This window comes from Andrographis paniculata, unplaced genomic scaffold (assembly GCF_009805555.1).
Source record: "Andrographis paniculata isolate CXL003 unplaced genomic scaffold, ASM980555v1 Contig58END, whole genome shotgun sequence".
Classification (NCBI taxonomy): Eukaryota; Viridiplantae; Streptophyta; class Magnoliopsida; order Lamiales; family Acanthaceae; genus Andrographis; species Andrographis paniculata.
This window is the reverse complement of record NW_026137593.1, coordinates 2,354,868-2,426,956: the sequence shown is the minus strand read 5'-3', so window position 1 is coordinate 2,426,956 and position 72,089 is coordinate 2,354,868. Positions and strand designations below refer to the sequence as shown.

General features: G+C 38.9%; 4 protein-coding genes across 4 annotated transcripts; 3 read left to right on the top strand and 1 right to left on the bottom strand.

Annotated features, from left to right (window-relative positions):
* Positions 1–21,250: 21,250 nt before the first annotated feature.
* On the top strand, positions 21,251–23,378 carry LOC127257691 (uncharacterized). The gene is made up of 3 exons (XM_051284161.1): positions 21,251–21,691; positions 22,020–22,560; positions 22,923–23,378. Exons 1-3 carry the CDS (start codon positions 21,350–21,352, stop codon positions 23,213–23,215), a joined length of 1,176 nt encoding a protein of 391 aa, XP_051140118.1. The 5' UTR covers positions 21,251–21,349; the 3' UTR covers positions 23,216–23,378.
* Positions 23,379–43,826: 20,448 nt separating this feature from the next.
* On the top strand, positions 43,827–46,742 carry LOC127257719 (uncharacterized). The gene is made up of 6 exons (XM_051284184.1): positions 43,827–44,479; positions 44,564–44,693; positions 45,974–46,090; positions 46,163–46,372; positions 46,449–46,503; positions 46,651–46,742. Exons 1-6 carry the CDS (start codon positions 43,827–43,829, stop codon positions 46,740–46,742), a joined length of 1,257 nt encoding a protein of 418 aa, XP_051140141.1.
* An 11,335-nt stretch (positions 46,743–58,077) lies between these two features.
* On the bottom strand, positions 58,078–60,171 carry LOC127257718 (uncharacterized). Its single transcript, XM_051284183.1, has one exon. It carries the CDS (start codon positions 60,169–60,171, stop codon positions 58,078–58,080), a length of 2,094 nt encoding a protein of 697 aa, XP_051140140.1.
* A 6,473-nt stretch (positions 60,172–66,644) lies between these two features.
* Positions 66,645–68,148, top strand: LOC127257716 (anthocyanidin 3-O-glucosyltransferase 2-like; the record flags this gene model as incomplete). The annotated part of the gene is made up of 1 exon (XM_051284182.1): positions 66,645–68,148. A coding segment is annotated over one exon (1,455 nt), but the record flags the coding sequence as incomplete, so codon positions are not given.
* Between the last annotated feature and the right edge of the window lie 3,941 nt (positions 68,149–72,089).

Sequence of the window (72,089 nt, the reverse complement as noted above, 5' to 3'; positions counted from 1 at the left end):
ATATTTGATTGTCAAAACAAGTTTATCACTGGTCAGTCAGTAATTTGTCCAAAGACAATTGCTGATGTTGCTCGATAACTTGTGATAAAATTGCTAATTTATTTTATAAATTCACATACGGAGCATTCAGTAGCTTATAGGCATGTGCATTCAGTTGATAATAATCATTCTTTATTTTTATGGAATCAAACACGTATACATGGAACGTGATTCTGATTCTAATGTGGTTTAAGAAAGTATAAATTCATTAATAATGCTTGTTGCGTTTTGACGGAGAAAATTAAGTACTTGACGTTGCCAAAGTAACCTCTCTTATATGAGATTTTTTACTTGATAACGTAAGTGTTTATGTATATTTTAATTCATGTGATTATTCTTCGGCCCAAAGGCAGTTGGTAATTGACAGAATAAAATATACATCTGCGATAATATGTATGAGACGATTATATGGATTTAACTTATGTGAATAGTGAATCAGTCCAAAGAGTGGTTTACTGTTTGACATTACTTGTTATCCGTACATGATTATTGCAACAAGATAACTGCTAGCAATAAATGTTATTGATCCAAAGATTGATCATTGATGTTGCACTTAGTGTCTTGGGATGAGAATGCATTATTCTTGAACTTCATTGTGCTTCATAAATATTTATACATATATATATTTTTCAGTTCGAACATGGTCTGAGAACAAATATAAGCACTGAAAAGAATCAATAGTGATTCATATAGGCTGCATGAATCTTGACTTGGCATTAAAAGTAGACCAACCCACTCATACAACGAAAAACACTGCTCATGAAAGGTAGTTATTTGAGAAGTGGGATAGGTCCAACGCCTATGTCAAAATGATCATTAAGTAAAACACTTCAGAAATTTTTTAGGAGTACGATATATGATGATATGAATTCCTTGTTGAAATCAACAAACGCTTTCCCAAAAGCGAGAAAACAGAATTAAGTACTCTTCTTAAGAGTCTCATTATCATAAAGTACAATGACAAACATAGCATAAGGGAGTACATCCCTGAACATGTCTAATATTGCTACTAAATTGAGGACATTGAAGTTAGACTTTTCGAGGACATGTTTGTCCTATTGGTCTTGCTCTTCAAATTAGTTTAAGTTCAGTTCATAGACACACCTGAAGGGTGAATTTTGGTATAACAACTTACATCAGTGTGTCTATGCAAGATTATTTCTATAGCCGAAAATCAATTGATGGTGAAAGAGACATCTATATGGGTGATGACAAGAAAGTTAAAATTGAAGTCATTGATAATTTAGATTATTATTGAGTACTGTTTACTATTTGAATTTTAATGAGACATTTTTTATTGTACCATCCTTAGTCGAAATTTAATTTCGATTTCTATTTTGAATAAATTCAGTTATTATTATTGTTCATTCGAATATAGAGTTTTGTCTCTTCTATTATTCAAAATTGGTTGGAACTAGTACGTTATTTGATATAATAATTATTTTTTACTTAATAGTTTGACTTCATATCATGAATTAGTTATTGAACATATTTATATAACTTCCATGATTGCGGATCCGCTTAATCACTAAAGGGTTTCCATATAAGTTTTATAGTGAGCATGTTGCTCATTTGAGAGTGAAACTATATTTATGATATTTCGGTTTAGTGGGAGTTGATTAGTAATGTTCAAATACTATTAAAGTTACTTTGGTTTACACTGCACAGTTCAGTATTCAATGTTCAGTATTCAGTTTTAATTCAATATTTAGTTGTTTTGAATTAAAGTTAAGGTGGATCATTTGGAAATTGGCATGTTAAGATCACATTACATGAAATTTTCATGATGTACACCCACACTTGATCGAATCTTAGGTTATATTAGTGTTGTGACCACTGATCGGTCCCATTGCGATAAATACAGTGACGGCTGCTTTGATCCACACTGATGTGACTTATAGATAAGATTGGTAATATACATCAAAGAATCTGATAGCAAAATTTCATGAACTCATAAGGTTATTTAGTGTACATTTACCCAAGTGGGAGATTGTTGGATTAAAAATCCAATTGTCGGTTAAATGTAACTATTTGGGCTATCAGTCAAATTAAGCATATATTAAGTGATTTATTAATTAATTGGGCTTAGATGTATTTAGTAAGTGCGTACCTCCTATATGAAGAAACCCTGTAACTTATTAATTGGGTGATAAGGCCAATTAATAATACGGGATATAAAGAGGGTTGTGATTCCAGGTCTAGACGCAACATCCATTACTTTTCATATCTCATCACGGTAGTAACGGCATAAACCTTAGTGGTTTTCTCATGAGAGGTTGCGCCATGTACTTGAAGAACACCCTTTATCGATTTGCAGATCCGAATCCGACTATGCTGAGGAATAAGGTTAGATCTAATTTTCTTTATTTTTTATCTCAATTATTTCAACACGACAGATTCTGGGCTTAGGGTTTAATTCATGATAACTTCCAACATTCCTTCCCACCATTGATTTCATCTCCTTTGTCCAGTTCCACAAATGGCTTTGCACAAATCCACCGCCGGCTTCGATTATTGGTGATGGCTTCTTTCTTGTAGATTTGTGCACACAAGAATAATTTTAAGCTCAAAGTGATTTGAAAATCATTAAAGACAATAACGCGAAAAGATCACAACTTTTAGTTATTTGGTAACAAAGAAATTTAGGCATTTTCAAATTTTAAAATATGTTTGTATCAATTTAATGAATTAAGACATCTCTTGTTCGATTCAGGTTTATTTTAGTTACTGGTATATGGTTTCTTTATTCGAGCTGATAGAATTAGATCCTATTTGAATTTCAATCATTTAGTATAATCTGCATCAGTATTGTGTGCTATGTGTTTTTTATTCAACTACCCGATTTTAGTGAATTTTGTAGTTGATCAGTTTTAATGTGAAACATAGTGTGTTGGACTCGAAAAATAATGGTTTGGAGGTTTTTATAAGAATTTTAAAATTTGTTTTGTGTCATGATATTTTTTTCATCAATGCTTAACATTATTATGTGCTATCATTTGATAATAACCTCAAATGTTATCTTGCATTTTTGTAAATATGGATTTTATTTTTTATTTTTCTTGTAACTATAAGTATAAAGAAATTTATGCTTGCTTGCAGCTGATTTGGTCTAATGATTTGAATTTTGCTTGATCATGTTCTTTTCCAAGTCATCACAAGAGAGTCTATGTTGGTTGCTCAAGTAATATGAGTTTAGGAATATAGGTTTAATTTCCAGGTCATCACAAGAAGTGTACATACATTCTAATGCATTGAACTGTTTAACGTTGGCATTTAATAAAAGAACAAATTGCTAGAATTAGAGTATTAATTTCTGACCAAAATTTCATATTATTTGAACATTTTGTAATTTTTTTTTCCCATTCTACGTAGTTGTTTCCTGAGCATAATTACCCATGCTTTTGGTACGCATACATTTCTCTGAATTTTCAATTTGAATTTTCAATTTCAATTATCAATACAAGTTCTTGCAATTTTATCTCTTGAGAATTACTTCTCTACATATTATGTACAAGATAAATGTTCTAGTAAGATCAGATGTTAGCAATCAAGTACAATGAGGATAAAAGTATCATGAGTCTTTTATGTACTGTTTTGATTCCTCTCTAGTTTCGATGTGTTTAATTAGCCTATTATTTGAATTTTCTCATGATCTACTTTCATATTTGAGAATGATTATTATTCCTAAGCATTGTTCCGTATGCACTTCATTGGAATTGCTCAACATTAATTGTGTTATGATTTCTTATCTATACCTTGAAAAAAAAACAATGATTTATCAATGAGGTTTAGCAAGCTTGCGTTGAAACATCAATTTAATATGTATTAGTTACTCAAAACAATACCCAACTTACATATTATAAGAAGAATATTGTGTTTGCATTTACGTGCATACATAAAATAGTCATTGGCACATTTAGCATTTTTTTTCTTTATTCTCAATAAATTATTTTTTATTCATGTGGGTATCATCTACAGGGATATGAAGTCAGAACATTTTTCTTTAGAATAATGGCCATGTTGCTTTGACAGACTTTGACTTGTCGTGTTTGACTTTTTTGTAAGCCACATGTGTTCATGTTCTGTTGAACCTATCCATCAGAGTATTTGAAGATAAATTACTGTAACACCCCGGTCGGCTCAACCTGGAGTGTCACCGCCATGCCACACCGGAAGGCTCATTGATAACCCCATATAATAGCATATTCTTTGCTTGACAAAATTGTGTATCACTTGAATTTCAGTGTGAAAACCATCACAATACCTGACTTATGGCATACTTTATTGAGTTATTCCGCTTAGCATGATCCAAAATTGGTTTTTTGAGATTATTAACATTTTTTGGCCTTTTTAAGCGATGTTTCTGGTCTAGAAAAGCTAAGTCCTAAAATTCAAGCGACGGAGTTGTCCGTTCAACAAGCGACACTCTTTCAGCTCGAGCCACCAACGACCAGACATCCACCATAGGGAAGCGAGAGTGAACCACTCTAGGGAAATACCTAAGTGTACAACTTGCAGCGGTAAATCCATTCCGATTCCAGCCAACAAAGATAGCCCCGCTTAGCTACGTTAATGCCCTCCATCCATCTGGGCAAGGGAGGAAGGTCTGCACCCCTGCATACCAAAGCAAGCGAAACGAGCGCCGTGAGAGTTATGGCCAGTGCAAACGCTTCAATAGAATAACCGCCGCCAAGTACCTAACTGCTCAGCGGTTGAAACAACTTCCTAACTGCTCGCAACTGTAGTCCCCTCTAGCTATAAATAGCGCCAGATATCTCTTGTAAAACATACTTCGACAGGAGTATAGACTTTGCAATTTTTGTAATTTTCCTGCTGCCTTCCCAGAGCTCCAACCCTGTAAGGGAGTTCTCAACAGAAATGGCCAGAGGAGTTGAGATTTTCTCCTCCTCCGGCCGCTCACTTTACTGCTTTCTAGTTTAAGTTTATAGTTTTGGTTTACTGCTTTTGTAATGTTTGTTTATGTAGATCCTTATTGTTTTCCTTAGTAAGTAATGAAATATCAACATTTCTTCATCATCGCTCCTCCATCCTTTTTATATTTGTATAAGTCTGATTAGTATAGAACTCTGAGTCGCTGAGAAAGAAAAGAGAAAAATCGATTACCTAAGCCTAGTTTCGTGTCCTATTCATTAACATATTCTAGGTAGTTCAATGTAGTTAAGTACGTGGAAGCCTTGTCGACTTGCTTAATTACTTTTCTGAATTCGATTTTGATTAAAAAGAGGTAACAGAATGGTAAAGCCACTAATGAGACAGAAATTAGGATAATTAAAAGGACATAGGAACTTGTGTTTCAGGTCACAAAAATGTCTAGTGACAGTAGCATTTTTTGCTTATAATGTTTTAATTCTGGGCGTCATTGAAGTCTTGTTGTATATCCCTTAGGGTCAAGTATCATCGGTTCAAGTTCTATGTAAATCTGCTTATATGATTACATTCACATATTCTATCGCTTACGTATTTATACATATAATCTCCTCTTATGCACTAACACCACTCGTTCATTTCATCCATGACAAAATAGCCATTAAGGAATGCACAAATCACACACAACATCCTCTAGTCGCTCCCTATTGCTCATTATATATAAATATACCGCTCGCATCTTCCCCGCTAACATCCACTCACAAGCCGCTCTCATTGCCCCCAGCACTCATCAGCCTCACTCCGCTCATCCCATTGTTCTTTTTTGATCGCTTATTTATTTATGTCTTAGTTTGCATGACCGAGCCTTTTTATGCTTTTTCGCCGTTTATCACTAGTCGATTCTTGAAAAATTTTTGTGACTTAAAATCCCTGTGTTTGACCTGAAAACTCACAAGTTAAAGAGTATAAATAACTGTGATAAACGATTCGGATTCGGGGTCTACAACTACGTGTTTAAACCTATATCTGACCATCCACAATAGCACACTTCTCAGTAATTCCAATACAAATTCCCTGTGATTGAAGCATAAAAAATCGCTTATCATAATTTGGCACCGTTTCCGGAAATTTTAAACTCAAGAAACAAAGTCTTGAATAAATCTAGTGATGAGTCATAATTTACATTCAAATTATGTAATTCTGTTTCGCTGTTTTGTGTTCCTTTATTGTGTTCTAATTTTATTTTTTTTATTTGGTGTGGCAATTTTAATTCAGAGGTCCAAAGCATTTTCAGCATCCAACCAGTCCTACTTCTTCTTCTTGCACAGAGAGACGTTTGTTTAAAGAACTTACTAGAGAGACGATTATTGCTAACCAAGTAAATACCTTTGCCCCTTCCACTGTTGTCCCAGCTTTCCAAACTACCGCTGGGACTACCTCAAACTCTGCCACATCTACATCGTAGCAAGAGGTGCCACTCCAAATCCCCACTGTAGTCCAGCCACCTGTTATTCCCCACGTGCTGACAGCTACTAAAGAGTAGCTTGTTAGGACTTTGATTGGCATTCAACAGGGAATGGCCGGAATGCAAATGCACCTTGCTTAGGTCGAGTAAGCTCAGGCTGCGCAGGCCGCGTACATCGCTGCCCAAGCCGCTCGCGCTGCTGTGACTCCCGCTGCCATAACTCCCACTCCACCTGCTGCTGAGCCCATTCAGAGGCAACAGGGACACAGGGCTGCCGAGCGCCCAATTGCTGAAGTCCCGATGGATGTTCATTATTAGCCCTTCTAGATAGCACTCTAATTACTAGTTCTATGCTCAGAGGTTCTAGGAACTATGAGGTGAAGTCAGCGGTGGTAAGCCTCACCAGCCAGAGCCAATTCCATGGGCTGCTCAATATAAGCCCTTATGAGCACCTGCAGAACTTCAACAGGATCGCCGCCAATTCCAAATCACACGGCATCACGGAGGATGCTGCAAAGTTAATTATGTTTCCCTTTTCTTTAACAGGAGAAGCAAAAAAGTGGTTTGATAACCGCTATCCCATTCCTGTCACTTTCAAGGAAGCAGCGCAGACCTTCATGAGCAAGTACCATCTTGTTTCGAAGACTATCAGTTAGAGGAATGAAATACTAAGTTTCAAAATGGCTGGTGATGAGACCCTGTCCAAAGCCCGGAGCTGCTACAAGCAACTGCTCCGCAACTGCCCTCATCATAAGATTCCTGACTTTTTGGAGCTCCAAATCTTCTACTCAGGGATCACTCCGGAGTTGAGGATGTCTCTGGATGTAATGGCGGATAACTTGCTTATGGGACGTTGCGCTTCAGAAATGAGGGCGCTTATTGAGAAGATAGCGGCCAACTAAACCAGTTGGCCAGAGACCAGCAGACCGGAACCATCTAGGAGTCTTTACCAGGTTCCTGCTATAGTTTCACAGGATGCCAGGATTGAAAATTTGTCGGTCCAGATTAAAGAGCTAGCCAAGCTCGTTAAGCAGGATTTATTTGGTAACAAAGGAAAACAGGTAGTGAGCGAGGCCGTGGCATCGGAGGAGTGAGCTTCTGTAAACCAATCTAGCCCGCAGGTTGCTAAGAGCTCTACTGAGCAAACTCAGAACCCAGCGGAGATCTTTTACATGGCGAATAGAAATGCTCCTCAGTTTCAGAAGTTCCAGAAAGGGCAACCCCAAAGGCCTGCTGGACCACGTCCTCAACAACAATTTCAACAACCATAATTGTTTGCTGCACAACAATACTATGAAGGGGGATACTATCCACAACAACAATATTTACAGACCCCCATTTTCCGCAGCAGGCACCTATTTTTCGCCCAACCTTCCACAGCGGAACAACAAACTGCTGAGTCTAGAGGAGCTATGAAGAAATACCGATCGGGCGAATCAGGAGTTCCAACGTAATACATTTGCCTCGATCAAGATGCTGGAAACTCAGGTCGGGCAGATAGCTGAGGCACTGAAGCTGAAGCAGAAATGAACGTTGCCTGGGACAGTTGAGATTGTCCAGAACCAAGCGAAGGCAGTTGAGACAAGAGGTGGGAAGTGGACACAATCATCACCACTGCCAGATAGGTACTAATCTTTTTTCTACCCCTATTGTTCTTAATTTACCTATGCAGGATGAGAACGCTCAAGTGCCAAATGAGGAAGTAAGTCCATCCAAGCCACGAATGATACCAGCTGCTCGAGTACCTTGACAGACGGAGAAAGTCCCAACTCAAGCGATAGCTAAGGCTTCTTTCCCAACTAGGCTTCAGAAGAAGGATAATTCCAAGGAATTTGAGAAGTTTGTACACACTTTACGTAATCTTAAAGTCACTATACCGTTTGATGATGCTTTATTGCAGATGCCACATTACGCTAAATTCATAAAAGATATTATCAATAGAAAACGGGCATTCCCTGAAGGGGAAGCAACAGTGCAGTTCTAAAGGGTGTGCAACGCAGTATTTAAGGAGGACCTTCCAAAGAAATTGAGTGATCCTGTGAGTTTTATTATTATTTGTACAATTGGGAATCTAAAACTGATTAGGGCATTATACGACTTAGGAGCTAGTATCAATCTTATATCTTTTTCACCTTTTAGTAAATTAGGGCTTTAGGAGCTTGAACCATGCAGAACTGTATTACAACTTGCCGATAAATCAATAAGACTCCCGAAAGGGATTATTCATGATGTACTAGTGCAAGTAAAAAAATTTATTTTCCCTGTAGATTTCATAATAATGGAAACAAGCGAAGATTGCAAAATTCCTATAATATTGGGGAGGCCTTTCCTTGCCACCGTTCAAGCTAATATCAAGGTCGTTCAGGGCTAGATAACATTAAGCATAGGTGGAGATAAAGCCACATTTTCCATGAACAACGTCATGCGCCAACCTCACGAAGAAAATTGTGATTTTTTAAATGAATTAACCGCTCTTGAGAACTGTTTAATGATAGAGCTTCTGAAAGAAATTTCATAAAAGGATTCGCTCGAGCTAGAGCATTTCGTGGACTCTAGTGAGCGAAGTGATATCTTACCAAATCCCACCGAGTCCATAGAAGAAGCGAAGCGAGAACCAGCGAGCAAATACAAAACAAAAGATGAGTTAAAGAAATTACCTAAGCACCTCAAGTACATATACCTTGGTCCAGACGAGACTTACCCGTTGATAATCTCTGCTTCACTATTGTCGGACCAAAAGGCTCAACTTGTCTTCCTTCTCAAGAGAAGAAAGACTATTTTTGCATGGAAGATCTTGGACATCAAGGGAATCAACTCAACGGAGTTTATGCACCATATAAGGTTGAAAGCTGAAGCGAAGCCATGCAGATAGCCTCAGCGATGCCTAAATGAGAATATGCAAGAGGTAGTGAAGAAAGAGGTAATAAAGCTTTTCGATGCAGGTACTATCTATCCAATAAGCGACAACCATTGGGTCAGCCCAACCCAGGTGATCCTCAAAAAATGAGGCTTTGTCGAACAGACAAGCGATGAAGGGGAGGTCTTCATGACAAGACCTGTCACTGGATGAAGAGTATGCATTGACTATAAGAGGCTAAATGCAGCGACTAAGAAGGATCATTTCCCGCTCCCATTCCTTGATAAGTGCCTTGAGAAGCTCGCAAGACACGAATACTACTGTGTCCTCGATGGCTACTCAGACTACCATCATATCTCCATCAAGCCAGAGGACTGTGAGATAACAACTTTTACATGTTCCTATGGCACATTCGTTTATAGAAAGATGTCGTTCGGGCTCTGTAATGCCCCAACCACCTTCCAGCGATGTATGTACCAAATTTTCAGCGATATCCTGGACTTCTGCATTGAAGATTTTATGGATGATTTTTCGGTATATGGCAAAACATTTTCCCGATGCCTGCATAACTTGGAAAAAATACTCTTCCACTGCATTGAGACTCAACTCGTGCTGAACTGGGAGCAGTGTCATTTAGTGGTAAATGAAAGAATTGTTTTAGGCCATAAGATCTTGCTCTTCGGAATTGAGTTGGACAAATTTAAAGTCACTGTAATAGAAAAGATGCCAGCGGCCTCGAATTAGAAAGAAGTTAGAAGTTTCCTTGGACATGTTGGTTTCTACCGTCGCTTCATCAAGGACTTCAGCAAAATCACTCAACCGCTCAACGCGCTGCTATGCAGGGATGCTCATTTTGAGTGGTCAAGTGAGTGTGAGGAGGCTTTCCTGATTCTGAAGGAGAAACTCACCACCGTTCCCATCATTTCAGCACCAGTGTGGAGCAAGCCATTCGAGTTAATGATGGATGCTAGTGATTATGCCGTAGGCTGTTTTAGGACAAAACGTGGAGTCTAAACTGAACGTCATATACTACGCTAGTAGGACATTGGATTCCGCTCAGAGGAATTACACTACTACCGAGAAAGAGCTGCTACCTATCGTCTTCGCTTTCGAGAAGTTCAGAAAATATCTAATCGGAAGCAAGACCATTGTTCATACAGATCATGCAGTAATAATTTTTTTATGGAGAAGAAGGAAACAAAGGCCTGCTTGATCAGATGAGTTCTTTTGCTTCAAGAATTCGATATAGAAATTGAGGACCGCAAGGGGAAGGAGAACTACGTAGCTGATCATTTGAGTAGATTAAGACAAATGGAGGACACATCAACATGTATAAATGATTCTTTTCCTGACGAGAAATTGTTTATTGTGTAGGGTAAGAAGCCATGGTTTGGAGACCTGGTTAATTTCTTGGCTACAGGGCAATTTCCCACTCACACTATACAAAGGGAAAAGAAAAGTCTGTTCAGTTTAACAAAGGACTACTTCTGGGATGAACCTTATTTGTTCAACATCGGCTCTGATGGGATTATCCGTTGCTGTGTAGCAGAATCAGAGGTCCCGCTGATTTTGGATGAATGTTATGGTTCTCACGTAGGAAAGCATTTCGCTGGCCAGTGCACAACGGCCGTAGTTTTGCAGTCAAACTTCTTTTGCCCTACCCTACAGAAGGACGCAAATGCCTTTGCTAAGGCTTGCGACAAGTGCCAAAGATTAGGCTCTATCTCAAAGCAAGATGAGATGCCTCAAACTGAAGTCTTGTTTATGGATATTTTCGATGTGGGACTATTTCCAAATTCTAATGGAAAGTTATATATTTTGGTGGCAGTAGATTATGTGAGCAAGTGGGTTGAAGCGTAAGCGCTCCCTACAAATGACTCTTACTCTGTAAACCGTTTCCTAAAATACACTATCTTTCCGAGGTTCGAGGTTCCCATGATTATAATAAGCGATGAAGACACCCATTTTGTGAATAAGGCACTGCAATCTTGCCTGCAGCAGTGTGGTGTTCGTCAGCATCTAACTACTCCCTATCACCCACAAGCAAGTGGTAAGGTGGAGGTTTCTAACAAAGAAATCAAACACATCTTCTAGACCATAGTTAACAAAAGTCGTAAGAATTGGGCAGATAAAATGGATGATGCTCTGTGGGCATACAAAGCAGCATTCAAGACTCCAATCGGGTTGCCCCCATATAGGTTGGTTTATGGAAAAACTTGCCATTTACCTCTGGAACTCGAGCATCGCACGTATTCTCCCCGCTTAGGAGAAGCGCGACAAGCGACTACTTGATCTGATCGAGTTCCGCTGCCTGGCATATAAAAGTGCAAAAATTTATAAGGTAATGATGAAGTTCTATCATAACAGGAAGTTAAAGAAGAAAAAGTTCAATGAGTGATCCAAGGTTTTATTGTATGATTATAGACTCCACTTATTCCTAGGGAAATTGAGATCACGGTGGACTAGGACATACATAGTCAGACAAGTTCTACCAAGTGAAGCCATAAGAATCAGTAATGTGGATAATCCCAGGGAGAGCGACTTCTTCCTTGTCAATGAAGCGAGATTGAAGCCATATATTGAATGGCCTATTTTGCAGCGGGCCGATGTAGAGATGAATCTGGTTGAGGTGCAGAAGCTCGCTCAATGATAGAACTTAGAATTGATATCCAGAGTTGCCTAAATTTATGTCTGCCAAAAGAATTTACTGTTTTTTTTTATCGCTTTCATAGTTAGATTTTATTGCTTTCATTATCACTTTCATAAAATAGTTATTATTGTTTTCTTAGTTACCTTATCGCTTTCATAGAAGATAGTTTAAATGCTTTGATTATCGTTTTTTTAGATTAGGGTAGATGGAATTTTAACTTCTAACCTAAGCCTGACCCAAACCAACCATCGCTTCGCTTATTTCATCCTGATCCATACTGGAGGAGCGTTATCGCTCACCCAGTACCGCTCCCATCATCGTTTTTGTGTCATACTTAGGATAATTAAAAGTAGTGCTTTAAACGCTCACCCGCCCAACAACCCTCCCTTATGCCTCTATAATAATATAATAATGGAGTGACTATAATACTGCACTACCGCTCACCTTCCTCTGAGAAGCAAATGACATTCCCTATAGATACCCTATCCTCGGTCATTTACACTTTTACCCTATAGTAATTTCCTCTAGAAGTTAAAGAAAACCGTCAGTTCTCCATGTTCAATAAATTCAAAAATCTCAATCCTTCAACAAATTTTAGCTAAATTGGAGGTAAGATCTAGCTTTGCCTTGGTCTATATACTCGATTTCATGGTTTAATTTCTCCGATTTCACGCGCATTAACATAGAATCAAAAATAATTTTTACGAAGACTATCTATTTTTCGAACTTTTGCAAAAATCTGTACAGCTTCAATTTTTGTGATTCTAAGTATGATATCGGCTAGATTTAGATATAATAACTGATATCTTTCTTTGTATGGATCTATTTTACAATTCTCTATGAAATTTTCTAAGTTTGTGATTTTTTTTCCTTTTTTCACAATGAAACCCTCCCTAGAGTGTGATGTTTCGTTGTAGGATGAGGAAATAGGGTTCAAATAAATAAGAATTAGAATATTTTTGCCTGTTACTTGATTGTTGTTTTCATTTTGAAACTATTTATGCAGGTTTAAAGTGTTTTGAGTTGAGATCTGTTCTCACAAAGTATTGAAAACCCTAGGTTATCTTCAACCATCAAAATAGATCCAAGCGAGAAAGAAGCTGTGAGAAAGGAGTTTGAAATAGTTGAAACCAGGATTTGGAAAATGACCCAAATGATCCAATCAACAGACAGACGGAAGGTGGTAACAATAAGCTCGGGATCTGAATTTGTAGAGCCAGCGCTGCCGAAATCTTACTATAAGAAGAAGAGGCTGTTAGAGTTGACCGAAGATTGTAGCGAGCTCAGGAAGTTGAAGTCCATCTCATTCAAAAAATTCATCCCAGAGTTCCCGGTAGATTACGTCAGATTAGAGTATACTGATAAACTGACCAGAGGTATCTGGTGAGCAATTGGTGGTTGGATTATAAGGAGCTGAAGGACTTCCACCATATAGAGCTTGACAGGAAGTTCGCTCGCCAAGCTATTTCGAAGAAAATTAGGGCATTCTGCGCTGAGAAGATAACAAAAAGGATGCTGTCGAGGCCGCTAAGGATGGGCTAGCCACCAGAAAATATGATTTTGTTCATTTTGTCAAAATCGATGCGGCAGCGGCCTACGAAAAAGCGAAGGAAATGGGGATCCTCTACGAAAGAGGATTTAAACCCGAGAAGATCTCGGGCCCACTCGCTGATTGGATAAAGGAGCGGGGCCTGACCTTGTTGATCCAAAATCCCAAGGATCTAATTGATGTTTTACTGGTGAAGGAATTTTATGCCAATATGAGCCAGGCTGATAGTCCCAAAAACATATATGTTAAGAGGTAAATGGGTGGATTGTTCAGCGACGCGCATCAACCGGGTCCTGGGTTGGCCATCATTTTTTCCAGATTATCCTCTCGGGGAGTACGGTGGAGCTTGGATCTGTCTGCCATGTCAACAACCCAGTCCACCAATCCTTCCATAATGGAGAGGCATTCCGGGCCGGTGGTTTTGTTCTTCTGGATCATATGAACCAAGGACACCAGAACAAATTCAAAGGTATTAAGACTTGATAGTATGCCAGCCAAAAGGATGTCCAACATATTTTCGAGACTAGACAGGATCTATAGGGAGTCTTCAACGGGCGGGGGGGAGCGGGAGTGGTGGAAAAGTATCCGCTAACGGGACTAGAATAGGTAGAGGAATTGTGGACTTTGACATGGTTTATGGATGTGGGGGAGAAGGAGTAGCCCATAGCGTTTTAGTGGTTGTCTTCTTTGGAAGTGCCTATGGAAGCATAGTGTTAGTATTTCCAAGGAACACTAAAAGTATGAAATGAAGGAAAGTATTCTTATACTTGATGGGGAGGAGATGCTTGAGCTGGTCTTTTGGTGGTTTTTGGAGTGCACTAACATACGGTAACTTCTGGTGTGGCAAGATGTTTGGAGAAATGACGGCTTGAGGATGCAAAAGCAAGTGGAATGTATAATTTATTAGAGAACATAGTTGCAAAAGAGAGAAATTAGTTCATAACCGTCAAGAAAATTCATTACGATCAAATAGAAGGTTACTTGAAGTATGGATAGAACTACTCACTACCACATCTTCGGCCTCGGAGGCTGGGGCAGCTTCATCGTCTGGACGCTCATCCACCAGCTTCACCAAATAGGTGATTGGACTCTTTGACAGTAAATGATAAATGATTTTTGCCCACCATTCTTTGAATGATGGGGTGACTATTGATTGAAGTTTGTGAGAGAAATATACAAGGCCCTTCATCTCTAACATATAGGATCATCATCCCGGTAAATCATGAGAGGAAATTTATGGGTGGATTTCAACAAGTGACGGAAAGAGATATCCAACAGAAAGAATATCCTAAGCAAGGCTGAATTTTTTGGTTAAAAATTGAGGCTGGTATGACTTGGTGCAGAAAAGGTTATAGCGAGAAGTGAATGAACAATCGGTAATCAATGGCCAAACTGCAAAACACTTGTTCCAGCAAACATTTGAACAAGGGCTTTGAACAGGATTGCCATCTCTCAACTGGAGAAATAAAAAGGGACCATACGTACTTTCAGACAAAAGATAGAAGAAATCATTTGGCCTTCGGCAGTCATGCAGAAGAGAGTGGACTATGGAGTGAACATTGTCCATAGGCAGCGAACCGGAAAGAAATAGCGTTCCTAGAGAAGACGAGGGACAAGATAGATCAGGTCTAGTATGTGGATTAGTAAACTTGGGAAAATAGAGTCTTTCCACAAGCCCAAGAACCATAGGGGGCCAATTACATAAGGGTCCTTGCAGGGGATTTAGCCATTTTACCGAGTAGATCATTGATGCATCGGTAGAGGAATCCCAAGAAGTAAGAGGCCAAATAAATTTCTTGGCTGAACATGATGGTAAGAAGGATGGGCTGAGCTTCCCTGACCACTCATTTGGAAGCAAAACATGCAAAATATTTACTAAACTATGAAGAATAACAAGGCATTGTTTTCCGAGGGCTCAACATCACTAGTTAAGGTGTTTAGGGTCATAAATTGGTTCGAGTGGTCTTGTTATTATATGGTTTGGGGAAATCAAGAGGAGCGGACATCTCAATGACCTTGAGTGGAGGCTCTAAACCTTTTACGAGTAGCCCCAAGATCACGGCCACATCCAAGACTGTGGAACTCAGGAAACCAAAGGGAAAAAGAAACAAATTCAACCTATATATCTAAAAATAGAGGAGAGCTCTAATAAGTTCACTATTGTGAGGGAGTTGATGAGCACATGATGTTATCATATCATAAATCCCTATATCTTTCCAAGAACGACCAAAATAGAGCTTTAACATATCTACCCAAGTGCTAAAGCTGATCGAATTTGCAGGAACATGGGTAAACATTGAAGGGAAAACATTGATTTTCAGCCATGGATGAGAAATTAGGAGGTCACCTGCTTCGAGGATAAAGATTTTTTGGGCCTCAGCGTTGGCACACTACAAAAAAGTTGAAGTTTAGCTATAAAAAAATTTCATAGCAAAAGGTAATATTTTATAGCAAAAATATTTTTGCGACGAAATTCATTTCATCGCCTATACCGCGTTAGTAAAGGTCTTTAGCAACAAATGGCTTTCTTGACAAAAAGTAAGCTTTTCGCAGTGAAAGTTAACAAAAAAAGATATGAAAGTTAACAAAAAAAAGATAATAGTAGCTAAAGCTCTTTTGCTATAAAATTAAAATTCATAACAAAAGAGTTTTAGCAACAAAATATGTATGATTTTTTTAGCCAAATGATTTTAGCTATAAAAAATAATTTTGTAGCTAAAACCTTTTTGCTATGAAGATATAATTTTATAACAACAAATTTTTAGCAAAGAAAATAATCTTGTTGTACATAATTTAATTCTAGCTATGAAACTGATTTTTGTAGCTAAATGACATTTTTTAACTACAAAAATATTTCGTAGTTAAAAATATTGTAGCTAATTAGAAATTTTTTTGTAATGCCATCATCCTTCACTAGGGGTAGGAGTTCTTGACCAGTAGTGGGAAGGAGCCGCAGAGAAGATGGTGAATTACCTATAACTGGAATTAGCTGAGTACGAAAAATTGTTGAACGAGGAGCGGAACTGCTGGTTGTGGAGCTTCCAGCAAATGATGGTGATCTGTTGGAAGCCATGGGTGATCGAGGAAGTTAAAGAAGGAGTTGAGTGGGTGAGATACACGGCGATATGACTTTTCAAGTAACCCTAGAGCCGTTGGTTTTCAAAAAACTAGGGGAGTTATGATTGAGAACGTGGGGAAATGAAAAGATTTGAATTGAAGTGATGTTTTCCCCTAGCCTGTGAGACCTCATATCCAAAAATATGATAAAATTATGATTTAATTTCCATCCCATTTATTAAGGGGGGCAATATGTTGGGCCATGAAAAATGAGATAAAACTTAAGTGGAAAGCCCAATTACTGGGAGTAGGCCGAAATAGACGGAAGCCCATGAAGAGAGTAAGCAACCCAAAATCTGGCCCAATGAAAAATGCTCAACTTACTACAGAAAGATTCATAGTCTTGCAGAAAACTAGTGGCGGCTGCGAAAGCTTTAATGACTATTAAGGGAGTAGGGTGTTAATTGACTTTAGAGTTATCTTGACATTAAAGATTATGAAGTTAGTCTCATTTAAATGGTGATATAAAAAAGTCATAGGAGTTTTATGAAGTTATGATTGGAAAAGGAAGGTTTTGCCGGCCATTAAATAAGCATGATGAACATATAATTGAGAGAAATAATAGCTCATTCAAGACACTAGCCGTTATAGAGAACATGCGAGTGGCATTAATGGTGGTGGATGCTATTACTATTTAAGAAAAAAAATCTCCCAACATGAATAAACTATATAAACTGCTGATGAATGATGAAGAAGAGGCTCCCGACCAACACAACAGCATTTTATCTTCACTTTTCCACTATTTTAAATTCCAGTATTTTACATTTTATGTACATTTATCCACTTTCATTACCGCTTTCCTTTTTAATTTCGTTTGTACTTTCTTTTTTAGTTTTAATGAAATTCTATTTTTAAGTCTTTTTCTTGTTTTTTCATATCAGCTAATTTTCTGATAAATCCGATTTCCACATACATGAAATAGCACTTACAGGCTTTTTGGAGTGCCCTAGGAAACCCTTGGCCATTCTCCAACCGATTTCATCAAGCCGTCGTAAAATTAAAAACATATGAATTTTCGTATACAATAAACAAAAATTCATTCATACCGAGGGTTGTTATTGTAGACAAAAAAACTCATGTTAATTTCATAAACACAAAAATTATACAAATTATATCTAATTTGAATTTAAAGCATGTCCTATATCTAAACAGGTCATATGATTATTTTTCTTGGTCGATTTTTTTTTTCAACTCGGCTTTGAAGGCTTCTTTGAAGGCTTTTTTGGATTTCATCTTTAATCCGGCATTTTTTTATGGATTGATCTTTAATTTTACTTTTTCCGGCTCTTTTAAGATTTTGGTCTCTGTGCGGACGATTTTGATCTTCGTCTTTGAGTTTGAAGACCCCTTTGGTGGATTTAGAGCTTTGATTTTTCACGAGGTGGATTTGGTGCTCCATAATATTTTTTGACAGTGTGTCCCTTTGACTTTTGGATCGATGAGGGCCGGCTTGATAATTTGGTGAAGACCACGACAAACTTATTGAAGCTCTAGGATGAACTTTGGAGGCTAGTCCTTGGCTTTGACAGATTCTTCAACTACTTTTGGAGCTTTTATTTTTTTCTCCGGCTTGAACATACGAAAATAAACATTAACTTCATCGATTTGTCAATCAATATTGGATCTTTTGTCTAAATCGATAATTTTTCAACGAAGAACACAAAGAACAATGCAGGAAGTCTAGAGAAACTTACCATTGCTTATGTCTTCGAATGAACTCCAATGTCAAATGAATTGATCAAGATCCCTATTTATAGGGGAGGGGTAGCGTCGGTTTTCTTTCCGGGCGAGGTCCCATGGCGCATTCAATTGGCCGACGGAAAAATTTTGTAATTTTTTTTTCATCGGATGTTGTTTTTCATTCTTAAATGATTTGTTTATGCTTCTTCTTTTGTCCTCAAGATCTTTATACTGTTTTCTTTTTTTAGAAAATATTAATTATAATACTTCATTTATTGACAAAATTTATTTTATTTGTTGTTAAATTTATTATGACTTTGTATATACACACATAATATTTGTACAATATCTTTTATTTTCAACAAATTTTTGTATTAATAGTTAATATTGATTGTAGAAAAATTAGCATATGTGTATAATTAAATATATGAATTTTATTTTTTTCAATATATATAATATTTAATTTAATTTTAATGCCTACTGATATTATTATTATTATTATTATTTTAATGCCTACTGATATTATTATTATTATTATTATTTTAATGCCTACCTGTCAATATATGTTCTGAAAAATGCAATTCAACATATTCATTCCCAATTTTTATTTATCGTAAAAATTTACAGCCGCTACATTTCAATTGCGCTATAAGTTGATTCTGAATGATTGATTTGCAAACAAAAACAAATCATGATGACCAATTTTGGAGCTGAATCCCGATGTACATATGATCGTTACAATGTTATGGCCAAACCACGGCTCGTGCAAAGCCAACTAATATTCCTATATATATGTTCATTCCAAACAATTAACTGTTCATAACTAACCGAAAGCATTGATAGCTCTATATATGTTCATATATGACAGAATGTTCAATCTTAAATTTTTTGTATTTAAAACAGAGTTATTTGGTACTTCTGGCTGAACAACGACTTCATTAAAGCTAATTTATGGCCGTATGCAGTTGTCTTCCTACTTACGAGATTTGACCAAAATTATTCATTCTGCAGGTAGGGTTCAAAATTATGGTTTCAGTTCAAAAAATTTAAAATATTGTTCAAAAGTCACCAAAATCATTTAAATTTTTGGTGAATACTATTTGCAAACCGTGCAAGTATTAATGCTAGCTCATCAACCACAAATGAGTTAGCAACTCGTGGGAGCAACTATCATCGATTTATTAATTTTCATTAACTAGACGATATATACTAAGTGATAGCATTTTTTTTTTTTCTTTTTTCAATGATGTGAAACCGGAAGCTGCTACTTTCGAAGTGTGTTTTGTGTAAACTTTTGGTCAAAATTGTTGGTTGATTCCTTAGTTTCTAGTCAAAGAATGCAAGGAAATATCGGTTTTTTTTTTTTTTAATTTACTTATTTCTATTGAAATCATGTTTATAAAAATATTTTTAGAATGCAACCACCATGATTTTATGTGAAAATATATACTTCATCGATCTAGTAAAAATAGTCCATTTGAGTCTGATATAAAGATTAAGAAAAATAATTTTTTATTGAAAATAATTATAAAAGTAATAATATAATTTGTAATATTTTTAAAAATTTAGTTAATAATTAATAGTGATAAATAAATATCATGCCAAGTAAATATTGAATGTATGATAATAATTAAATATTAAAATTTTAACTTTATCAAAATTATTAATTAGCGAAATTTAAAAAATAGCCTCAAAATAAAACTAAAAATTAAATTTGAGGAACGGGAAATTATTTTCTTTTTTTAATACATGCATCGCATATAACTTACTATTTAAATAAAAAATTGAAACGAATAAATAAATAGAATCAAACCCCAAAATTACACGCTCATAAATATATTTTCACTAAAATCTATCCAATATACTTGTTTGCAAAAAAATAAAATAAAAATTAAGATATATGGATTATAAAAATCATAATTCATGGTAAGATTCTACATTTAACTTTTCTTTTCACTTTTCTTTTATACTATTCAACTCTCATAATTTTTTATAAAAATATTGTCAAAACTCAAATACAAAATTTAAAAATATATATTTTATATTAATATAATATTTAAATCAAAACTTAAATATAAAAAATTAATAAAAAAGTAGCATATGTAAATTTAACATATTACACAATTAGGATTAGCACTTCAATAAATAAACAAAAAATAGTTATTTTGTTGTTTTAAAGTTTTGCATAGTATTATGTGTTTATTATCAAAAACAAGCATATGTTAAACGTTGATTTAATATATTGAATTAAAAAATTATATTATGTTTAATCAATAACATCACAACAATAATGAGAACGATAATGAGGACGTTATATTAGATGTTGGTGGGCTCTTCCCGTTTATAGATAAATAAATTAATTATGCATAACAGTAGTCCACCCCTTACACGTAAATAGTGTGTTAATGGACTCTCGATTATAGATAAATAAATTATGCGTAATAGTCCACCCCTTCCATGTGAGTGGCATGTTGGTAAACTCCGTTTGCAGATAAATAAATAAATAATATGTACACCTAACAGTTAAACATTTTAGATGAGACGGTCAATTTATATCATCTAACATTAGCAAATATAAAGGCAAAAATAGGTTAATTTCACATGACAACAATTAAATATATATATATATATATAATGAAATTTTGTTTAAGTATATACATTAGTAAACATTTACATGATTGAATAATTTCCAAAAATAAGAAGCAAGAATCATGTGATAGAGTGGGAATTACAAATATCCCATCACATAGAAAACATTGAGTGCAACATGTCCAAGGTTGTCATAATTTGAGGAAATTGAAAACCATGCTCATCATAAAATACATGCAAACACTCCATTGAATTTGCTTGGACAATTGTATCCCTCATCAACCCACCCACCCCACCCACCCCATCATTTCAATGGACAAAATCTGTAAATGGATGACCATTCAAACCGGGCCGAAGTGTAAGGTCTCACTTATAAATAATATCGTCTCAATCCTCATTGTTAGGGTTTGCCTCTCACAGACTAACATAGTCCCTCTCTCTTTCTCTCTCTCTCTCTCTGTCTTCTCTTCTCTTTTCTTCAAACAACCAAAGAATAGTTAATTAAGATCTCAAGTGATGATGGCCGCAGAAGCATCCGGAGACCCGAGGAATAATTCATCGTCTTCCTCTTCATCCTCCTCGTCGGGTGCGAAAAGCAAGAATTTGCTAAAGAAAGGTCCATGGACGACGGCGGAGGACATGATCCTTGTGGAGTATGTGAAGAGGCACGGCGAGGGCAACTGGAACGCCGTCCAACGCAACTCCGGGCTCATGAGATGTGGGAAGAGTTGTCGCCTCCGATGGGCTAACCATCTTAGGCCTAATCTCAAAAAGGGCGCCTTTTCCATCGAGGAAGAGAACCTCATCGTTGAGCTCCACGCTAAGCTCGGCAACAAATGGGCTCGCATGGCCGCTCAGGTTAGCTTAAACTTTTCTTCATCCTCCTTCTATATTCTAAGATTTTGATATCTGATTACTGAAGATTTCTGCCACCATATATAAAATCACTCTAAATTGCCTCTGTGATGATATCTATGGTTCTTTTAGACTTAATTACAAGTGGTAAAAACTATCTTGACTTTTAATTTGGATACTTAACTCGAGCAAGCTTGCTTTGATGATTTCTATCCATTTTCTAGTTTATTACCTATCTCCGAATATCTTATACAAAATCGATTAGATATGTTTCTATCTATTCACTTGTGATATAATAGAACCCGAAAATTTAATTTTGAATTGTCAACAGCTTCCGGGGAGAACTGACAACGAAATCAAAAACTACTGGAATACAAGGCTGAAGCGTCGCCAGCGTGCGGGATTACCAATTTACCCTGAAGAAGTAGTCCCGCAGCAGCAGGCATTGATGAACTCGTCATCACCTCTTTTATCCTCTGGATCTCCGAATCCGATCCCTTTGCCCTTCAACAGTCCTCAGATGAAGAACTATCCGACAGCATCAGACTGGACACCTTTCCTTAAACAGTGTGTGGCTGAAGATCCAATATTGCCGATGAATCCTTTTCCGGAGTATAATATTAGTCCATTGAAGTATGGTCTTGCAGGGATGCCTTCGAGCGAGTTAGCAGCGGCGACTTCAAGCGAGGTTGAATTAGGGTTTCAGCGGACGGGGTTGTTGGGGGATTTGTTCTGCGAATACAAGGCTTTGTCTCGCCGGAGAAAGCCATTGATTAATGCTGCTGCGGTTGGGAAGTATGATGGTCATCAAAACGGTGGCGTTTGCAGTGTGAACGAGAAAGAGAATGGAAGCGCCAGTGAGGATTGTCGAGGTATGGCAATTACTCGTTTGTTTGGTTGCACCAAAATTAGGGTTTGTCTTTTTCTGGTAACATTTACTTTCTCAACCACATAGGGACTACTATTCTCTCTCTCTCTCTCTCTCTCTCTCTATACAAGTATATATATATATATATATGCACCTTTACATCAAATTTCATCCGAATTTGGAATAATTAGGGGCATAACTAAACATGCATTTTTAGAATCAGATATTTAATTTCTGATGGTGTTGAGATAGTTTTTTGATTAATTAAAATGTTCCGAACATGATTTTTTTTTTTTTATTATTGATTGATTGATTGTATTGGGTTGTGTTGTGTTGTGTTGGTGGACAAATAAAATTAAATTAAAGGCGATGAACTTGGGAAAGCGAAGAGTTGTGGAGATGGCATGGAAGATGAGTTATTGAGCCAGCTTCTGGACAATTTTCCATTATCAGTACCGATTCCTGAATGGAATGATGGACAAGAATCGGTCATGGTCAATGGTACAAGCGGCACAATGCAAAGTAGTCAGCCAGTAGCTGATGACGCTTCGAGTTCGAGGTACAAGTCGGAGACTACCGCAGCAGCTGAGAGCACCAGCACCAGCACCATTAATATTAATGCTTCATGCCTTTGGAACAACATGCCTATCATCTACTGAACTTTTACATTCATGTTCTAGAAATTAACTAATTAAGCTAGCTATTTCGATTTAAGAACATAATATATATATATATATACATGTTTGTGGAATTCGCTATTTGAATCAGCTAGCGCAGCTCTCTGAATTTTAATTTATTTGTAAGATACTACTATTTAGCTTGTTTTAGAATCTAATAAATTACTAGTTTTTCTGCCATAGAATCTATATATGCATGATTATGGATGACTTTTTCATTTCAAACTCTCAAAGCATGATTCACTTCAAAACTAAATATTTGGAATATTTATTCAGTATATGTCGTCTACTATTTCTTCTTTTTTGGTTCAACATAGTTTAGTGTTTATTTTGTTTCTATGGTATAAAAATCCTGAAACTAGTAAGGAAAATGATATTTTGTGTACTTTTTATTGTTATATGTATAATACTGTGTATTATATTTTTTGCTTTTTTAGGTTATATTTATAAAGAATTGTGTAAATTAAATATCAAGTGAACAGTACACATAAGTTTTTTTTTTTTTCAATATTCATGAGATAGTTTCCTTTTTCTACTTTTTTTTTTTTTTTTTTTTTTTTTTTAGTTATGACTAGGTTAATGAGATTTGAGTACTATTTTTTGAAAATAAAAAAGGATTAGATATTGTACATGCAATATGATACAACTTACAATTTTAAATTATATATGTGACAAAAATTTGATCATTGTAGTAACATATTCTTTATTAAAAACTCTAGTGTTTAATGTGTGGAACTCCTGAAGACAATCTTAATTTATTGTGTTTGGATTGCTTTATCATTTTAGTTGATTTAATTGTGGAGTTGTATGTATATATATATATATATATATATGTAAAAATATTTTAATTAGTTACATTCCTAGCTATGATGAATCGTCTTTCCTAGTTGTCAGCATGTAAGAGGGTTCATGCATCCCATGCTAGCCTTTCCCCTCAATATTTTTGTTCATAATTATTAACTAACAATTAAAATAACAAAAGGAATAACACATTATAATTTAATTACTTATTTATTATTCAATTTCTCTAAATTATCTTAAAAAAAAAAAACAAAAAATTTACTTCCTCCGTTCGCCTCTAAGGTCACATTTACCTTTTACGTCATTGTATTTAATATTAAAAATATCTTTATATTTGTATAATTTTTTGTACAATTATCCTTCTATTAGTATTATAAAACACTAGTGAAATATTTTGGCAATTTTTTAGTATATTTTGATATAATAATTAATATTAAAAAATAATACGCAAAAAATAAATAGACCCTTAGAGCCAGGTAGTATTATATATATGTTACGTATGAAATTTAGAATTAGGTTAAAAAGCCCAAGGTAAAAGAAAAATGGGCCTGGCAATAGAGTTGATTGAACTGGCTGAAGGACACCGTGGGGAACTCAAGGAAAATAGGTTTATTTCTAAGGAAAATACAGGTCGGGAGGTCCTCAGGACGGAAAGACCTCAGGTCGGAAGGTCCTCAGGTCGGGAGGTCCTCAAGACGGAAAGTCATCAGGACGGGAAGTCCGCAGGTCGGGAGGTCCTCAGGTCGGAAAGTCTGCAGGTCGAAAAGTCCTCAGGACGGAAAGTCCTCAGGTCGGACAGGTCGGGAGGTCCTCAGGTCGGGACTCTGCGGCTGGACCAACAAGTCGGATGGTCTGTTAGTCGGGAGGTTTGTAGCTGAACCAAACAAGTCAGATGGTTTGCAAGTCGGGAGGATTGGCAGTCGGACCAATACGGTTGTAGATTGGCAGTCGGGCCAAAAGGGCGGAAGGTCTGTGGTCGGCTCAAAGAGTGAAATATAGTGACAATTTTGGTCCGCTGAGGACACGTGTCAGCAGGAGAAGGGTTGGAAGACGGTTGGAAAGGAGACGTTGTAACCGTTCGGGCGACGGTTTTCAGTACAGTTTCCCAGGGAATATTTAAGGGTTTGGATCATCATTTGGCAAGGCATCTTCAATCAACTTCTCAACAAAGCAAAGTCAGATTTGGGGATCACCACTTTAAATTTCAGTCTTTTATTTTCCAGTTTATTTTCTGTACCATACAGTGTTTAGAGATTCCTAATCTCAGGCACTAATTAATCAAGTTTAAGGATATTTTCTATATCTTTGAATTTTACTTTATTTTTGTTGAAAAATTACATCAACAAATTGGTGACCACAGTGGGAGCAAGACAAAATTGCTCATTCCAATTCCGGCGATAATTTCATACGTCTTAGATCCGGCCGTATCATCGGAAGGGTCCATATGGAAGGTTCACAACCTCAATCATCTTCGGCACCGGCGGGAGAATCCGTTCCACCACCTATTGTGCCAAATGCTGGGGAAATCCCACAACCACCAACTGATTGGAGGTCTTATGTTCAACAAATGAACAACCAGCAAACTTTGGTTATGCAGAACATGTTGCGTGAGCAACAGAATCTGATGCAGAACATGTTAGATCAAGCACTGTCAAGGGTTAGTCTTCAACCCACTCAAACTCCACCAGGAGTATCACCATCCAGACTACAGGCAAATTTCGCAGGGCCATCATTCGTGGATAGTGCATTTCCAAGTGCCACAAATCCCAACCGAACGGATAGGGGAAAATCTCCTCTGACTTTTCCCAACACTGTTCCGCTGGGACCAAGGGTTTCCAGTCCGCAGCCGAACAATACAAGGGAGGACAGGCCTGGAGGATATATACATGATCCTATTCATATTCCTGTGCAGGATCCTTTCCATGTTCCTGATCATCAACGCTTTCATGTAGATCCTGATGAGATTGCACATATATTAAGGGATCAGTTTGGGCTAACTCCTCAGATGGCTAACTGCCCTGCATATCAGAGACCTTTCCCAGAAAGGATCATTAATGAACACCCTATCCCAAGGCATTATCGACCACCCGATTTTCATGCATTCTCAGGGGAGGACGGATCTTCCACCATAGAACATGTTGGTCGGTTCACAGCACAATTGGGAGAAGTTGGTAATAACCCTTTTTATAAGTTGCAACTGTTTGGTTTATCTCTTACTAGAACAGCGTTTTCGTGGTTTGCAAGTCTGCCTCCTGGACAAATTCAGACGTGGGAAGGACTGGAGATGGCATTTCATGCCAGATTCTTCAATCCTTTACCGATTGTTTCTTTAACTGATTTACTAGAATTGAGACAGTATCCAGAAGAATCTGCTTCACAGTTTATAGAAAGGGTACGATTGATGAAAGGGCGATGTCCTACGGTAATCAGTGAGAAAGAGATGACCAATTTAGTGGTCCGGAATATGCATACTCGCTTAAGAAAGGCACTCACTGGACGTTGAGGATTTGGAAAGTCTTGCATCTAAGGCTGGACGTTTAGAGTCTTTGTTCAGAGAGGAAGATCAGAATAACAGGCGTAATAGAGGCCAACATATGGCGAGTATGGGAACAGAAACATGTGACTTTGATTTTAATCAGTCAGAAGAGATGGCAGCCGAAATCCTTTCTGGAAAACCTTATGTATGCCCCAAATTGAAGCCAGTACCAGGATCTGAAGGAAAGGATCAACCGACGTTTGATAGTTCGAAAGCTGACGAAATCTTTGATATCCTGTTGACTGATGGCCAGATCCGTATTCCAAAGGGGCAAAGATTGGCCACTAAAGAAGAAATCAAAGGGAGACCATACTGTAAGTGGCATAATTCTTTCACACACAATACAAGTCAGTGTACTCATTTCAGGAAGGAAATTCAAAAAGCCATCAAGACAGGTCGGCTCAAGTACATCACTTTAGGTGTAGACCAACAACCGTTTCCGAAAGTAACAACGGCAATGGTTGACATCCAACCAAGTGCGGAAACAGAAAAAAATTCGGCCAATAGTGGACAAAAAGGGGAACGAACTCAGGCAAGCCCCGGAACAAAAAAAGGAAGTCAGCCAAACAGTGGCCGACCGGAAGAAAGACTCAAAGTTTGTGAAAAGCCAGTCGCTGAAAAATGGGACCATCCAGACGGTTCTTTTAATGTGGAGGTGAAAGAAAAGGTTTTAGTGCGTGACCACCCGACCAGAAAAACAGGGTCAGTCGGAAACAATTGGGCTCGAAATAAAAAGCCTTTACCAGTTGATATAGATCCTCGTTTCCCAGGTATGAATCGTACACAGATTCGTAATGCCAAACGCAGGTATGCTGCGAAGTATGGGAAACGAGTTCCTTCAGCAAAACAACCAACCGACGAACAAAAAGCAGCCGACCATTCGGCAGGAGATCAGTCCATTAGAGTCTTTTCAACAGAACAAACAACCAACGAGCAGGGAGCAGCCATTCAATCTCCAAAAAATCGGTCCATTCGGGTCTGTTCAAGAAAGCAACCGAACGACGGATTAGGCGTTTCGGAGTATACCAAAGGAAGTTCGTCGGGACAGGGGAAAGGTAAAGGCATATCAGATGAAATAATTAGAGGTTTTAGATGCCAACATTGTGAACGGATCAACATCAATCCATCTCCTGAAGAATTCCGTATAGAATCTTTGACGGTTCAATCTCGGAATAAGACAAAGGAAGAAGTTGTAACTACAGAGGAAAATTCGAGATCTGTTAAATCTCGTCTAGGGCCACGAATCCCTTGTCGAATGACAGAGATTAATCAGATGAGAGATGAACCGATGTGGGCGAGTCTGGTAGATGATCCTACGGACGAACCTTTATGGGCATTCTTGGCAGATGACGAATTGGAGGAAACAGAGTGGGCAAAGGCTTCAGATCCCGAGTCTCAGTCGGAGACACCTTCGATAGTGTTTCCTCCTATTCCAGAGGGTGCGATCTCCCATTTGAAACCTCTGTATGTTAATGCTCACATTTGCGGGAAACCAATCAAAAAGGTTTTTGTGGATAATGGAGCAGTCTTTAATGTTATGCCATTGAAGACTCTCAAGAAGCTAGGGAAAGGAATTCATGATCTGTCTCATGTGGAATTCGAAATGACAAGCTTTACAGGGCAGCCGACCAAGCCTGAAGGTATGATGGTTGCCACAATTGAAGTCGGACCAAAAAAGATCTCCACTGTTTTCTTTATTGTGGATGCAGATACTACATACTCTCTCTTGCTGGGAAGAGACTGGATTCATGCCTCTCAATGTGTGCCATCAACACTGCACCAACAATTAATGTTCTGGGAAGGAAATCAGGTCTTCAAAATGGAAGCAAATGACAACCCATTCGATGTATCAGAACAAGTTGAAGAGTCAGTTTTTTATTCCAGTCATTTGGCTCCGATGTCTCAGTTATATATGGCCAGGGAATACCCAAACAAGGGTTATAAAGTCACTGGCCAGAACTCGATGTTCTATTAAAAGAACAACTTTATTGTATGGCTCATGATAAAGCCACACCTATTCTCGTATAATTTGTCTGTTATGGGTGATACAAGTTTAGAAGTATGTAGTTCTCTTATTAATAAGTTCTATTTAAAGCAGTTATTACATAAAGCAGAAAATAGTAAAGAGATTCTTGATGTTCACCTCCAAAAAGATGAACAATTTCGTTGGCCTGATTTATTAGAAAAAACAGAACCAACAGCTTCATCACAAGACCCATTATTGGAGTTTAATTTAGGAACCGAATTGGTTCCAAAAGTGATCAGGCTAAGTGGTTATTTGTCTAAAGAGCAACAGACAATGATGCTCGAAGTTATTAGAAACAACATTGATTGTTTAGCATGGGATTATTCAGAAATGCCTGGTTTGAAAAGAAGTCTAATAGAGCATCGATTGCCTATCAAGGAAGGGTGCAAACCTTACAAACAACCCCCAAGGCGAATGAGCCCGGATCTGATGCCTCAAATCAAGGAAGAAATCCAAAAACTTCTCAAAGTGGGTTTCATTCAGCCTTGCCGTTATGCGGAGTGGCTGGCTAACATTGTACCAGTGGTCAAGAAAAATGGTAAGATCAGGATATGCATCGATTTCATGGATTTGAATCTAGCTACCCCTAAGGACGAATATGTGATGCCTATGGCCGACATGTTGATTGATGCAGCAGCAGGGCATAAAGTCCTTAGTTTGATGGATGGTTATGCAGGTTATAACCAAATATTTCTGGCAGAAGAAGACATTCCTAAGACAGCATTCAGGTGCCCAGGGGCTTTAGGTATTTATGAATGGACAGTCATGCCATTCGGGTTAAAGAATGCAGGGGCGACTTACCAAAGAGCCATGAATTCAATCTTTCATGATTTAATTGGCAAATCTATGGAAGTTTATATTGATGATGTTATTGTTAAATCCTCCAGTTTTAACGAACATTTGAGAAATCTTGAAGAGGCATTCGGAAGAATGAAGAAGTACAAGTTGAAGATGAATCCAACCAAGTGTGCTTTTGGAATATCAGCTGGGAGCTTTTTAGGATTTTTAGTTCATGAGAGAGGAATTGAAATCGATGCTAATAAGGCTAAAGCCATTCTTGACAGTCGGCCACCCAAGACGGTTAAAGAAATCCAAAGTCTTTTGGGTAAGGTGAATTATTTGAGGCGTTTCATCTCTAATGCTGCTGGCAAGGTCAGACCAATTACTAAATTGTTAAAAGCTGGAAAAAATGCTTTTGAATGGGGTCCAGATCAACAGACGGCTTTAGATGCTATCAAGCAGGCATTGGTTCACCCTCCAGTTTTAATGCCTCCTAAACAAGGTCGGCCGCTCAAACTTTATTTGGCAAATACACATGAAGTGGTTAGCTGTTTATTGGCACAGGATGGTGATGACGGGAAGGAAAGGGCAATTTACTATCTCAGTAAAACCCTTACAGGACCAGAACTGAATTACACTATGCCAGAAAAAATGTGTTATTCATTGGTCTTCGCTTGTACTAAACTCGAGCATTATTTGTTGCCCAGAAGAATTGAGGTCATATCAAAGGTGGATCTCATCAAATTGATTTTACAGAGACCTACTATGAAGGGCAGACTCATGAAGTGGGCCATCAAATTGGCTCCTTTTGATCTCCAACATTCCCCTTTGAAGGCAATCAAGGGACAAGCAGTAGCCGACTTCTTAGCAGAATTCTCACAAGTCGGATATTCCTTTTGTGATAGTGTCCGACCACTCAGTTGTTCATCATATCTGAATAATCTACAGGTCGGATGTGTGCCTTATATAAGTACCAGAACATGGTTGATGTTCTTTGATGGTTCCACCTCTGGAAACAAATCAGGAGCAGGGGTCTTTTTGCAAGGACCCGACGGTCAAAAGATCAACTTACAACTACGATTGGAAGCCATGACCCATAATTCGGCAGAATATGAAGCTTTAATTTTGGGTTTGGAGGCTTTAATAGCCAGGAAGGTCCAGTCTGTAATCATAAGAGGGGATTCTCAACTAGTAATCAACCAGGTAAACAATCAATATGTTTGCAATTACCCTCATCTTCGCAGATACAGGGACATTGTGGGTCGGTTACTGACAAAAATCTCAGAAGTAATAATTGAGTTCATTCCAAGGAAAGAAAACCAACGTGCTGATGAGTTGGCTCAAAGGGCCTGCAAAGGAATTCTGGAGGATATGTGTTCGGGGGTCAAGACAGACATAGAAGGAAAGACAGAACAAATATGTGATCGAATGGTCGGACAAGAGACTGTCAGACAGGAGCCCGACGGCGTAGTTACAGTCGGACATAAAGATACCAGTGGAACAGCGACCGATTGGAGAACAGAACTTATCATGTATTTACAAAATCCAGGTGCGAATGTTTCAATTGCGATACGATTGAAGGCTTTACGTTTTCAATTGATAGATGGAATTTTGTATAAGAGATCATTTGAAGGTTTACTTTTAAAATGTTTGGGGTCTAAAGAAGCTCTAGAGGTAATGACAGAAGTACATAGTGGGATATGTGGAGCTCATCGGGCAGGTCTGAATATGAGATGGGCCATTCATCGTTTGGGTTTTTTCTGGCCAAAGATTTTTGAAGATTGCATACAATTTGCCAAAGGCTGCCAGGAATGTCAGAGACATGGAAATTTAAACCATTTGCCAGTAACCGAATTGCAATTTTTGGCAAAACCATGGCCTTTTAAATCATGGGCTATGGATATCATTGGTAAGATACATCCTGCTTCATCGAAACACCATTGTTTCATATTGGTCGCGACTGACTACTTTACCAAATGGGTAGAAGCAGTTGCTTTGAAAAATGTAGATCAAAAAGAAGTGATAGACTTCGTTTTGAACCAAATTATTTACAGATATGGTATTCCTCAGTCTATAACAACCGACCAGGGCCTGGTTTTCACAGGGGAAAAGTTCTCTAGTTTCTTGGCAGAATTTGGTGTCCGATTACACCATTCGTCACCTTATTATCCCCAAGCCAATGGACAAGCGGAAGCAGCAAATAAGATCATTATTGGGATTATAAAGAAGATGGTTGAAGGGAACCCAAGAAAATGGCATTTGTTATTGAATCGGGCTTTATGGGCACACAGGAATACCAGAAATACGGCCACAGGGTTCTCACCGTACCAACTCACTTTTGGCCAAGATGCTGTTTTACCAGCCGAAATCCGAGTATCGTCTGGCCGAACAGAATTTACTGATGGTGATATTACAAAAGAATACCAACAGCTTATGTTGCAACAGTTGGAGGATTTGGATGTTAACCGACTCCATGCAATAGGTCAAAGTGTGAAACAGAGTGAAATCAGAGCAAGGAATTACGGAAAGAAAGTTTTTTGCAGGACATTCCAAAAGGGAGACCTAGTCTGGAAGACCATTCTTCCTACATATAAGAAAACTGACCAATTGGGAAAGTGGTCACCGAATTGGGAAGGACCATACATTATTCAAAAATATTGGAAATGGCGCTTTCATTATTGTAAATCATGAAGGTAAGAGAGTACATGATTGTATTAATGCTAAATATCTGAAGAGGTATTATCCTGCCTTTTCAGATAACAAAACTGCATGAAACAAAATATTATTCAGAACCCATTTATGGGGTTCGAACCTATTTTAAGGTTCATTTCTGTTAGTCGTCATGTATTTATGGGAGGTATTCTGCCTCTGGATCAGAATTTTCATCCCAATGATTGGATATTAGTTCTGGTTCTTCTTCGATAAGATCTTCCAAATCTGGTCGGTACCTCTCCCATTGGCTTTGCATTTCGTCTAAATCTTGATTGGTACGTGCTTGCATATCTGTTATGGCTTGATATTCACGGTCAACAATGGTACGCAATCTTGAAAAGACTTTTCGTTGATTGGAAAATATATTATCCCAACCAAGGTCTGGAAGTATGGTTGCTGCGTGATGTTCAATCAATTCCATGTAATGATTGAGGTCAGGGATGCGGCTAAGGATGTCACGAAGAGTGTCATACCCCTCAATGATTTTTTCCATTAGGCGGATGACGCGATGAATGGTTCTTCTATCTCGTTGGGAGAATCGGAATTTGAAGTCTAGTTGCTTGAGTATATGTAACAAGTCTTCTGCATGGCCTCCAACAGGGTGATTACCTACAAAGAAGGGTTGAAGAACACCTTCCCAGTTGCTTGATGGAACATGAGGTCGGTCGTTCGCCATGTTTGTTAACACTTCAAGTGTTTTGGTTTTCAAAATATGCCTTGGAATTTGGTGTGTTTCTTAATATGTGAGAAACATTGTTCTTTTAAGGGAGGAGTTTGTTTCGGTTCCTCAAAAGTTGGAAATTGGAAGGTGATCCTTGTTTTGAGAGAAGAAGAAAAAATATATTACTAAGTCAAATTATGTTACAAAGGGGGAAGTATTACAAAAGTGCCCCTAGGGCAGTTTTTATATTTGTCCATTTGACCTCATCCCTGGATAGCCTTCTGGTATTAGCAGCCGTCTGATATCTTCTGATAAATTGAGATCGAGCTTGGGTTTTCAGCTCTTGATCCAATTCGGCCTCGTTCTTTGTATACCTTTCAAGCAGACGCTGCTCATTGGCAATTTGATTATCCAGGATGGACTGTTCTTTCCTTAGCTCCTGCAATTCTGCCTCCTTTTTCTGAATGGATTCATCAACTAGAGCCTTCGTGCTAAGGAGACCGCCCAACCTTCCAGTAGTTTGCTGAAGAGATTCTCGGGTCTTAGCCAAAGAATTCTCCAATGTTGTTTGATCGAAGACAGGCTGGGGCGTTTCGGCTGACAGGAGTCCGATAACTAACACTTCAGTCTTGAGCTCAGTAAGTCTCTCCATCAGCCGATGCAGAATGGGGACGGCTGGCGATTCCGTCGGAGTGTAAAAAAGAAGGCCACCAACCGTCTGAATGAGTTTGTCCAAGAAGTCGGATCTTAATTCTGGAAGGGGACGGTTAATGGCTTCGGTGAATATAGTTTGGGCTTCCGCTGGAACCGGAACAGTCGATAGGATAGCTAAGTCCGAAGGCCCCTGCAAGTCTTACAGTTTCAATCAGTATTCCAAAGGAGTTGAGTAAGATATATGTTACCTCTGGGCGAACTGCTGTAATTGAAGGAGGCAACAATGAGGTCGGTCGAGGGGGGCGGACAGCTGGTATAGCAGCAGCCGATTCGTCGGCTGCTGCGAATGGTTGCTGAGGTGCCGACCTGGGTCCCTATAGAAAGTCGTATATAAAACAGTTAGTGTTTTTAGAAAGAAATATTGTGGCACGAATTGGTTTAATCTTACCAAATTCACAGAAGTCTCCGAATCGGACGAAGAAAGTTCTTCTATTTCTGGAGGTTGAGCTGCCACAGGTGGTTCTTCTGCCTGCCACTCGATTGCTGGAAGTAGGGCCGCTGCTGGCTGGGCGGCTGCTGGTTGGGCGGCTGCATCTAGGGCCACTGCAGCCGGTACCTCAGGAGCAACTGGGATAGCCGCAGCTGAGGTACCTTCGGCTTCCAGTGCGGCCGCATCCGATTGGACTATTTCGGGCTCAGCAGCAGCAGGGATGTTGTCTTGAGGGTCAGCTTCGGCAAGGGCAGCCGGTTCTTCTTTCGAAATGGATGAGTCTGATGCCATGTATGGCGGTCGACCCATCTGAGAGGTAGTCCCCTCACTGTCTGAAGAGACCCCTGCTGCTGATGCGATTGGTGAAGGTGTCTGGGAAAGAGTATGGAAATGTTGTTGTTAAATACACCAAGGTTGATCATTAGAATCCTAAGTATTGCAGATGAGAGGACTTACTGGTTCTATAGGCAGTGCTGGTAAAGATTGCCTCCTGGTCGGGTGCCTGGTCCGACCGCTCCTCGGCACAGGAGGAAGAGTTTGCCTCCTTGTCGGGTCCTCCGCCCGACTGCTCATTGGCAAAGCGAGAAGTGGAGTAGGGGTTTGGAGAGGAAGTGCCTGAGACTGGACCAAAGGGACAATTGATTGGTCGGCTGGGGCTGGCGTCGTTTGTGTGGTCGGTGCTACCAAGGTCGGTTCTGTTGAATGAAATGAGTGAAATCAAAGTTAAGATATAGTGAAATGGTTCACGGTTTTCAGAAAAATTACCTATTCGGGGTCGGGTCCTTGTTGACGTCCTAGTAGTTCCAGGGGCCACCGGAGCTTGCTGGTCGGCCCCAGAGGTCGGAGGTGTTTGAAGCTGGGAAGCTTTCCTTTTCCGCATTGGGACGTCAGATCCGACTCCCGGGGCGGCTGTTTGTTGCTGAGTGCTGGTATGTCTAGCTACCCCTAGAACCAATCCTTGGGGGGGAAGGAGTATGTTCAGCAACCGATCCTTATCAGGGGAGATCAAGGCCCATACAACCGACCACCATTCATTGAATGTATTCACAGTCTCAGGGTTGGGGCGGAAAGGAATATAAGAATTGGAAACTATATACGTGGTGAGCTGGGAGATATAAGAAGGAATTGAATTAGGTAGGACCCGTCGGTCAGGACTTTGAAAAATTATATGAGGACAAGCGACGGGTCCAGGGATACCTTGGCAGCAGCCGAGTTGGCGCGCCATGAATTGAGGTTCGTAATTAAAGGTGTAAAAAGTCTTTTGCCCTTTTTTATCAAGTTTTTTACTGCTAAAAAGAGACCTGGGTTTGAGGGCAACGTCCCAGGCAAAAGGATAAGTGGGATGAGGACAAGGCTCAGGAGTCGGAAGAGGATTTGGTGCCGGAAAGGGCCAAAAGTGGTCGGGAGCATAGCCCGCATATTTTTTATACATAGAAAATCGAGAGTTATTGCGGGTATCTGTCAAAATTGTGGTTATTATTGGGTCGGAGGATTGGAGTTTACTGCGTCCTAAGCAGAGTCGGTTGAGGGCTAATCCCAAATGTTTTTCGGATATTGGCATAGTGGGCGGAGATCCTAAGTTGAACGCGTCGGGGAAGTAAAGACGGAACCAAAGTTCTAAAAACCAAAAAGGACCCGACGCGGCAGTGTCTAATTTTCTATTGTCATTATCTGTTAAACGAAGGCTAACTTTAGTGAGACCTTCAAAAAGATTGGCTAAAAACAGAGTGCCAAGGGAAAAGAACCGACCTGATGCGATATGAATGGCCAGGTCGAGGTGAGAAGAAAGGACGCATTTAGAAGGGGAAACAATGACGTACCTACAAAGCCAAAAAAGAATAAAGGCAGTATGCTCCCGGTCGGTCACGGGGGTCCCTGGAGCCCCTTGCTGGTCGGTCGCGAACTTTGTCCAGCCCCATTCCTTCACGCCTTGTAAAGACCACCCTAGATGGTCTTCTGGTGGCTCCTGCCCATCTAGGGCTCCCATCACAGGGTCTTCACCCACGACTGGGAGATGAGCGATCATCGCCACATCCATGAGGGTCGGACCAAAGGGGCCCGACGGTAAGAGAAAAGTCCCATTTTCCGCATTCCAGAAGGCCGACATGGCTAGGAGCACCTTCTCGTGCAGATTGATCGGCATGGTGGACAATAGAATCGCTTGGTCGATTTTTTGAGATCGCCATTGGGCCTGGAAATGTTCTGATACCCGTCGATACCAAGAGCGATAAGGATCTTTTGGGTCTGTGAGATAGGTTTTGATGCTGTCTCGAATGCGAACTGCTTGGTAAGTAGGGTTGTTGACGGCCAAGGAATTTCGGGATTCCAAAACTTCCCTCATCCGATTTGAGTCTTCAGGAGTAGTGCAGTATGGTCGGATGGTCGGAGTTAGTACTTTCGAGGCTGAAAACGGGCCCTCTGGGAGGGTTCCGTCGAAGGGAAGGGCAGGAATGTATCGATTCGCCATGGTTAGAGTGGTTGAGATTGTGATTCACAAAGGCTCGTATTGAAGAAAGGGAAGTTAATCAGGAGTGTTGCAGTAACTGGTGCAGTTGCTAAGGGAATTTTTCAAGAGGATTGTAATTTATGAACTTCCAAACGACGATTGATAAATGGCGTTTGAAAGTCCCTTGGCGGCGGGCAAGTTGTTACGTATGAAATTTAGAATTAGGTTAAAAAGCCCAAGGTAAAAGAAAAATGGGCCTGGAAATAGAGTTGATTGAACTGGCTGAAGGACACCGTGGGGAACTCAAGGAAAATAGGTTTATTTCTAAGGAAAATACAGGTCGGGAGGTCCTCAGGACGGAAAGACCTCAGGTCGGAAGGTCCTCAGGTCGGGAGGTCCTCAAGACGGAAAGTCATCAGGACGGGAAGTCCGCAGGTCGGGAGGTCCTCAGGTCGGAAAGTCTGCAGGTCGAAAAGTCCTCAGGACGGAAAGTCCTCAGGTCGGACAGGTCGGGAGGTCCTCAGGTCGGGACTCTGCGGCTGGACCAACAAGTCGGATGGTCTGTTAGTCGGGAGGTTTGTAGCTGAACCAAACAAGTCAGATGGTTTGCAAGTCGGGAGGATTGGCAGTCGGACCAATACGGTTGTAGATTGGCAGTCGGGCCAAAAGGGCGGAAGGTCTGTGGTCGGCTCAAAGAGTGAAATATAGTGACAATTTTGGTCCGCTGAGGACACGTGTCAGCAGGAGAAGGGTTGGAAGACGGTTGGAAAGGAGACGTTGTAACCGTTCGGGCGACGGTTTTCAGTACAGTTTCCCAGGGAATATTTAAGGGTTTGGATCATCATTTGGCAAGGCATCTTCAATCAACTTCTCAACAAAGCAAAGTCAGATTTGGGGATCACCACTTTAAATTTCAGTCTTTTATTTTCCAGTTTATTTTCTGTACCATACAGTGTTTAGAGATTCCTAATCTCAGGCACTAATTAATCAAGTTTAAGGATATTTTCTATATCTTTGAATTTTACTTTATTTTTGTTGAAAAATTACATCAACAATATATAAAAGACATCACATTCAATAATATTTAATTCTAAATATATGTAATAAAGAAAGAAAAAAAAAGAAAAAAAAAGTTAACAAAATATTATGCTATGTATGTATATATTTGTTTGATTTGTCTTTTGTATAAATACTAATTGAATTGGATTTAATATTTTGTGAAAAATAATATCTTTTTATAAAGTATTTTAGAAATTGTATACCAAAGAAATTATAAGATAAAATAAAATATAGTAGGTATATGTCAATTAAAATATATTTTTAGAGTTTCAACTGATGAATCAATACCTAACCCTAGATTGTTTGTATACAGTTTTATTTCACTTACTATTTAGTTTAGAGGTAAAAATATAGTCCATAATGATGGTCTATGGTACAGAGGTTGGACTTGTGATCATGAATTATATTTATTAGCCGGTGTATTTATTACTAAAACTATAATGTACAATTATTAATATAAATAAGATTATTCCAATTATTTTGGTTTTACTTAAATATGTTAGAGAAATTTTAAGAAAAAAAAAATAATAAAAATATATAGATATTTGATGTATTAAAAATAAAAGCATTATGTTATATTTTTTAATACAAAATTTGTTTTTGTTTATCTATATCTTTTAAATCTTTAACACATATTTATTAAAAGTTTTTTTTTATTTAATTATTTATTAAAAATATTGCATTAAAAATAGCTTATTTTCTATACAAAATACTAACTCACAATACTTTTTTCATGGTGGATTTGTCTTTTTTTATTTGAAATAAACAAATCATTATTCAACTAGTATAATTTTTAATAATAATATATTATTTTTTCACAAAATATAATATCATAATATTATTTAAACTAAAATAAATCAAAATCCTTGTAATCCCATAAAATTAAAATTAAAATTAAAATTAGAAAATAAAAGAGTAGGTAACACTCAAATGAAGTTCAAAGTAGATGAACGCCTAGGAATTTGAGTCATCATTTGCTTGGATCAAATATGATATCATCGATCGAGTATTGACTGTCAGTGGTCAGGAGTCGACAGGATGCCCAAATTAATTGGCACCGGGATATATAGTGTGCAGGGCGGCCAAAGTTATTAATATTTTTATAACTTCAATTAGGGCATCGATGGTCGCCGCCGCCGTTAGTCTTCTTTCCAATTCTTTTATTTCTTTCTCTTTCTTCTAAACCCTCAATCCTCTCTCTAATCTAAAGCTGTTAAACTTACCGAACCATTCGTGAACCCGACTTTGTTAAAACTTATTCGCGAGCGTTAATGAGTCAAGTCAAACAACATAAACAGACTTGTTTAATTAGCGAACGAGTCCGAGCTTTATTCGTTCACGATCATTCGTTAAATAATATATTTATTATAAATACTATATATAAATTATAATTTATAAATAAATAAAATGATTCCAAATTTTAATTTCAATTTACATATGAATTAAATATAAATAAATATAATTTTAAAATAATTTCAAATTAACAAGAATTCTAAATTTTAATTTCAATTAAAAAATAATCCTAAATTCCTACTTAAAATATCACATATATATATAAATATTAAAAGTAAAATAATATATAAAATTATTAATTCATATATTTCAAATTTTCATTCCTTATTCCTAAAACCCTCGTTTACTCATTCTTTCCCACAACTTCAGCACGCCACTCAAACCCGTGACCCATTCCTCTCTCACTAGCTCGCTCATCCCTCAGTATACGACCACCGCCGCCATCCTCCTCCACCATGCACTACCACTGTTTTCCTCTACTGCGCGCCTCAATCGATAGTCGCACTGCCTTTGCAAGCCCGCAGTCCTGCCGCCGGCGTCCATTCCTGTCTAGTTTGCACGAAAGTCGCACTGCCTTTGCCCGCCTCTCCTTCCACCATTCGACCGCCCGCCTCCTCCAAGTCTGAGCTCCACCTGGTAAGTTTGTTTACATTTTCAAAATTTTGAATTTATCAATTCAGTAGCTCACTCGTATCTTTTGTTTTTTCTTGAATAGTTGATAGATTCGTGTTTATATATATATGTTGTGTAACTTCCAATGTCCCACATAGGAAGTGTGATAAAAATGTGGGGCATTGACTCATATAAATTGACCCCCTTGGGTTCTATTTTAAGACATGACAATAAGGCTTTTTTCTTTAGTAACTAGAGAACGTGAAATTGAGATTTGTTGAGTTGTTGTGATGAGGGTTTTACAATTCTTTCCGTGCAAAAAATAATAAATATTTTAGTAGATTATCCCATTTTGGGATCGTGGATGTAGGTCTTTTGTGAGATCGAACCACGTTAAATTCTCGTGTCTTACTATTTGTTTTTCTCTATCTTCTCTTGTGTTCCCAACAAGTGGTATCAGAGCGAGGTCATTTTTAAGCGAGGTCTTGGTGAAGGGAGGAGAGAAGGAGCAAGAGGTGTTTCGAGATAAGTTGACGGCACACTAGCAATCAGGTTGCACTTTCGCAACAGGTTCCGGCAACACACCAGATTTATGCCAGAAAGGTCGGTTCTGCCTGATTTGAGTTCCTGGTTTTATTTTTTAGCCTCAATTTATTTGGTTGTTGGAAGTGCTTATTTATTGGAGAGTTATTAAGCACTATGTCCACTACTTTGAAATATGAGGTTCCACTCTTTGATGGAAAGAGTGATTTTACTATGTGGCAAAGCACAATTCAAAACTATTTGGTGCAGTAAGGGCTTGATGTTGCCTTGGAAGATGTAAAGCCAGAAGGTATGAAAGAAGGTGATTGGAGTATGATCTCAAAAAAGGCTGTTAGCACGATTTGATTGGCACTCACCCCGCAAATAAAGGTTACCGTGTTGACGAAAACATCTCCGAAGAGGTTGTGAGATACTTTGGAGAGTAAATTTTTCACGAAGACGTTGACTAACTGTCTAATTATGAACATGGATCTATACTCTTTAAAGTTGGAGGAATGAGGTAATATAATTGACCATACTAACAAGTTTCATGAGCTAGTATGTCGACTGATGCAGAAAAGAAAATTAAAGAGGAAGAGCAAGCGTTGCTCTTGTTAGCTTCATTGCCCAAATCCTACAAGCCGTTGGTGCAATCAATGTTAGTTGGAAAAAGTACATTGAAATTTAATGAGACGATAACGGTTTTGAAGGAGAATGACAAGATAATGGGAAATGAAGGCGCTTTAAAGGAGAGTCAAATACTAGCTGTGGGGGGTTCTGAAAGAGGGAGGAAAATGAAGAGTGACCGTGGTGGAAGATCGAAAATTCGGCCGAGAGATTACAACTCTATTGAGTGCCATTATTGTGGAGAGCTTGGTCACATTCAAAATCACTGTCGACTTTTTAAAGAAGACTTGAGAAGTCTGAGAAATTTGAAGGGTAAGTCTGAGAACTCCGCAAACGAGGTCATTTATGGAGGTGATTTACTTCTTTTAAATACAAATCATGTTGAGAATTCTAATTGGGTGATGGATTATGCTATTGATGTCCATATATGTAAAGATCAAGCTTTATTTGATATTTTGCATACAAAGGGAGATTTTGGCTATATCAATATGAGAAATAAGATGAAGCAGCGAATTGAAGGTATTAGAAGAGTTCGCTTGAAGCTCCACAATGGTAATGTCAAAACAATTTTTAATTTGAGGTATTTGCCTACTGTTGGAGCTAATGTTATTTCATTGGACGAGTTGGTTTCACATGGGCATAGATATGTTGACACTAAAAATCTATACAAAGTGTACAAATGTGACAACTGGATTATGCAAGGGAGGAAGAAACAAAACAACATCTATTATCTAGATGGATGCGCCTTGCAAGTAAATGTGGATAGCAACAATAATATGAAGAATCAGAAAATCGAGAAGAGAGTTCGTTTTTCTGACATGGTCGAAATATGTGAGACTATGGGAAAGGGAGGATTTGTTATGTAACTTCCCATATCCCATATAGGAAGTGAGATAAAGACGTGGGGGCATTGACTCCTATAAATTGACCCCCTTGAGTCATATTTTAAGACATGAGAACAAACTTCTTTAGATTTGGTGAGTTGTTGTGATGAGGGTTTTACAATTTTGTCCTTAAATAAATTTTAATAAATATTTTAGTGGATTATCCCGTTTTGGGATCGTGGATGTAGGTACGTTGTGAGATCAAACCACGTTAAATTCCCGTGTCTTGCTATTTGTCTTTCTCTATCTTCCCTTGTTTGTTCCCAACAATATATGTGTGTGTGTGTATTAGATGTTTAAGATGCAAAATTAGATGTTCTACCCACAATTAAATTTATATGTAAGAGATACTTTGAGTGTTATACTTAAGACAATAGTATCAAATGTTCAAGCATAGTTGTAGCCGGATGGGAACTTTACTCCTTGGCATATTAGCATATATTTTGTTGTTTCAATCACTGTACTAAATTTTCAAAACTAATGTATGTTCAATGATATACCCCTTCTAGTTGTAAGTGAGGATGTTATTCAAGTTTGAATTGATGTAAGTTGTGTGATGACTTTTCTCATCTGAATTTTGAGAATTGTATTACTAAGGATGTCTGATGGTAAGCCAAGAATCTAAATTGTGCAGTGATTGTAAAATTTTATTTCAGCTTTGAGGAAAATTGTAAAATGTCAAAACAGTAATTTGAAGTTGTATACAAATTTATTGTTTCATCTCTAAGTCTGGCGTGATGTGTGATGTGTTTGAGTTGTTGGGAAGGATAATATATTTTGGTTGGGGGGAATTTTTAATATTTGTGTGGTATTTTTTTATTTTGTTTTTTTACAATCTTGTGACTTGGAAATTGGCTGGACACATTTTGGATGGATAATGAGTAATTAATTGTTTGAGCCGGTGCTGGATGGATTTGGAGTAATTATTTGATTTTGGCAACACTTAATTTATTACTATAATTATATTTAATAGTTAATTATGTTAGATACTTAATTAGTGGATTGGGTTAATGTAAAATTTGTGTACTATCATTACTCTTTTAGTATCATAAATGTTTACGGGTATAATAGTCTTTATATATATCAATTGTAACATATGTCAATATAATATTAATTTATTAAAATTTACATGCAAAAAGTAAACGGATGAATAAGCGGTGAACGAGGGGAGTATATTTTTTATTAATGTATGATCACTATTACTACAATAACTATGAAAAATATATTACGATCAAATGAACCCAAAAAAAAATATAACTAAAGGATAAAATATTTGAATATATTTATCAATTACTATTGCATATTTTCAATAACAATTATATTTACTATTTTTGTAATGATAATAACTTTTCAATAACAGTTATATTTACTATTTTTGTAATGATAATAACTATTGAATAATTATGCAAATTATTTTTCAAAATACATGTGTTGATGCGTTTTTCAACAATAAAAAGTAAAATTCGAAAATAGAGAAATATTCCCGAATTTGATAGATGAGTGACTGAAATTAGAAACCTCTAAACACTGTAGAATACATAAAATAAAATAAGATAAAAATAAAAACTGGAAAATAAAGTGGTGATCCCCAAAAATAATTTTCTTGAATTTGATGTCGATTGAAGATGCCCCCTCTATACAGTACGGAATCTTTAAATAACCCCTTGAAGATACGGTTCGAACCGCTATCCGGTCGGTTACCATAACCGCTGTTAACTCCCAAAAAGTTCTCTTCTATCGACACGTATGAGAACCGTCCTATCACGTCCGACCTTTGAAAACCGCTCGCCAGTTGAAACTACCCTCCACTATCAAAAACTGTTTTTTACCCGACCTGCAGGATAACTATTTTTACTACCTGACCTTTGAACTTGGTCCGACTTCAATGTTCCGACCTTCTTACGCCCGACCATTGGAATTTGTCCCGACTAGGTCCGACTTCACTATCTGAACTATTTAGTCCCGACCAGGTCCAATCTCATCATCCGTCCGACTTTCTTACATCCGACCCTTGGACTTTGTCCTGACTAGGTCCGACTTTAACATCTGAACTATTTGGTCCCGACCAGGTCCAATCTCATCATCCATCCGACCTTGGAGATTTACCCGACCAGGTTTGATCTTAACATCTGACTTTAAGCTCATCCGACCCGGTTACTGCAATCCTACCTGGACTTTCAAAAGCCCATTAGACGTTTCGAACAACCTAATCTTGGCAGGCCCATTCCCTAAAAACCTATCCATCATTTTTAGTGCTCAACAACTTGCCTCCTCCCGCCGAAACGTCACTCCTCGAACTACGGAAGACGTGACGTTTTAGGGTTACAGTGTGATCATCATACTGCGCTGCGTCAAATCAAAGGGTTTATGTTAAACCCTACCTTCATCTTCTCAAAGTTACGCATTCACGATTCTAAAAAACCCTTTCTGCTCTCATATAGCTTCCTCCTTCGTTTTTACTTCCTTTCTATCTTTCTCATCGTCGCGTAAATGGCTAACCAATACGTTCCTGCACTTCCTTTCGACGGAACCGAACCCTCAGTACCCCTTGTGACTTCCAAGGTTCTTACCCCTACGATACGCCCTTATTGCACTACCACTGCAGATGCTGAGCGGATGAGCTCTGTTATTGTGCAAGTTTCTCCCATTATCGTTAACAATGAAGCGTTCAAACCAGAGCGCCTTCTGGACAGTATCAAGACTCACTTGACTGATCCAAAAGATGCTTATCAGAAATGGTACGCGAGGCTCCTTCCCCAATTTGAAAACCAATTGGAAACCCAAGGGATCGATAAAGCTATCCTTCTTTCGACGCAACCCCTCTATCTACACGATAAAGTTTTGATGGCCATGGCGGCCTTTTGGCATTCGCAAACAGGTGCCTTTTTCCTCCCTTCAGGTCCTGTGGGACCGACCTTAATGGATGTAGCAGTGATTGCGCATTTGCCGATCACAGGCGAAGACCCTGTTCTAGTTTCTCTTGGAAATCAAGAACTTCCCTCCAACCATCAAGGTTGGGCCCTGGCCAAGCTTCCTGAAAGAGAAAGAGGATGGACATACTTTGCTAACAAATATCAGGGTAAGGAGGATACCCCTGTTTCTGAGTTGGAGCACACTGCCTTTCTCCTTTTTTGGCTATGCAGGTATATCTTTTTCCTTTTAATTTCTTTTGTATATCCAAAGTTTGAATGTTTGAACTTAAATTCCTTTCTTCTTTTCTTTCACAGATATATCATTCTTTCCCCTTCGAAACTTGTCCTTTCTACTCACATTGACCTAGCCATCCATTTGGCATGTGGTCACTTCACTTCATTAGGCACCTTATTTTTAGCCAACCTCTTTGAAGGTTTAACTCGAGTAAGTTCCCGTCTTACGGATACTAAAAAGGCGGACACTGCAGCCTCAGGACCATTTTGGTTCCTGGAATTGTGGCTCCGTCTATACTTCCCCTCTGCCTTTTTTGGTCGCCTCCCAATTTCTCCCAATCCTTACAGGTCTATTGGCTATGCCTTAGCCAGATTAACCCCGAATTCTTCTTGTCTAAAATCCTCTGATTCTATAATGACCCAAATTTTGACCGAAGATCGGAACAATTCCCGTTTTTTTGTATACACAACCTTAATGCAGTATTCGACCGATCTTTTCTTTCTTTATCCTGACCCAACTTATCCTTTAACTCGCCCAGATCCTATCCCTCACCCGACCTACATTTTTTCCTGGGACGCCGCGATGAAACCCCGATCTCTTTTTTCTAGTAGGAGGTCGGATAAGAAAAATCGTAGATCATTTTACACTTAAAATTACCAACCTCAATTTTTGTCGAGGCAATTTGGTTGCTGTCAGGGCATACCAGGACCATTAGCCAGTCCTCACCTCATATTTCAAAGCCCCGAGGGTCTGGTAATTCCAGAACTCATCCCGACCTATATTTCTCAACTCACCAACTATATCACCTCAAATTCATATCTCCCTTTCTGCCGAAAACCTTCGACAACTGAAAATTTTCCCGCCTGGTGGTCGGCCACTTGGTCTTTACTTGTCCCTTCGACTGATCAACTGGTCGGGAAACTTGCTCCACCCCCAGCTCTGGCTCTTGGCTCTCCCCGACTGGCAGTCAGAGGAAGGAAAAGGCAAGTACTTGTGGCAAGTGGGTCGGGAGCAAAAAGACAAAAAGACAAAAAGCAAAGGCCACTCCTGCTATCGATAGGCAGGCCATCGAGGAATACTTGGCATCTCTGCCAATAGATACTAGTGGGATGCCAAAGTATTTAAGGCAACAATTTGGTAAGTTTTGTTCCTTTCACTATGTCATTTTCGTACGGCCCCCTTTTTTTTTAACTCCAATATGTCTATTTCAGAAGATCCTTCAATGCTCCCGACCACTGGCCCGACCATGTCTCAACCGACTGATCATCAATCACCCGAGGCACAACTTCCCATTAATCTATCTTCGTTCCGATCAACTGCCGTCCCGACCAAAGAACAACCATCTGTGGTCCGGACCACAGAACAACTAGCTATAGTCCCGATCACCACACAACCGACTCCCAGACAATCAGAGGTAAAAATGGTTTCTGACATTCCTTAGACCAACAAAATATTAATTTTAAACAATAACTTCAAACCTTTTATTGTAGGCACACCGACCAGACGAATCGATGGGAAGGCTACTTCCTCCCCCAGCGTCGGATATGGTCGCAGTGATGCCCGACCAACCTGTTGTCCTCCCCGACCAAGTTGCAGAACCACAACAAGTAAGCGCTAAACCTTCTTTCAATGTTGTCCTTTTGATAAAACTCCTGATACCTAAAACCTATTTGGATCAGGCACCCATTGAAGATGTGGTATTACCCGAACCCGACCAGGTCGTGGCTTTACCCGACCTGCTTGTTCAGCAAGTTGATGAGGTTCCTCTTGCCGCTCCCGAACCAGTCCAACCCGAACCAATCCAACCAGACCAACCACCCCATGATGTAGAGGAAATTTCCTCTTCAAAGTCGGGTGAAGCCTCCGTTAATTTTGCCCCGCTGGATCCGGTTGGTACCCTTTCTTATCCATTTAATTTAATTTTCGCCCATCCAACGGTGCTGAAAATTTTTGTCTTTTGTTCAGGGTATGGAATTAGCAGACGCCCAACATCTTCCACCAGGGGATGAATCAGTTGCTGGTCCAACTATTCGACCAGTCAATCCCTCAATTTTCCAACTTATGGCCCCTTCTGAGGCTACGGCTGCCCTGAATCAAGTAACCTTCCAACCTTATCTCTCAAAAATTTTACCATATCGCTTAGCTTGCTAATCTTATTCTGGTTCAGGCTGCTCAGGAGATGAACATTTTGACCCGAATAAACCTCCCGACTCCCGTCAGAACCATTGTGGAACGATGCGCCAATTTGGATTTTGCTGACTTAGAACTGGCTGACCTTTCGGCGCTAGTCCAAGTTGCAATAACCCTATTGGTTCAACCTATGTTGGAGTCGGGATGTAATGCCCCGATTTCGGAATGTATAAAATAATATTATTATAGCAAATAAATATTTAACAATAGTAATGGAATCAAGAAATTAATATTTTGGGATAAATTATATTCCAATTTTGTATATTAGTTATAATTAAATAGACTGTTAAATGGATAAATATCGATAAATATAAATATAAAATATATAATAATAATATAATAATAAAAGTAATGATGATGAAGATAATATTTATAATAATAATAACACTAATAATAATAATATAATATAATATAATATAATATAATGTATATAATATATATATATAATAATAATATAATTATATATATAAAACAAGCAAACTTACCTGCGAAGCGAAGGAAGGCAGAGGAAGAAACGTGAAGGAGAAGAAAGGAGAAAAAGAAAAGAAGAAAGAAAAAGATTTAGCCATTCGATTTCGATTCCGACTTCGGTATTGTATTCCTTGTTATACGTAGAATTTAATTATGGATTTTAATATGAATTTCAATATTGGGAATATTAAATTAGAAATTCTTCAAAAATTCAAAATTGGCTATTTAGCTATTTAATCGATGAATTTCTTTAGCTAATAGCCTATTCGTAGCGCCGACGTTATATTTTGAGAATTTCGTACCAATCCAAGTCGAATAAAAAACGGCAGTATATTGCACCTGCCTGCTTGTTCATACCTTTGCGTATTTTTATTTAATAATCGGGCAATATAAATATTATGAGGTAGAAGGATTTTATAGCTAGAATATCATATTCTACTAAATATAAAAGTTTGGAGCCCGACGAGTTAATTATAGAAATTAGCTTTTGAATAAGCAGGTAGCTCCTGAGAATAAGCATAAAGCTCATCTGATTTGAGTAAATAATGGGACAGGTGTACGTTAGAGGAGATTTGGATGAAGTTATAAAATCCAGAAAGTATCGGTAGGAGGTAAGCAGTAGGGAATTAAATCTAATTTTAAGAAATTAGGTATTTATGTTGCATGTGATTCTGATTCTGATATTGATATGATATTATGTGGAATCATTTGGTCAGTGCATCTATATATGTATATATGTGTGTGTATATGCATGTGTGAAACTTCGTTTTACGATATTTGATATACGTATTTGATCGTGTTGGTGAATTTATAAAAAGGAGGATAGGTGGGCCGTCTCACCAGCCCTTTTCATTAAATTCACTTATTGACATGCTGCACACATTGCACGATTTATCGGGTATGTTTTATGGATCTATCGTTTAGTCGCCGTGTGCGGTAGTGCTAGGCGAGGGCATCATCTGGGGTTAGGATATTCGACCCCGATGTACCGTAACACTTTGGCGATAGTGGACGATAGTAGTCGGACAACTGGGTGACTTAGTCGCACGGTCATTCAGGGATTAGACCCATTGCAGTTGAGACGTATTTGGTCTAATCATTCGGGTTCGGTGTTGTTCCACTCATTGGAGTAGCTACTAGTGAGGTCTACCGGTAGTTTAGGATCATATGCCAAACTCCAAACGCGATCCCGTTAGGGCGTGCGAGGAGGAGTAGAGTTTCCGGGTTTCCTTCGGGTGATTCCAGGTTGCACGGATTCTACTACGTTACACGGGGTAGGGCTAGACAGGAGGGTCCTATCTTCGCTATCACAGACTATGGGGTGTCTTGTGGTTAATGGCGACAACGTTCGACTATCCATGTATTGATTGCGGGAGTCGTATGGTGGGTATATGGAAGTGACCGGGTGACCGTTATATTATTATGGGTTTACCAGGTCCTTCCTTGAGCCGAGGATTTTCCGGCTATTTATTGATGATAGTCTAGTGAGCTGTTATTATGGAGCCGAGGTTATTCCGGCTGCTCACTTTGACATATGTATATGGGTATATGTGCATGAGTTGTCGATTTTGACATTATTGTTACATTATTTCAGTATGGGCATGGCATGACATTTATTTTGCAAATGACGGAAATTAAACTCTATTTTCGAGCATGACATGGCATATTTTATGTTAGTTCTTAAAATGGATTTAATTCTAGACTGCTTTTAAGAAAAATATTTGATTCAGGTACGCATGGCACCTCCGGGACAGGGGACGTCTCGGGAGATAGAAAGACGGGCTGAATGAGTGAACTGCATCTGATGTATTATATGTAAATTCTAACTAGAAAAACCTCCCGTTTTGGGAGTATGTTTTTGTAAATATTTATAAACTTGTTTTTTTGGGAATAATAAAATGCTTATATAATTAATTTTAGCCTTAACACTGTGTTGTGGGGCCCGAAGTAGGAGGTGACGACCTCATGATGCAGTGTGGCGGTAGCATTTCCAGTATGAGCCAACTGGGGGTGTTACAAGTTGGTATCAGAGCCTAGGTTTGATAGATTTTGGCTCTTTGAATTAAAAAGGTTTTGAAAATAATAATGATATTGAATTGGTTTGGTGAGGTTTGGGTTTTGCGGGTGCATTCATGTTAATGTGATCTATCTTTTATTGTTATGCTTGGTTTAGCTGTGTGCTGAATTGATATTGAATCAGGAAAAATTGGGGGCAGTATGTCGAATTCTCGAGGTGGTGGTGTACGTAGGGCTATTCAAGGCCCAGAGTTTGATCCTTCGTCAGATGAGTCACAGTATCCTGTGCCAGCGCATGTACCAACAGAGGCACCTAGTCAGGATTTCTTTTGGCAGTTTATGGCCGCGATGATGCCTCAACAGAGGAGTTTCATTGATGCTGTGATGCGGCATAACCCACCAACATATTCTGGTTCAGTGGAGCCAGGAGTCCTTGAGTTTTGGGTTGAAAAGATGGAAAAGATATTTCGTGTTGTTCAGGTTCCGCCAGATCAACGAGTTAATATTGGAGCCTATTTCTTGGAAGGCCGAGCAAATCGGTGGTGGTTAGGTGAAGAAGCTGCAGGTGTAGACCAAGTGGATATGACTTGGGATGAATTTAAAGCAAAGTTAAAGGCTAGGTTTATACCGTCGCATATTCGAAAAGCGAAGAAGCAAGAATTGCTGGACTTAAAGCAGGGCTCGATGTCAGTTGAGGATTATTTTGTGAAGTTTAATGAGTTGGAGATGTATGTTCCTGACTACTTTTCCTGTGAGCGAGACAGAATTGACCATTTTGTAGACGGGTTGCAACACAGAATTCAAGAAGCTTTAGCGGTGTTGGATATCAGTTCATTGTATGAGGCTTACGAGCGTGCTGCCCGATTTTATCAGAAGCAGGAAGTCAGACAAAAGGAGAGTGAGAAGGAAATAGGTTATCAACATCAGGTTCGAGATAAGGGAAAAGCTAAAGTGGAGGATGAACCCAAGGGTAAAAAGAAATGGTGGCAAATGTTCAGGTCTGGGCCATCGTATAAGGGGATTTCGATTAATGAACCGAGTCAGGAGAGGTCTCAGCAATCGGGGGCTGTTTGTCGGCGTTGTGGAACAAGCCACCCAGGTACTCGTTGTGATAAAGTTCCATTGACATGTTTTAAATGTGGTGGTAGTGGTCACATTGCCAGGTTATGTCCAAGTGTGGTAACTGCAAGGGAGTTTCCAGAACCAAGGTTTAGGCCATGGCAGCCGCCGTCTTCGCAGTCACAAGGGAGAGGATTAGGATCATCTTGGCGAGGGGGACGAAGTCAGTCACGTTCGTCATCTAGGCAGCCAGGCAGAGGACCTGACCAGCGTGGTCGAATAAATGTTCTTACCCAAGCAGAAGCTGATTATCATCCAGGTGAGGTTTTAACGGGTAGATTTCTGGTTTGCGGTTTTCCTGCTCTTGTGTTATTCGATTCGGGTGCAACGTTCTCGTTCATATCTAAGCGTCTAGTTAGACGATTGGGTCTGAATTCATCAGTAGAAGTGGTAGTGGAAGTTTTACTTCCATCAGGAGAAGTGCTGGAATACCGAGAGCTTTATATGCAGATTCCGGTTAGTATTGAAGGGGTTGATTTTGTTACTAACTTGTTGGGCATCAAGCTATCCGAGTTCGATGTAATATTGGGGATGGATTGGTTAGTGGCATATCAAGCTCAATTTGATTGTCGAAAAAGATCAATTTCGCTGGTTGGAGCGATGGGCGAACTGGTGAATTATGCAGGATCTGCCAGACAACCTTTTATGAAGGTAATTTCATCCCTATCATTTCAATCATTTATTCGTAAGGGGTTTCCAGTATATCTGTGTGAGGTAAAAGATTTGACGCAAGGGGAGCAGCGATTGCAAGATATTCCTGTGGTCCGAAATTTTCCTGATGTATTTCCTGATGACATTCCGGGTATGCCACCAGCTCGTGAGGTGGATTTTACTATTGATATTGTGCCGGGTGCTGAGCCAGTATCAAGGGCTCCATACCGGATGGCACCTTTAGAACTAGCTGAACTTAAATTGCAACTACAGGAATTGCTAGATAAGGGTTACATTCGGCCTAGTACATCGCCTTGGGGAGCTCCAGTTTTATTTGTGAAAAAGAAGGATGGAAGTTTGAGGTTATGTATTGACTACCGTGGACTGAACAAAGTCACGGTGAAGAACAAATATCCTCTTCCGAGGATTGATGATCTATTTGATCAACTGGGAGGTGCAACTATATTCTCAAAGATTGACTTGAGATCTGGATATCATCAGCTAAGGATTGCAGAGCATGACATTCCGAAGACAGCTTTTCGGACTAGATACGGGCATTATGAATTCACGGTTATGTCCTTTGGGTTGACTAACGCCCCGGCTGCGTTTATGGAGTTGATGAATAGAATTTTTCAACCATACCTCGATCAGTTTGTGGTGGTATTTATTGACGATATCTTGGTCTATTCCCCAGATAAAAAGACGCATGCAAAACATTTGCATGTAATATTAAACATATTGCGTGCAAGAAAGTTATATGCCAAGTTATCCAAATGCGAGTTTTGGTTGAAGGAGGTTGCTTTCTTGGGGCATGTTGTTTCTGGAAAGGGTATCTCAGTAGATCCTTCTAAAGTGGCGGCAATCATGGATTGGCCAAGACCTACCAATCAATCAGAAGTAAGAAGCTTTTTGGGTTTGGCAGGATATTATCGGCGATTCGTTCTTGATTTTTCGAAGGTTGCAAAACCATTAACTAATTTGCTGAAAAAGGATGCAAAGATTAACTGGGATCACGAGTGTGAGTCATCCTTTTTAGAATTGAAACATCGATTAACTTCAGCGCCAATTTTGGCTTTACCAGTGGAAGGTGAGGAGTTTGAAGTGTATAGTGATGCTTCGAAGCAGGGATTGGGATGTGTCTTAATGCAGAATCAAAGAGTTATTGCTTATGCATCACGACAACTAAAACCTCACGAAGAGAATTATCCGACACACGACTTGGAAATGGCAGCAGTTGTGTTTGCTTTGAAGATTTGGAGACACTATCTTTATGGAGCCCATTGCAGAATATTTACTGACCATCAAAGTTTGAAATATATCTTCACCCAAAAAGAATTGAATTTAAGACAAAGAAGATGGTTAGAATTGATGAAGGATTATGATCTAGAAATTGTATATCATGAAGGCAAAGCAAATGTTGTCGCTGATGCCTTGAGTCGCAAACCAAGGCATAAGTGGGGTTCTATGTCGGTTGCTGATGAACTGTGCCAAGATTTAGCGCAGATGGAAATTGAGGTACTTGGACGGGGTATGACTCGGGGATATTTGCAAATGATACAAGTTGAGCCTGAAATTTATGATCGCATTAGAGCGGCTCAAATGGAAGATAATAAAATGGTTGAGCTTGCAGTAAAAGTTCAGTACGGTCAGACTCAAAATTTTAATATTGCTCCAGATGGGAGTCTTCGATTTCACGGGAGGTGGTGTATCCCAAAGGATCGAAATGATTTGAAAGAGCAGATTATGAGTGAGACTCATAATACACCATACTCAGTGCATCCGGGGGGAAATAAAATGTATCATGACCTACGTCAACATTTTTGGTGGAAGGGCATGAAGGAGGATGTAGCCAAATTTGTTGCACGATGTTTAAATTGTCAAAAGGTAAAAGCAGAACATCATAGACCAATGGGGTTGCTACAACCTTTAGAAGTTCCACTCTGGAAATGGGATTCTATCGCAATGGATTTTGTAACAGGACTTCCAAGGTCAAAGTCGGGAACAGATGCAATTTGGGTGATTATAGACAGATTGACCAAGTCAGCAGTGTTCATTCCAGTACGTATGACTTGGAGTATGCAGAAATTAGCCAAATTATATGTTCATTATGTGGTTAAACGACACGGTATTCCTGAGGTGATCATATCAGATCGTGATCCACGTTTTCAATCTCGATTTTGGCAAAAATTGCAGGAAGCCTTTGGTACTCAGTTGCATATGAGTACTGCATTCCATCCTATGACTGATGGTCAGTCAGAAAGAACTATCCGTATTCTGGAAGATATGCTAAGAGCTTGTGCTATGGAATTTCAAGGGAGTTGGGAAGACCACTTGGATTTAGTGGAATTTTCATATAATAATAGCCATCAAGCAAGTATCGGAATGGCTCCTTTTGAAGCTCTTTATGGTCGAAAATGCAGAACTCCTTTGAGTTGGGACGATATGAGTGATCGACTGATACTGGGTCCGGAAATGATTGAGGAATCGAAAAATAAGATTCGAATTATCAGAGAAAAGATGAAGGCAGCTCAAGATCGTCAAAAGAGTTATGCCGATAGAGCCCGACGTGAGGGTCAATTTCAAAGTGGAGATTTTGTCTTATTGAAAGTATCCCCAATGAAAGGTATTAGAAGGTTTGGGATTAAAGGAAAATTGAGTCCGCGTTATGTTGGACCTTATGAAATTGTCGATCGAGTTGGTGATTGGGCCTATCGGTTGGCACTTCCAAATTCTATGGAGCGTATCCATAATGTGTTTCATATATCTCAGCTTCGTAGGTATGTTGCAGATCCTTCTCATATTTTATCTCCAGATGAGATAGAGCTGAATGAAGATCTTTCGTATGAAGAAAAGCCTCTGTGGATCATGGACACAAAGGTCCGAACCATGAGGAATCGAGATATTCGTATGGTGAAAGTAATGTGGTCCAGACATGGAGCGGAAGAGGCCACGTGGGAAGTAGAACAAGAAATGTTCAAGGCATACCCACAATTGTTTAATTAAGTTGCCTTGTTATGTGTTTGAGTTTAGATTTCGGGGACGAAATCTTTTTAAGGGGGAGTGGATTGTAATGCCCCGATTTCGGAATGTATAAAATAATATTATTATAGCAAATAAATATTTGACAATAGTAATGGAATCAAGAAATTAATATTTTGGGATAAATTATATTCCAATTTTGTATATTAATTATAATTAAATAGACTGTTAAATGGATAAATATCGATAAATATAAATATAAAATATATAATAATAATATAATAATAAAAGTAATGATGATGAAGATAATATTTATAATAATAATAATAATAATAACGCTAATAATAATAATATAATATAATATAATATAATATAATGTATATAATATATATATATAATAATATAATTATATATATAAAACAAGCAAACTTACCTGCGAAGCGAAGGAAGGCAGAGGAAGAAACGTGAAGGAGAAGAAAGGAGAAAAAGAAAAGAAGAAAGAAAAAGATTTAGCCATTCGATTTCGATTCCGACTTCGGTATTGTATTCCTTGTTATACGTAGAATTTAATTATGGATTTTAATATGAATTTCAATATTGGGAATATTAAATTAGAAATTCTTCAAAAATTCAAAATTGGCTATTTAGCTATTTAATCGATGAATTTCTTTAGCTAATAGCCTATTCGTAGCGCCGACGTTATATTTTGAGAATTTCGTACCAATCCAAGTCGAATAAAAAACGGCAGTATATTGCACCTGCCTGCTTGTTCATACCTTTGCGTATTTTTATTTAATAATCGGGCAATATAAATATTATGAGGTAGAAGGATTTTATAGCTAGAATATCATATTCTACTAAATATAAAAGTTTGGAGCCCGACGAGTTAATTATAGAAATTAGCTTTTGAATAAGCAGGTAGCTCCTGAGAATAAGCATAAAGCTCATCTGATTTGAGTAAATAATGGGACAGGTGTACGTTGGAGGAGATTTGGGTGAAGTTATAAAATCCAGAAAGTATCGGTAGGAGGTAAGCAGTAGGGAATTAAATCTAATTTTAAGAAATTAGGTATTTATGTTGCATGTGATTCTGATTCTGATATTGATATGATATTATGTGGAATCATTTGGTCAGTGCATCTATATATGTATATATGTGTGTGTATATGCATGTGTGAAACTTCGTTTTACGATATTTGATATACGTATTTGATCGTGTTGGTGAATTTATAAAAAGGAGGATAGGTGGGCCGTCTCACCAGCCCTTTTCATTAAATTCACTTATTGACATGCTGCACACATTGCACGATTTATCGGGTATGTTTTATGGATCTATCGTTTAGTCGCCGTGTGCGGTAGTGCTAGGCGAGGGCATCATCTGGGGTTAGGATATTCGACCCCGATGTACCGTAACACTTTGGCGATAGTGGACGATAGTAGTCGGACAACTGGGTGACTTAGTCGCACGGTCATTCAGGGATTAGACCCATTGCAGTTGAGACGTATTTGGTCTAATCATTCGGGTTCGGTGTTGTTCCACTCATTGGAGTAGCTACTAGTGAGGTCTACCGGTAGTTTAGGATCATATGCCAAACTCCAAACGCGATCCCGTTAGGGCGTGCGAGGAGGAGTAGAGTTTCCGGGTTTCCTTCGGGTGATTCCAGGTTGCACGGATTCTACTACGTTACACGGGGTAGGGCTAGACAGGAGGGTCCTATCTTCGCTATCACAGACTATGGGGTGTCTTGTGGTTAATGGCGACAACGTTCGACTATCCATGTATTGATTGCGGGAGTCGTATGGTGGGTATATGGAAGTGACCGGGTGACCGTTATATTATTATGGGTTTACCAGGTCCTTCCTTGAGCCGAGGATTTTCCGGCTATTTATTGATGATAGTCTAGTGAGCTGTTATTATGGAGCCGAGGTTATTCCGGCTGCTCACTTTGACATATGTATATGGGTATATGTGCATGAGTTGTCGATTTTGACATTATTGTTACATTATTTCAGTATGGGCATGGCATGGCATTTATTTTGCAAATGACGGAAATTAAACTCTATTTTCGAGCATGACATGGCATATTTTATGTTAGTTCTTAAAATGGATTTAATTCTAGACTGCTTTTAAGAAAAATATTTGATTCAGGTACGCATGGCACCTCCGGGACAGGGGACGTCTCGGGAGATAGAAAGACGGGCTGAATGAGTGAACTGCATCTGATGTATTATATGTAAATTCTAACTAGAAAAACCTCCCGTTTTGGGAGTATGTTTTTGTAAATATTTATAAACTTGTTTTTTTGGGAATAATAAAATGCTTATATAATTAATTTTAGCCTTAACACTGTGTTGTGGGGCCCGAAGTAGGAGGTGACGACCTCATGATGCAGTGTGGCGGTAGCATTTCCAGTATGAGCCAACTGGGGGTGTTACACGGGAGCTTCACCTGTTCTCGATCGGATGATGGCCAGGATCACCGAACTTCAAGCTGAACTTCCTCTGTTCCGACCCCCATCATCCGAAGCGACCTCATCTCGTCCGGCCGCAGATCCTAACAACATTGAAGCAGATTTGAAGAAGGCCGACCAGGATCTCAGTATGGCTAGGGCCCGACTGGACGAGCTCCGGCAAGAAAGACATACATTAGCTACTGAAATCTCCCAAAAGACTGAAGAACTACGACGACTTCAAGAACGATTGGAAGCTCTAGATGATAGCATACAGGAAGGAAGTCGTCAGGTTGAAACACATTACCTTAACCAAACCAGTCTTTGCGAACAACTTCAGATAGCTATACAAATGAGACTCGTCCAAAGACATCAAGAAGCATACCAACGTCGTCGGGCCATCAAGTCAGAACTCAAATGGACCGATCTTAAAACTGCTTTACGGGCTCTTCTCTCCATGTAATTCAAATATCATGTACATTGCTTCGGCCTTAAATATATTAATTCCTATTTTTAGAAACTAGATCCTTTCTCTCCTGCGTTTTTACTAAGTCTAACAAGCAAACACAGATCCGTGTTTATTGCCTATTACTAAATTACCTAACTTAGAAACCAGAATATCTATATAAACTCCGTACCTCTAACTCCAAAATATCATCACCATTACTTTTCATGCAATATGGTTTCTCCTCGCCTCCGTGTTCCTCTTTCGAACTAGGAAGGTGCTCTCCAACCATTCATAGTGGGAAAGCACCCCATAGGCCATCATGCTGAAGATATGATACAGGTTCTGAAACAACTGGATTTTAAATTCAGATTCTCCGGCAGAGGTAGGAGAACCATTCATCGTACCATCCGACTGATGGAGCATATATCCACCAGCTACGAACCTTATATCGACATACTCACACGTATATCGGATCTCGACCATCATCTAAACATGATAAACCATCATGTGACCGCCATTCTCCCAGACCTTAGTTGGAACAACGATTTCCAACCACAAAGATCAACACTCTCCAGACTAAGTGTCCTTGCTGAACGAGAGATTCAGTCTTTGCAGGACATGAAGTCCCGAACTGAACAAAATCTTCAAGACATGCAAGACAAATGGGATCGCTACCGCTTGGATTTGGATGATCTTCTGGATGAAGAACCTGAAATGGTCTCGGCCTCGGCAGTCTGGGATGACACCATTAATCATTCTGATGACTAAAGAACCCTTTTATCAATGGGTTCGAACCCTTTAGAGGGTCCTATGATATTTTCCTTTTTAAATAATCAATGACAAAGTTCCGAAAAGGCAGGGTAATACCTTTTCAGATACTTAGCATTAATATTCTCATGTACTGTTTTTCCCTCTTGATTTATGATAATAAAGGCTCCATTTCCAATTACCTTATGAATGATGAAAGGACCTTCCTAGTTGGGAGACCACTTTCCCAATTGATCTACCTTCTTATAGGTCGGAAAAATTGTCTTCCAGACCAGATCGCCTTCTGCAAAGAACTTAGGGACCACCCTTTTTCCGTAATATTTTGCCCTAATCTTACTCTGCCTAATTACTTGGTCCAAAGCGTTCAATTGGTCTGTATCTAACTCTTCCAATTGTCACCACATCATTTGTAAATACACCTCATCAATATAGGCTGTTGTACTGGTCACCCTGGGTGAAGGCACGACAAATTCTGCGGGTAATACTGCATCTTGCCCGAATGTTAATTGGTATGGGGAGAATCCAGTAGAAGTACTTCTACTATTTTGATAAGCCCACAATGCCTGAGATAGCAGAGTATGCCATTTCCTTGGATTCTCCTCCACCAACTTTCGGATAATGCCAATAATGATTTTATTTGCTGCTTCGGCCAATCCATTTGCCTGGGGATAATACGGTGAAGAATGGTGTAATTTGACATTGTATTCGGCCAAAAACTCATAAACATTTCCCCAGTAAACATCAACCCTTGATCGGTTGTGAGAGTGTGAGGAATTCCAAATCGATAGATGATATGATTGAGTACAAATTCGATCACTTCTTTCTGTGTCGCATTCTTCAAATGAACTGCTTCTACCCATTTGGTAAAATAATCAGTCGCCACCAAAATAAAAGAATGTTGTTTCGACGAGGCCGGATGAATTTTTCCAATTACATCCAACGCCCAAGCTTTGAATGGCCAAGGTTTAACCATTGTCTGCAAATCCACTCTTGGCAGATGATGTAAAGGACCATGCTTCTGGCACTCTTGAAATCCCTTGGCAAATCTGATACAATCATCAAAAATCTTCGGCCAATAGAATCCCATACGATGAATGGCCCATCGCATATTTAAACCTGCCCGATGTGCACAACATATTCCTTCATTGACCTCCTCCATTATTTTACTAAATTCCTCAGGTCCCAAACACCTCAACAAAACCCCTTCAAAGGTTCTTTTATATAAAATCCAATCAATAAGCTGAAAACGCAAAGCCTTTAAGCGAACACGAACAGGAGCAGTAGAATTTGGAGATTCCAGATATACCATAATCTCTGTTCTCCAATCAGTCCCAGAATCGAGACTGCCAATCAACTGCTGACAAGCACTCTGAGCCAGATTATCAGCCAACTGATTCTCCGTTCTTGGTACATGCTCAAAAACTACTTCCCCGGTTCTATATAACAAGTGTAGCACTACATCTCGGTATCTACGCAAATGGGGAAAATTACACGCGTACCGTTTCAACACTTGGTTGATAACAAGTTGAGAATCCCCATAGATTAGAACAGACTGCACTCCCTTAGCGATAAGTGCTTCCAGACCCAAAATCAGTGCTTCATATTCTGTAGAATTATGTGTCATATCTTCCATTTGAAGCTGCAAATTAATTTTTCTGCCTCTTGGTCCTTCTAGTATCACTCCCGCTCCCGACTTTCCTTTCGAACGGGAACCATCAAAAAACATTTTCCAAGGACTGGTGCCAATATATGGCATTATTTTGTTCTCTGATGATCCAACGCTTGTAAACTCAGCCAACAAATCAGCCACAACTTGCCCTTTTACAGCCTTGAGAGGTCGGTGGCGTAGTGCAAAAGGAGCCAGCTTAATAGCCCATTTCATTAATCTACCTTGCATGGTCGGTCTGTGCAACATTAGTCTGACCAAATCCATTTGAGAAACCACTTCGGTTTCTCTTGGCAGAATATAATGTTCCAACCGAGTGCTGGCGAAGACTAAAGAATAACACATTTTTTCGGGCATACTGTAATTCAACTCCGGTCCTGCTAAAGTTTTGCTTAAATAATAAATGGCTCTTTCCTTACCATCTTCCCATTCTTGTACCAAGAGACTGCTTACCACATCAAAGCTGTTCGCCAAATATAACCGAAGAGGTCGGTCGCCTCTAGGAGGAACCAACACAGGCGGGTTAACCAATGCCTTCTTGATTTCCTCCAATGCCTTCTGTTGGTCCCGACCCCAAGAAAAATCGGTGGCCTTATTCCGTAATAATTTCGTGATAGGTTTTAATTTCCCTGCGGCGTTTGATATAAAACGCCTTAGGTAATTCACATTTCCCAAAAAACTTTGTACTTCTTTGACTGACTGAGGCGACCGCATTGTTAGAACCGTTTTGGCTTTGTTCGCGTCAATCTCTATTCCTTTTTCATGTACTAAAAACCTCAAGAAATTCCCCGCCGAAACTCCAAAGGCACATTTCGTTGGGTTCATTTTCAGGTTGTACTGCTTCATCCGAATAAAAGGATTTTTTAAATCAACCAAATATGAATCGAAGTCGGTGGACTTAATGATCACATCATCAATATATACCTCCATTGACCGCCCAATAAGATCATGAAAGATAGTGTTCATAGCCCGTTGGTAAGTTGCCCCAGCATTCTTTAAACCGAATGGCATAACTGTCCATTCATAAATTCCCAACGCTCCTGGGCACCTAAATGCAGTTTTGGGTATATCTTCTTTTACTAATGAAATTTGATTATACCCTGCGTATCCATCCATTAAACTCAAAATATGGTGTCCCGCCGCAGAATCAATCAACATGTCTGCTATAGGCATGACATATTCATCTTTTGGAGTGGCGAGATTGAGATCTATGAAGTCGATGCAAATTCGGATCTTTCCATTTTTTTGGTTACCGGAACGATATTGGCTAACCATTCCGCATATCGACATGGACGAATGAAACCAACCTTTAGTAGCTTCTCAATTTCTTCTTTGATCTGGGGCATCAATTCTTGACTCACTCTCCTTGGTGGTTGCTTGTAAGGCTTAAACCCCTTTTTAATAGGCAACCTATGTTCTATTAAACTGCGCGCCAATCCGGGCATTTTGGAATAATCCCATGCCAGACATTCCTTGTGATCTCGAATTAATGCTACCATTCGCTCCTGTTGACTTTCTGTCAGTAAACCACTTACCCTGACCATCTTGGGTATCTGTTTGGTTCCCGCATTATATTCAATGAGAGGGTCCTGACTTGACAGAGAAGTTTCTATCTTTTCTAGGAGATCAGGCCAGCAAAAACCTTCTTCCTCGCCAACATTATTGTTGGAAATTTTATTATTATGTAATCTAACCATTAATTGGTTTAAATAGAACTGTCTAATCAGTTTATCATATTTATTTATTTCTTCCATAAATTAACTTCAAGTAATAGTTTATTTTGGCTAACAACAGAGCCATAAAACAGGAAATTGTTTCTAATGAAACATACAACCCTGCGTAGTGAGCTTACAGCCCTTCCAGGAATACTCATTTATCAAGGTTGTCCGTGAAATCGGTGGTACGTATTCCGTATAAAGAACCGATTCTTCCACTCCTTCTGTAGAGCCGAACGGATTCGTACTGGCTTCCATGGTGAAAACCTGATCTCCTTCCTAAAACATAATTTATTGATGGAGAGAAGAAGGCACACATTTGGAAGCGTGAATCCAATCTCGCCCCAACAAAACTGAGTAGGTAGTATTGGCATCCACAACAAGAAAAACAGTCGAAATCACCTCCGGTCCAACCTCAATGGGCGCCACCATCATCCCTTTTGGCTTGGTCGGTTGTCCTGTGAAGCTTGTCATCTCGATGTCTACCGAAGACAAATCGCCAATCTCTTTGCCCAATTTTCTTAAAGTTTTGAGGGGCATGACATTAAAAACAGCCCCATTATCGATAAAAACCTTGTTAACTGGCTTACCACATATGTGAGCGTTAACATAGAGTGGTTTTAAATACGGGATTGCTCCTTCTGGTAGAGGGGGAAAGACCATAGGTGGGGGTCTGCCAACCATTGCTGCCCATTCTAGTTCTTCCTCCTCCTCAAACTTTGCCCAAATGGGTTCTTCTTCGACGAACCATCGCATATCCGTCATCCTGACTTTGAATCCTGCTTTATCAAGTTTTACTATCTTGCTGCGCAAAACTTTCATTTCTTCTGGGGCAAATGATCCGAAAATAATCTCGGGGGTCTCTTCCTCTGCACTTTCTATTTCAGGATCAATATTGATCCGTTTGCAGAATTGACATCGAAAACATCTAGCCTTCTTGATAGGTTTGTTGCTCTCCCCCTGCTCCTCTGTTTCGTGATTCAAGTCCTTCCTTTTAGGTGATGATTCTTTCTTCTCCTTACCTTTATCTGTTCGCTTTCCATGCCGCGCTGCATACCTGCGTTTAGCATTACGGATTTGTGTGCGATTCATACCTGGAAATCGAGGGTCTATGTCTATTGGCAGAGGCTTTCTGTTTCGGCTCCATTTCTCTAGGACTGGATGTGGTTTGCGTGTTGGCCGGTCCCGTACCATGACTTTATCTTTCAATTCTACTTTGAACGACCCATCTTCTCTCTTCCATTTCTCTGCTACTCTAGTTTCGCAAACTTTGAACTTCACTTCCTGATTGGCTTCCCGTTCTTTAGGCTTGCGTTCTTTTCGTCTGGTGTCTTCTTCATCATCACTTTGCACAACTTGTGAAGACCGCAAAGAGATCATTGCAGTAGTTACTTTTGGGAAGGGTTGATGCTCTACTCCTATTGTTACATATTTGAATCTCCCTGCTTTGATGGCCTTCTGTATTTCCTTTCGGAAATGTGTGCATTGATTAGTGTAATGAGTAAAGGAATTATGCCACTTATAGTATGGCCTTCCCTTTATTTCCTCATTCGTTGCCAAACTTTGCCCTTTAGGAATGCGAATCTGCCCATCCGCCAATAGAATATCGAAGATCTCGTCGGCCTTGGATACATCGAAAGTCGGCTGCTCCCTCTCCCCTGTTCCTGGCAATGGCTTTAGTTTCGAACATACGTACGGTTTGCCATTCACAATTTCGGCTGCCATCTCTTCAAGAATATTTCCTTCTTCTGGCGAATAAATCTCTGTATCAACACTAGCCATTTGCTGTACCCTGTTCCGACGAAAGTTGTGATCTTTTTCTCTAAACAAAGATTCTAATCTTCCTGCTTTGGAGGCCAAACTAGCCAAGTCCTGAACATCATGGGCTGTCAATGCCTCCCGAAGTCTCGAATGCATGTTTCTGACCACCAAATTGGTCATTTCACTTTCCTCGATGATTGTCGGGCATCTGCCTTTCATGAGTCGTATCCGTTCAATAAACTGATATGCGGTCTCTTCTGGCATCTGTCGGATCTCTAAAAGATTTGTGAGTGAGACTGTCGGAAGAGGATTTAAAAATCTTGCATGGAATGCTGCCTCCAGACTTTCCCAGGTTTGCAACTGCCCGGGTGGCAAATTTGCAAACCATGAAAAAATGGTCCTTGTAAGTGATAACCCGAACAATTGTAATTTATAGAAAGAATTATTGCCCACTTCCCCTAATTGGGCCGTGAAACGTCCCACATGCTCTATAGTCGATGCCCCGTCTTCTCCAGAAAATGAATGAAAATCGGGTGGTCTGTAATTCCTTGGAAGCGGATGTTCGTTGATGATTCTTTCTGGAAATGGTCTCTGATACGCAGGTATGTTGACCGTCTGGGGGTTTATTCCAAAATGTACCCTCAAGACCTGAGCAATGTCCTCTGGGTCTACTCTGGGTGGGACAAGATCCAATGCCTGAATAGGATTGTGAGCCTGGCCTCCCAATCTTTCCCCTCTGAGGTCGGTAGGCTCGGTCCTAACACCCAACGGAATGTTATTCGGGTATGTAAGAGGAGTCTTCCCTCTGTCAACCCTTGGGGCAGTAACACTTGGAAAAGTGTTGTCCACATATGAAGGCCCCGAAAATTTGTCTGTAACCTGGATGGTGATAGTTCTGGTGGCGTCTGGATGGGTTGCAAAGTAACCCTTGATAACGCCTGATTTAACGTATTTTGCATAAGATTTTTTTGCTCCCGCAACATTTGTTGCTCGCGCAACATATTCTGCATGGCCAAATTATGCTGGTTGTTCAATTGTTGAACATAAAAAACCCAGTCAGCGGGTGTTTGTGGCATTTCTCCTGTATTTGGCATAACAGGTGGTGAAACCGTTTCTCCCACCAGTGCCGAAGATGATTGAGGCTGTGAGCCTGCCATGTGGATCTTTCCGACGATTCGGCCGGATCTCAATCGTATGAAACTCTCCGTTGACGTAGGATCAGCAATCTTGCCTCGACTCCCACTGTGGTCGCCAAATTGTTGATGCGTTTTTCAACAATAAAAAGTAAAATTCGAAAATAGAGAAATATCCCCGAATTTGATAGATGAGTAACTGAAATTAGAAACCTCTAAACACTGTAGAATACATAAAATAAAATAAGATAAAAATAAAGACTGGAAAATAAAGTGGTGATCCCCAAAAACAATTTTCTTTAATTTGATGTCGATTGAAGATGCCCCCTCTATACAGTACGGAATCTTTAAATAACCCCTTGAAGATACGGTTCGAACCGCTATCCGGTCGGTTACCATAACCGTTGTTAACTCCCCAAAAAGTTCTCTTCTATCGACACGTATGAGAACCGTCCTATCACGTCCGACCTTTGAAAACCGCTCGCCAGTTGAAACTACCCTCCACTATCAGAAACTGCTTTTTACCCGACCTGCAGGATAACTACTTTTACTACCTGACCTTTGAACTTGGTCCGACTTCAATGTTCCGACCTTCTTACGCCCAACTATTGGAATTTGTCCCGACTAGGTCCGACTTCACTATCCGAACTATTTAGTCCCGACCAGGTCCAATCTCATCATCCGTCCGACTTTCTTACATCCGACCCTTGGACTTTGTCCTGACTAGGTCCGACTTTAACATCCGAACTATTTGGTCCCGACCAGGTCCGATCTTATCATCCATCCGACCTTGGAGATTTACCCGACCAGGTTTGATCTTAACATCTGACTCTAAGCTCATCCGACGCGGTTACTGCAATCCTACCTGGACTTTCAAAAGCCCATTAGACGTTTCGAACAACCTAATCTTGGCAGGCCCATTCCCTAAAAACCTATCCATCATTTTTAGTGCTCAACAATATGATAACGTATCTAATGTAAAATACCAATTATAATAAATCACTACAAGAAAATATCAATTTTATAATGAGATTTTTTTCGTCCCTAAATTCACTTTTTCCGTTACTAATGATGTTAGAGACAAAATTAGAAATTAAATTATGTTAATTACGTGAACTTTAGGGACATAATTCCGTTACAAATATACTATTTTTTTTTAGTGAATGTATAAACTATTTATTAATTTTAGTAGCAATAATAACATTTAATAACTGTATAAATGTTTTTTAAATTTTTAAATTCGGAAAACTCTAAACTGTTGCCTACATATTTTCAGTGATATATATATGACTGTATTTCCACATTATTACCATATGAATAATTCTTATAGCAACATATGCATATGTATATATATATAAATATATATATATAAGACTTAAATAGAATTCTTCAATCTCTTATTACTATTTTAAAAATTTGTTGGTTTGAATTTTAGATTGAAATTAATATTATTCAGTCCATTTTCATTTTCAGTATTTAATAAATCATACTCCCTTTGTTCTAAAATTATGGTTTTAGGTTGGGTACGAAATTTTAAAAATATTTATATTATATTGATAGTTGATAAAAAGTACGAATAAAAGACTTTTCGCCCTTGTGAGTATATTAACGTAAAAAGTAGTGACATTAGTGTAATAATAATAAAAAAATAAAGATAATTTTATGGTGATATGAGTATTTATAGAAATGAGACTATTGTTTGGGATAGACAAAAAATAATAAACAAGACTATTGTATTGAAATAGGGAGAATATTATATTTTTATAAAATATTATATAAAAATTTAAATTTAAATTAAAAAAATTATATATTTAATAATAATTATTATTGTAATAATTTAATACTTCCTCGTTCGTTTAAATCTATGTTCACTTTCTCTTTTGAGTTATCATCAAAAAATATTTTTATTTTTTTTAAATAAAAAATTATTACACTTCTATAATTTTTACTATAAAAAAAATAATCATTATTATTCATTTTTATTAAAATACGTATTTGATTAAATGAAAATATATTTATATGAAGAATAGAGTAGAATTTATAATCATATTAATACATAGCACGGCTCCGATTAGATGAAAATATAAAATTTATAATCATGTAAAATACATAGCACGGCCCTCCAATATTATTTGTATATAAGGAAAGACAAAAAATTAAATATTTATTGAAGGCAAAGAAGCAAAGTGAAAGAAGACAGTGTTAGGTCAAATTAGTAATAAAAGTATCTAAAGAAGAAAAGTTGACAGCTACCTAATAATTATTTGGATATAAATAAGAAAGTATCTCGATTGTTATTTTTTTAATTTTGTATTTTAAATTTAAATCACTCTTTCACGATTCGTAAGATTCTAATAGAAATAAATAATTTTTAATAAAGATTATAAAAAATTATATAAATAATATATAAAAATATATATATATATATAATGCTATATTAATTCTTTCACACCCTAAGTTAGCCCACGACAAGAGCCTAGTCAAAGTTACTTTTGCCGATTAAAATAAAAAAGAAAAAAAAAAAATAAAGAAGAAAAGTTAAAAAATCCGGACATGGTAAGCCCGGCCGGCGATCCATTGTAATTGTCGACTTCTAGAAACTTCTTTTTACTCTTGGCAACAAGCACACTATGTCAGACTTTCCAGCAAATCCATGACTCACTCACTTTCTAATTTCTAGAAGCTCCATGGCCTTCAAATCCCCACATCATAACCCACCACTCCAGATCCCCAGCTCCTGGGACCTCGGAAAACCAACCCTTTAATACCTATATAATCACCCACCCCTGCCCCTTTCCTCTTCACAGAATCCATGGCCGAGCTAATCTTCATTCCTTCTCCTGGAAGAGGTCACTTACTCGCCAATCTCGAAATGGCGAAGCTCCTCGTCTCCAGAGATCGCCGCCTCTCCGCCACCGTTCTCGTCATCCGCCCCTTCTACGACCCCGCCAGCGCCGCCCACTCCTACGCCGCTCTCGCCTGTGACGGCTCCGACTCCAGGATCCGATTCGTCGACATATCCGACCCGACCGCTCTCGCCCTATCCGACTCGGAAGGCTCAACCTCCCCGTTCCATCTCCATGTCCACTACATCGCTAATCACAAGGATCGCGTCCGGGAAGAAGTTTCCAGAAGAATCCAGGACTTCAAGGATTCCGATCGCCGTCTCGCCGGATTCGTAGTCGACATGTTTTGCACGCCGATGATCGACGTCGCCGGCGAGTTCGGCGTCCCGAGCTACGTTTTCTTCACGTGCGCGGCGTCGACCCTTGGGGTCATATTCCATTTCCAAAAATTGAGGGATTCCGAGCACCGGGACATCACCAAGTATGCCGACCAGATGGTGTCAGTGCCGTCGTTTAGATTTCCCGTCGCCGGGAAATTGATGCCGACGGGAATGCTCGATATTGACGGTGGCGGTGCAAGGTTAATAGATCTAGCGAAGAGGTTTAGAGGAACCAAAGGAATCTTGATCAATACTTTCTATGAATTGGAATCTTATGCCATCGATTCCCTTTTGGCAGGCGAAAAGATTCCCCCGGTTTACCCGGTCGGCCCGGTTCTTTCTCCGGGTGAGGATAAGAATCGTAACGACACAATGAGATGGCTCGACACCCAACCGGACAAGTCGGTGGTGTACTTATGTTTCGGGAGCAAGGGTACATTCAAAGAAGATCAATTAAGGTTGATCGCGATTGCCTTAGAAAGAAGCGGGCACAGATTCTTATGGTCCCTCCGGAAACCCCTCCAAAATCAGCAAATGTACCTGACACCAGGTGAGTACAAGAATCCCGAGGAAGTTTTGCCCCAAGGCTTTCTCGAGCGAACCAAATTCGTCGGGAAAGTCATCGGGTGGGCCCCACAAGTGGCCGTGTTGTCACACTGTGCTGTTGGAGGTTTCGTGTCCCACTGTGGATGGAATTCGACCTTGGAGAGCTTGTCGTGTGGCGTGCCACTGGCAACGTGGCCGTTATACGCGGAGCAACAATTGAACGCGTTTTTGCTCGTGAAAAAATTGCGGGTGGCCGTCGAAATTAGAATGGACTATAAGCAGGGTAACAATGTGATTGTGGGTGCCGACGAGATTGAGAATGGGATTAGACGATTGATGGAGAGCGGAAGTGAGATTAGGGCCAACGTGGAAGCCCTCAAAGCAAAGGGCGGAGCGTCAGGCCGAGAGAGGGGATCGGCATTCGAGTATTTGAGGCAATTCATCGACGATGTCGTGAAGAATAGCCTATCAAATTAGATTAACAATTGATGAGTATTGTTTTCAAATTTTATTTGAATTTATTTTGCCCATGTTTTGATTAAATAAATTTAGTAAGATTATATTCTCTATATTATCATTTATAAATTATGCTTAATTAAATAGATTATTCACATATAAAAATAAAGACTCGGTTGTTATACACGTACATATTTTGTACATAATGCTATGATGCAGTAAAAATAAAACTGTTGTCGTAAAAAAATCGTCACCAACGGCTTAATTGAAAACGTCTGTCGGAATTGATTTAATTTTAGGGTTTTTCGGCCTCCTCAAAAAAGATCCGGGCTATCTCGCGATAACCGAAAAATTGATGAAAAAAAAAGGTAAAATAAACAAGAACGAAACTTAAAATTAAATTGGAATTAATCGAAGAAAACTGTAAGAATTTGGAAAAATTACAAGAGAATAATGCAGAGAAAATTATGCAAAAAGAAGAAGATTCATGATGAATGGCCGTCCTGCTCTCTTGGATCTTCTTTAAATAGTTAATTTTTTTTAATTTATTTGAATAAGATCTTATTCCACTTTTTTCTCCAACAACTTCAACAACTTTCTAACCACTTATTTGACCTTCTTGCCTCCGTTGGACTGCTTCCAAGTCAAGTTGGACCTCCTTGAACGATGGGCTAGATGGGTCAGAAGGTCTGTCTGCTATTTTGGACCGTATGTTGGGCCGTGAATGTCTTTGGACTTGGGCTGCACTTGCACTAGGCCGGCCAAATAATTTTGGGTGTGTACAAATGCCCCCCACAAAATCATTTGGATAAGAATCAACTCGTGGTCCTGATGATTTTGTCGAATACTTGAGTATTTTCACCTGTCCAACCATTTTTTCTGCTTTTGAAAGGTCATCGTTAACTATAGTTTGATCGTGTCTTCTTTCCAACTCCCAAAGAGAATGATAGAACCTTTTAAGATATCCTCTATTAATGAACATCTTCAGCTCCTCCCCTTCGGGCTCCATCAATCTATATGCGCCGTTAGATAACTTGGCCGATATGATAAACGGCACTTCCCATGTTGTGGACCACTTCCCGAGCTTCGCATCGTTTGGGCCTTCTGAAAGGACGACCTTTCAGACTATGTCACCTTCCTGAAAGGTCTGAGCCCTCACGCGCTTTCGGAAGGTTGATTCGCCCTTCTTCTTTTGATGTCGAAGGCGTTCAAGAGCCTGCAATCTTTCTTCGGGCAAGGCGTCGAGTTCTTGAAGTAGGGTATGATCCTACTATCCCATCGACAGCTAGTTCATCTTCAAGATCCAGAGAGAAGACACTATAATCCTCAACATAAGTACAACGTCATGGCAGTAGGTCAGCCTGTAATGAGTGCTTCCAGTTACAGAGGATTTGACATTCCGATATGCCCATACAGCCTCTTCCAAAGTATCATGCCAGCCCCCTCGGTTTACCCTCCAGCGCTTTCTTGATAATAGAAATCAAGATTTTGTTCGTCGCCTCGGCTTGTCTGCTAGCCTGAGGGTAGTACGGAGATGAATGGAGTAACTGGATTTTTTATTGAGTTGTAAAAGCCCTGACCTTCGCGCTCGTAAACGCAGTCCCTAGGTCAGTGGTTATCATCTTCGGAATGCCAAACCTGTGAATGATGTTATTTTTAATAAAGCGTATGACATTATTGTAGACAAAAAATTGTGTTATTTTTAATAAACACAAAATATTTACAAATTATATTTGATTTGAATTTAAAGCGGGTCCTATTCTCTAAATGGGTCATTTGATTCTCCTTCCGGGTCGATTTATTTTCCAACTTGGTTTTCGATGGCTTATTTGATCCGAAGAGGTTTGGTCTTCAGTTTGACTTTGCCGGCTTTTGGAGGGTTTTGGTCTCCGTGCGGGCGATTTGATCATCGGCTTTGGATTTGATGTCTTTTTTAGACGATCCAAGGCTTTGATCTTTGATTTGGCTTTGTGCCTTTTGAAGGGCTTCGGTCTCCATGTTGGCGATTTGATCATCGTCTTTGGATTTGTTGTCTTCTTTGGACGATCCGCGACTTTGACATTTGTTTTGCTTTTTCCGTCTTTTTTTGGACTTTGGTCTCCGTATTGGCGATTTGATCATCGTCTTTGGATTTTTTATCTTCTTTAGACGATCCGCGACTTTGACATTTTTTTTGGCTTTGCCGCTTTTGGAGGAGGAGGACTTTGGTCTCCGTATTGGCGATTTAATCATCGTCTTTGGATTTGTTGTCTTCTTTAGACGATCCAGACTTTGATCTTTGAGGAGGTAGATTTGGTGCTCCATAACGCTTTTGGTGGCATGTCCCTTTGACTTTTGGATCGAAGAGGGCCGAGTTTGCGCCTTTTATGAAGAACGCGATGAACACCTCAAAGCTTTGAGAGAAACTTTGAAGACCTTCCCTTGGCTTTGACGAATTCCTCGACGGCTTTGAGAGCTTTGATCCTTCCTCCGGCTTGGACATACGACGAAGAACGTTAACTTCATCGATTCGTCAACCAATATTGGATCATTTGTCCAAATTAGTAACTTTCGATGAAGAACGCTTCGAAGGACATGAAGAATATGAAGAACAATATAGAGAGAGTCTAGAGACTTACCCCTTTGCTTGAATCCTCGATGCAACTTCGGTGTCTAATGAATTGGCCAAGGTTCCTATTTATAAGGGAGGGTGGCATTGGCTTCCTTTTCAGATGGTGCCACGTGGATGGAAAGATTATAATCTTTTCTTTTCCATCAGATGCTGCTTTCCATTCTTGACGGATTTAATTGTGCACCTTCCTTTTTCGCCAAAATCTTCATATCATTGTATTTTTTGGAATATATTAGTTTATATACTTCCTCTATTGACAAGATCTTTATATCATTGCATTTTTTGGAAGATATTAATTTGTATAATTCTTTTATTGACAAGATTAATTTATTTTGCTGCCAAATTTATTATGGCTCTATTTATGCACGTAATATTTGTACGATATCTTCCATTTTAAGCATATTTTTGCATTAATCGTTGATATTTATTGTACAAAAATTAACATATGTGCATAATTAAGTACCATATATTTATATTATTGGAATTTTATTTTCTTCCAAAATACATGATATTTAATTTAATTTAGACATTTAATTTTTAATGCCTACAAAATGCCCCCTCGAGACTTGTTTAAGCCGACGCAAAACGTTTAAGGCGTGAACGAGTCTCGAAACATAAAAAAAGAAGTTTTTTTTTCTTTTTTTTAAGAAAATTTTTTTAATGGCTTTTTTTTTGCCATTTTTGTTTTTGTTTTTTTTTTTGTTGGACGAGATTTTTTTTTTTGTCCAATTGATTTTTTTATGCCCGATTTTTATTTTTACTTTTTTTTTGGACGGAATTTTTTTTTGTCCAATTGATTTTTTTAAGCCCGATTTTTTTTGGACTTTTTTTTTGCCCAATTTATTTTTTAGGGCTTTTTTTTGGCATAATTGACTGAACTCGGAGTTATATTCCAAGTTGCCTACGTATCCGGTTAAGGAATCAAGTCATAACGTAGTTCAAAACAAATTGAATTTGTTTGTTTTTGTTAAACAGTTTATTCTCGTGTTAAGGAGTTTTGTTAGAAAGTTTATCCTCATTCCCAAGATATTGCAGAAAGTTTATCCTCATTTCAAGGAGTGTTGTAGGTATGATTGCCCCCACTGTTTGAAGTGTTGTATTTCTCGTTATCTGAGAAATCTTCAGTAGGCGGTCCATACATTCCACTAGACATCATGCTCAATTCCATATCATGAGCGCGAGTGGCGAGTTCTTCAAAAGTACGGGGTCGGATTCCTTGTAGGATGTATTTCAAGCCCCATTGCATCCCTTGAATGCACATTTCTATGCCGGAAGCCTCGGACATACGGTCTTTGCAGTTGAGGCTTAGACTTCTCCAGCGGTTGATGTAGTCAATTAGTAGTTCATCTTTCCATTGGCGGTTGTTGGTGAGTTCAGTCATGCTGACGGTTCTCTTTGTG

Bases quoted from the DNA above. Each gene is read 5' to 3' on its own strand.
- LOC127257718 (XM_051284183.1), bottom strand. From the start codon at position 60,171: ATGGAGGTATATATTGATGATGTGATCATTAAGTCCACCGACTTCGAT.
- LOC127257719 (XM_051284184.1), top strand. From the start codon at position 43,827: ATGGCTAACCAATACGTTCCTGCACTTCCTTTCGACGGAACCGAACCC. The intron at 44,694-45,973 runs GTAAGTTCCCGT...CTTTTATTGTAG, and splicing joins TCTTTGAAGGTTTAACTCGA to GCACACCGACCAGACGAATC. The intron at 46,373-46,448 runs GTTGGTACCCTT...TCTTTTGTTCAG, and splicing joins ATTTTGCCCCGCTGGATCCG to GGTATGGAATTAGCAGACGC.
- LOC127257691 (XM_051284161.1), top strand. From the start codon at position 21,350: ATGATGGCCGCAGAAGCATCCGGAGACCCGAGGAATAATTCATCGTCT. The intron at 21,692-22,019 runs GTTAGCTTAAAC...AATTGTCAACAG, and splicing joins GGGCTCGCATGGCCGCTCAG to CTTCCGGGGAGAACTGACAA. The intron at 22,561-22,922 runs GTATGGCAATTA...ATTAAATTAAAG, and splicing joins CGCCAGTGAGGATTGTCGAG to GCGATGAACTTGGGAAAGCG.